This window comes from Vigna umbellata, chromosome 6 (genome assembly GCF_029865625.1).
Source record: "Vigna umbellata cultivar VRB3 chromosome 6, Vumbellata_1.0, whole genome shotgun sequence".
Lineage (NCBI taxonomy): Eukaryota > Viridiplantae > Streptophyta > Magnoliopsida > Fabales > Fabaceae > Vigna > Vigna umbellata.
Genome location: NC_142170.1, coordinates 3,716,730 through 3,784,678, shown reverse-complemented (window position 1 = coordinate 3,784,678; position 67,949 = coordinate 3,716,730). Strand labels below are relative to the sequence as shown.

At 31.5% G+C, this 67,949-nt stretch overlaps 6 protein-coding genes and 1 long non-coding RNA gene across 10 annotated transcripts in view; 5 read left to right on the top strand and 2 right to left on the bottom strand.

Annotated features, from left to right (window-relative positions):
• Positions 1-2,799: 2,799 nt before the first annotated feature.
• On the top strand, positions 2,800-3,312 carry LOC148196600 (uncharacterized). The gene is made up of 3 exons (XR_015780222.1): positions 2,800-2,866; positions 2,958-3,053; positions 3,137-3,312. It is a non-coding gene; the product is annotated as an uncharacterized LOC148196600 (long non-coding RNA).
• Positions 3,313-9,087: 5,775 nt separating this feature from the next.
• On the top strand, positions 9,088-9,847 carry LOC124843891 (uncharacterized). The gene is made up of 2 exons (XM_047320730.2): positions 9,088-9,332; positions 9,529-9,847. Exons 1-2 carry the CDS (start codon positions 9,198-9,200, stop codon positions 9,760-9,762), a joined length of 369 nt encoding a protein of 122 aa, XP_047176686.1. The 5' UTR covers positions 9,088-9,197; the 3' UTR covers positions 9,763-9,847.
• A 15,233-nt stretch (positions 9,848-25,080) lies between these two features.
• Positions 25,081-26,406, top strand: LOC124843882 (uncharacterized). The gene is made up of 2 exons (XM_047320721.2): positions 25,081-25,566; positions 25,966-26,406. The coding sequence occupies exons 1-2, from the start codon at positions 25,223-25,225 to the stop codon at positions 26,195-26,197; spliced, it is 576 nt and encodes a 191-aa protein (XP_047176677.1). The 5' UTR covers positions 25,081-25,222; the 3' UTR covers positions 26,198-26,406.
• Positions 26,407-26,536: 130 nt separating this feature from the next.
• On the bottom strand, positions 26,537-29,814 carry LOC124843874 (putative protein phosphatase 2C 39). 2 transcript variants are annotated; one of them, XR_015780098.1, is made up of 6 exons: positions 29,663-29,814; positions 28,296-28,544; positions 27,878-28,154; positions 27,519-27,673; positions 26,934-27,183; positions 26,537-26,743 (listed from the first exon to the last, which is right to left on the bottom strand). XR_015780098.1 is itself a non-coding variant. In XM_047320711.2 (5 exons), exons 1-5 carry the CDS (start codon positions 29,693-29,695, stop codon positions 27,046-27,048), a joined length of 852 nt encoding a protein of 283 aa, XP_047176667.1. In that variant the 5' UTR covers positions 29,696-29,814; the 3' UTR covers positions 26,537-27,045. The 2 variants fall into 2 exon arrangements, 1 of the variants encoding a protein (XP_047176667.1); XM_047320711.2 differs by having other exon boundaries at positions 26,537-27,183.
• An 18,390-nt stretch (positions 29,815-48,204) lies between these two features.
• Positions 48,205-51,026, bottom strand: LOC124837225 (protein RICE SALT SENSITIVE 3-like). 3 transcript variants are annotated; one of them, XM_047312531.2, is made up of 7 exons: positions 50,562-51,026; positions 50,419-50,469; positions 50,164-50,271; positions 49,742-49,847; positions 49,488-49,529; positions 49,317-49,373; positions 48,205-49,117 (listed from the first exon to the last, which is right to left on the bottom strand). In XM_047312531.2, the coding sequence occupies exons 1-7, from the start codon at positions 50,690-50,692 to the stop codon at positions 48,389-48,391; spliced, it is 1,224 nt and encodes a 407-aa protein (XP_047168487.1). In that variant the 5' UTR covers positions 50,693-51,026; the 3' UTR covers positions 48,205-48,388. The 3 variants fall into 3 exon arrangements, with proteins under 3 accessions (XP_047168487.1, XP_087949243.1, XP_047168489.1); XM_088093117.1 differs by having other exon boundaries at positions 50,426-50,469; positions 50,562-50,654; XM_047312533.2 differs by lacking the exon at positions 50,562-51,026 and having other exon boundaries at positions 50,153-50,271; positions 50,419-50,460.
• A 1,410-nt stretch (positions 51,027-52,436) lies between these two features.
• On the top strand, positions 52,437-53,119 carry LOC124837223 (putative ribose-5-phosphate isomerase 1). Its single transcript, XM_088093386.1, has 2 exons — positions 52,437-52,912; positions 52,948-53,119. The coding sequence occupies exons 1-2, from the start codon at positions 52,437-52,439 to the stop codon at positions 53,087-53,089; spliced, it is 618 nt and encodes a 205-aa protein (XP_087949512.1). The 3' UTR covers positions 53,090-53,119.
• A 7,766-nt stretch (positions 53,120-60,885) lies between these two features.
• LOC148196599 (phytochrome A-associated F-box protein-like) overlaps positions 60,886-67,949 on the top strand; it is a 9,126-nt gene continuing 2,062 nt past the window's right edge. The window contains exons 1-3 of the mRNA XM_088092913.1: positions 60,886-60,959; positions 62,112-62,169; positions 66,495-66,517. Coding sequence (XP_087949039.1) covers positions 60,886-60,959; positions 62,112-62,169; positions 66,495-66,517 — 155 coding nt within the window. The remainder of the gene's footprint in view (positions 60,960-62,111; positions 62,170-66,494; positions 66,518-67,949) is intronic.

Here is a 67,949-nt window from a genome sequence, read left to right as displayed (position 1 = left end):
AACCATTCATTTCAAACTACAACAAAGTTGGATGACCAATCTGTAGTTGACGATGATGTACATGCAATTCGGTCAGATCATGATGAGGGAATATACATATGATGAATTGTTAGGTGTGAACTTCCTTCCCTGCTCCATCAGATCCTGCTTTTGTATCATGAATCCATATCTTTATGTATGAATTTTCAATTTGGATACTATTACATGTTTTGTTAATTTATATGATATTACATAAGTCTTGAAAGAAAATTTAATGTTGTTATTTATTTTGACAGATATATGGCTGATCATCCACATTCTTCAGGGGATGAGGCTCCCCCACCCAGATCCACTAGAGGACCCACTAGGATGAAACAACTATTAATCAGGAAAAATAGTGGTGAAAGAACTCCGGTGAATGTGAATGTCACCACGGGTGTGGCAACTGGCCCCAATGCAGATGACTTCCGATCATACCTTGGAGTAGTGGCACGTGATAAGATTAGTATTCTCATTCCATCTTTTGATCATGTGTCCGAGGGTGATCGGAACATTATTTGGCAAGATATATTGGTAAGTTAGTTAATAGCATTTGAATTATAATTTGTTTATATTGATAATTTTGTACTAATACAACTTTATTATGTTTTTTTCAGATGACATTTGACATTCCAAATGTCCCAACACTTAGAAATAAGTGTTTGTCAACTGTTGCAGAAAATTTCAGAAACTTTAAAAGCAAGTTGACATCAAGGTACATCTTTGGACACCTTAAACATAAAACTCCATGTAATGCATATAAGTCCATTGATGAGGAGACTTGGCGGGTTTTTAAAGAGAGTCGGATGTCAGAGGAATGGCAGGTTAGTGTAGTTCATATTATTTAATTCCTCATTAACAAATATATATCATATGAACTCGATAATTAATGTGTATGTGACAGGCAATTAGAAGCAAAGCACAAGGAACAAGTGCTAAGAACAAAAACCCCCACCTATTATCTCGTGGTGGGTATAGGAAGCTTGAGGAGAAAATCCTCAAGCAAAAGGCAGATGCTATACCACCATCTCAGAGTGGTAGCCCTCCTCAGCCTCCTTCTCCACCGTCTAGACACGAGAAATGGAAGTTGGCCCGTATGCGACCATCGGGCACCTACTCTTCCGACTCAGCACGAGAGATTTCTGAAAAAATTGTAAGTTATCACTGTTCCTAAAATAATAAATATTGTCATTATACATACTACATTAAACTATTTAACTGATAATGGTGTTTTGTAATGTTACAGGACGCCTTGGTTGAGCAGAGCTCCCAAGGCCAATTCACTCCAGAGGGTCGCCAGGATATTCTTGCTGCTGCAATTGGACGACCTGAGCACCCTGGACGTGTACGTGCTGCAGGTCCTGGAGTAGGAATTACGGATTATTTTGGGAGCTCTTCTCGTCAGCCTTCATATTCGTACAGCGATACACAAAGGATGACAGAAGAGATCACAAAAAAGGTCCGACAAGACCTTATGCAGGAGATCAGGGCCGAGGTGAGGGCTGAATTCCAGATGCTCTACCAGGAGCAGTTTCAGAGCATGCGCCCGATGCAGTCTCCTATAGAGGAACATGTGGTCCCTCCCCCTCCCACAGGTAAACTTAATAAACATTTATGTGCAATTATTTCTATCTCTTGTATAATCTAACATTTACTCTGACAGGGAGAAGCGGCAAAGGAAGTTGTTCCGCATCAGCCATCCCAGAGGATGACATGGACGATGGTAGTCCATGTCTGCTATACATTTTAGAAGAAGATCAGATGGTGCTGGTAGCTCGTGGAACAGAGTTTAGGTCAGCGACTGTATGTCATGGTATGCAACTATTAGAGGATGAGGTGAAGGTCTCAGTGGATGAAATGATCATGCCAGATGCCTCGGTTCCACTGTCCACGGAAGAGATTTTCACTGTGGAACAAGCATATAAGTCGTTTATCACTTGGCCTAAATTTTTGGTTAAACCAGTTTCTGACCCCTCGGTATGAAATTCTTCTTTACACTTCTCAATTTTAAAGGTTTTTGATTTCAAAACTTATCTTATCTTTTCATGTAACAACAGACGCAGGAACAACAGAAGATTCCTCTATCTGAGGATGACCCTCTTTCTTCATTGCATCTACTTGCTGACATCCTTGATGATAAGCCTTTGGAGGTTCAGTATGATGCTAATGTATTTGGGCATGGCTCTGAGGTCCCAATATACCTTAATAGCCAAGATGTCCGTGAGCTTGCGTCGGGAACACAAGAGTTGAATATTTCAATTATTCAACTATGGACGATGTAAGTCTATGACCAATTATTTATATATAAAATTGATTTATATATCAAGTATCCTTATATCAAAGTTAATTTTTGATTTCAGGTATATGTTTGGGGTCGCTAATAAGTTGGGGCGTTCTGATGATTATGGATTCATTGATCCCCAAGAAATTCATGAATCAAATGATTTTGACCATATCAACATGAGTCTGATAAGAAGTTTTGGAAGGGGCAAGAAAATATACTTTTTGCCTTATATATCCGGGTAAGTGAACTTTGTTAACATAATAATGTTCCATATGTGATTTTAATATTTAATAGTTACGTTATTATGAATTTCAGGCGCCATTGGCAACTTCTTGTTATGTCTGTGCAAGACAACTATGCTTTGTGGTTCTGCTCATTGCACAGGCCTCCTCCCACACAACTCAGACAAGCAATTGATTGGTAAGAACCTCAATGTTTGGACTTTCTTTGTTATATAACTGAATGCTAAAACATTTTTTTATATACAGTTCTATTCCAGCAAGTATGATGATGGACGGGAGATCAATTGCTAAGAGTAGAAAGATTGCTTGGATTTCTCTCAAGGTTTGACATATGCTAAAGTCATACTTTGTTATAATTGTTTTATAACAAATGTTATTCACTAACTATTATCAACTGTGATGATATATTGTAGTGTAACAGACAAAATGGGTCATATGAGTGTGGATACTATGTAATGTATTGGATGACCCATATTGTTCGTTCTCACATCACAAGAAGCTGGGAAACGGTAATATTTAACTTTAACAAATTTTGATTTTTTAACAAATGTTGAATTCATATACACTAATTAAAATGAATTGTCTTTTGCAGAGATTCAAGACTACTACACCAGTTCCTGAGAAGTCCCTACTATTCATTAGGAACGCTGCTGCGAAGTATATAGTTAGATTATACAATAGCTCTTAGATTTAGATTTAAACAATGCATTTGATTAGCTTTTGATTTCTTAGACTCTCTACTTTATTTGATGTTGAAATACATTTGAACATGTGTTTGTTATGTTGAAATTGCATTTCTGTAAATGTTTTTATATGCAGGTCTGTTTTTGTGGTAGTGGATATCACAAAAACAGACCTGCAATTTTAAAAAACTGCAGGGGAATATGCCGCGGTTCTAACCACAACCGCGGCATATTCCCCCTATATGCCGCGGTTCTAACCACAACCGCGGCATATAGTGCTTCGTTTTTTTTTTAAAAACGAGACATATGGCCGCGGTTTTGACACTAACCGCGGCATATTTGTCGGCCTATATGCCGCGGTTCAACCGCGAACCGCGGCATATAGTGCATTTTTTAATTATTTTTTTTGAATTTTTTTTTAAAAAAAATGAATTTAGGCAGCGGTTCCCTAGACAACCGCGGCATATTGCGCAGACTATATACCGCGGTTATGACCGCGGCATAAAGTGTCTGACTTACTACCGCGGCTGAATATGCCGCGGTTCAAGAACCGCGACGTATAGTGAAAATCAACCGCGGTAAAAGCCCCTCGCTGCACTAGTGCTAGGTTTTTATCCCAAAGGGCTTTTCTTAGTAAGGTTTTAACGAGACATATTCTCTAATAAACGAACACCTAAGGAGGAGTGTTATGATTTAATAATGGTTGTCCATTGATTTAGTACATTTACTGATGGCAAACTCCTTAGCTAGGTTGGGCCAAAAGTAGGAGATGTGCATGGAGGGGTGTTTCCTAGGATGGATGGTGTAGAAAAGTGGTGGTAAATGGTCCAAGGATGATGAGCTAAGGTGTGGATTATTTAGAAGCTCATGGCCTCTAGGAGATATAGTGGTGATGGTGTAGTGTTTGGTGGCTCCAAGAGAGGTAAGGCCAACTCAAGGAGGAAGGTAACTAGAGGGGCCTCTAAGATTGTTGTAGTCTTGATCTAGGAAGTGTATGCCATAATTTGGCCGCATAACATTACATTAATCCAAGATGAAATATAAGGGTGCACTAGTACAAAAACAGCGTATAACGTCACGCGTTTAACGTCCAATCACTGAATAACCAACGTTAAAAATGACCAGTGGCATTTATGTAAATAAATTCAATTATTAAATATCTTTTAGAATTGTAATTCAACGTAAAATGATATAAAACGTCGAATGCCCCAGCGTTAGACATCAAAAGGTTAGTGAATTCAATAAAAGTTTGAGCGGGAGATTGAAAATTCATTCACTTTATCTTAGCGCGTGAGACCATTTTCTCTTCTCAAACTTTTCTCGAACGAAGTTTGACAACCATCACATGTAATCTTTCTTTCATTTGATACAAATGCATTTTATGTATGATTTTCGTTTGTTTTGACCGATTATTTTCGTGCTTTTGTCCTTCATAGGTGCATTTTGCTTTCTCTGTCACCAGTGACAACATTTTATTCCAACGAACCCACCTTTTGAAGTTTAGTTTTCGTTTTCGAAGAATTTATTTGTTGAACTTATTTGTTATTATTTGATTGAACTTGTTTGTTATTGTTGTTGTTTGATTGAACTTGTTTGTTGTTGGTTATTGTTGTTGGTTCTTGATACTACGTTCATAGTTCTTGCTTTATAAAATACCAAAAACTGAAATTTGTTGTTTTTCTACTTTTCAGGTCTCACAAAGTTGTAAAAATGTATCACAATTAATTCAAAAAAACAAAAAAAAAGGTGATTAATGTCGTATATTAACAAAATTCGACGTTCGTATATAGACAAAATTTAATGTCTCTTAATATGACGTCGTTCGCGAATTCGCCGTTAAAAGCCCAAAATATTCGACGTTACGCGATTTTTTTACTAGTGGTAGAGAAACCTTTATTTATAGGCCAAAGTTGTCTTCTTCTAACCCTAAAAACATGATCACCCACATTTTCTCTCATTGGCCAAAAATGAGACCTTCTAAGGAGTGGACAAGTGTTCACAAATCCTCTCCAATGATGGGAGGACATGGTCACTTACAAAACACAATCTTCTCCATTCCTAGAATGTCATGTGGCCACTACTAAAAGCAAATTCTCTCCAATGATGGAGGGACATGTGGCCACTACCAAAATGAAATCATCTCCACTCCTAAGGTGTCATGTGACCACTTCTAAAAAGAATATATTCTCCAATGGAAGCATGACACATGGCACACACTTTCCACATTATTTGACTGTCTAACTTAAGGAAAATCCTATTCTACTTAGACCTTAATACAACCCTTAAACAAACCTACACTACATGGCCGAATACAATGGCCTATATATCCTACACTACTCTTGAATTCATGCTCCATGATGACTCCAAAGAGAAATCTCTCCCTCTTAAAAAGGATTTGCCCTTAAATCTTCAACATGGAACAAGGAAAACTTCTTTATCTTCTTTGGAGTTTTGTATGCTTCTCCACCAGGGTCAAATAGTTATTCTATAACACAAGTTAGACAAAATGTTATAATAGTGAGTAAATGTAGAATATAACTCCCAACAATAATACACTTTATATCAAATGAATGAACAAAATCTTAAAGAGAAAGAACATTTTTGAAACTTTTATCTTTTATTTGTCTTGTTTTGGATATATATATTTTAAAGACTATTCCAACACAAAAGTTAATTTGTAGAGATGTGCCGTATTTGTATTAACTATTTCTTTTGTATATGTTTACTTACCTATTTATAAAAATAAGACTTTTTCCTATAATAAGACATTGAGAAATTAATCTTCATTCTTGCTTTCTGTCAGACCTCATTAAAACGCACCCAAAACCCCTCTGCGCGGACGCCAGGTGTCAATCAACGAGGATTCGAAAATCAGATAGTGGAATGCAGGTGTCAGCAGACGAGCGGACGTTCGTTTTAAACAAAACTGATTTTTCTGAAAACCGCGTCACACTCTCTGCATGCACTCATCTTCTCCAAAAATCCTGATCTTTCAAATTCTCCTCCTTCTCTCTAGAAACTTCCCCTTCTCTCTACCAAAACTCACCATTTCTCTTTTCCGATCACCGTTTAGGCACCGTGGAAGCACTTCCGGCGTCCCAAGCTTCATTTTGAACCGAACAAGTTTCAAGTTTGAACGGGTAAGTGTATCTGTCTTTAGTCGTTCGTCTTCCGCTACATGCAAATCAAGTTCTGGTTGCATGCGGGCATGTAGTCTAAGTTATTTTTGGTTTCATGTTGTTTGGTTTAGTTTGAAGAGTTGTTGATCGTTGAGAGTAGAAAGATTTGTAGTCGGACGAACCAAAACCTACCTTTAGGACGTTCATTCACGTATCAAGGTAAGGGAAGCTTATTTAATTTAATCTGTATGTTTACTGTGTTGTATGAATGTTCATTGATTTGATGACTGGAAATGAAATATGGCTGTGCTATGTTCTGATGCATGAAATATATGAAATCTCTATGTTTGGATGTTATGAAATATGAAAGTGATTATGATATGAATGTGGAAAGTTATGAAGTTATATGTTAAGAAATGAGTTTGAATATATATGAATTTTGAATATGAAATTCCCCTAAGAAAGAGTACGTACGTTACTGAACGGTCCTTAACCGTTCGGTTTTCTAGTGAATTTGGATTTGTAGTGGATTCTTTCATTTGGGAAGAATCCTAGTTGAGGACGAGCGTCTTCACTTCATAATACTGTGCATGAGCGTTCGGCCAAGCACAGTTGGGTATTAACGTTCGGTTATAAATCTAAGTATATATGAAAGTGTATATTTTATTGTTCGTAAACACTACTTCAATATTATCGTACTATGTTATCAAGCCTTTTTATGTTAAGTTTATTGGTGCTCGGTCTTACACCAAGCGCTCGTACTGAGTAGTGCTCGGTCTTACACCAGGCACTCGTTCCATTTCCTTAAGCTAATTTTTTTAATACGAGCGTTCGTTTAAGCCCTCTAGGGTTCGCTCTCTATAGTGTTCAGTCTTTGACTGACATTTTGATTTCTTGATACTAAACTCAATTAAACACAAGTGTTCGGTTTCTTCTGGTGAATCACTCTAAGTACCAGTTTTTGAATGCCTTGAAATATCTTTATTCATTGGTTTCACCCTAGAGTCCACATTCTTGGTTTAGTCTTTTAATGTTCTGAGTGAGTTCTCAAGAGTCAGTTCATCTAATTGACTCAAAGTTGAAATTGACGTTCGTCCCATTCGTTCTTGGAATATATTATTGTACTCGTTATCTCTCAATTCGGTATCAACCCTTGATATTAATCTAGTTCAAAATTTGAGATATCTCGTGTTCGCTCCACGTGTTCGATCTTGTTCTCAGTTCAGGTTGAACGTTTGTTATTTTAAAGTTTATTGGAATCTTTGTACGAGATAGTTAACTGAGATATTTATTAATGAAAGATGAAGAAAATGTGATTTGGAAATGTTGTGGAATATGAACGAGCGTTCCAGGGAGGAACGACTCATGTATGAATACTGGATTTGGTAAAGTATGATTGTGGCATGCTAAGCTGGTCGTTCATCCTGATGTTCCGTGAGTACTCGTCTTCACGTAGAGGAGGGTAGGTCATGTGTGGGAACGACAGGAGGTCCTAGTCCTTAGGGATACTTTGGACAGATAGGGCTAACCTCGGATGACAACTGTTGAGGGTATCCCAGTTACTACATCACCCGGGTGCACGAACGCCTGTAGCTACACAGATTTCATACAGTCCGGACGGTCAGTCTAGTGATAGGCTTCGTAGTGATACATGTGTTGAAATGCTCTTGTGTGTTGGATTGTTTAACATATATGTTGATGCATGAATTAAATTACATAAGCTTACCCTGTGTTTTCCTTGTGTTGTCTTGTCTTGTGCGTTCGTCTTGTCGTTGCAATGATCATCCGTGTGGATGTGAGCAGAAGGAGATGCACTGCTGGAAGAGGCGTTGGAAGAAGAAAACTTGGTCGAAGTGGAAGTAAAAGCCGAACCGTAGGATGTTCGGTTAGTAGATAGTAGTTTATTATGAGGTGATCGTTCGGTCACCTCCTCTCTTTTGTTGTTATCTGACCGTTTGGTATTTGGCTTTTATAAACCGTTCGGTCATGTTTTCTCTTATCTTGTACCGTTTAGTTGGAAAGCTTATGTAAGGCCGTTCGGCCGTAAGCGTACGTTGTTTAGTGTAAGACTAAACTGATATATTATTAAATCTAATTAATTCTATTATATGGTTTATTACTGTATTTTTGGGATGTTACACTTTCTTATGCTTTTTTATTTTTTTTCTTCTCTAGCTTTATTTGATAAAATATAATTATTTATAAGAATTATAATTCTTAAAATTTGCAACTTTTATAAATTATGCTGTCCGGATATAATTTTTTTCTCAAGTGCTAAACACCACTTTGTAGTATAGTTGATATAAAAGAGAAACATTCTAGACGAAAACAAACAAACAAATAAAAAAATATATGAAAAATAAAATTGAAGGTTAAGATAATGAAGAAAATGTGAGTAACAAGAAAGTTTGTGTTCAGAACCATAAAGTGTAAGTGTAACCCTGAAGAGAAGCGAATAGCATGTGCAGGTATGATCATGGTACAATAATTGGAGAAAAAGAGAAAAGCTTGAAACAGATGTAATCAGAAGATTCAGCGTATAAATCCCTTTATTTTGGAAAGATGTGTAAAACACAGTGTGTTATTATGTTATATCCCTTTGTTCTTGTCTCCTCCATTCAATTCACCTCATTTCCACCGATGAAGCTCTTAACACGTGTCACGAAAATACCACACAAAACGTGTTGAGTTGCTAATTCTCCATTTCTGATGACTCATGCTGAGCATATTCCTTTCTTCCACCGCGTGTCACACTCTTTTTTCTTCGTTTCTCTTCTCTCTATTCTTTCTTATATAACCTTCTTCCCATCATCGTCCTTTTATTAGGGTATCATCATATACACAGAAAAAAATGCCTAAGAGATTTCCCCATGTTTTCTCCAACAAAAATTTGTTCAAACACCTCCAATCAACTACTCCTATAACTGTTATAGTTAGTAGCAGTGGATTCTGCATCCCAAATGCAGATGCTCAAGTGCATACTCAAGTACAACTAACCCTTATGAGATCATACAGTAGAATATTTTTTCACAGTATTATATAACTATTTTAAATGTTATATATGACTTTTTTTTACCGGTTTACAGTGATCATTTCATAGTATAAAACTGTTGTAGGGTTTATATCATTAGTTTATGGTCGTTAAATTTGATGATGTTTTTGTTTGCCCTTTTGATTTTAAGGGTGGTGACTCAATTGTGGGAGCAGCAGCAGAAGGGGCAGTGAATGCAACAGAGGCGGCGGAGAATGTGGGAGAAAGGGCGAAAGAGACGGTGAATGCAGCAAAGAAGACTGCAGAATGTGTTGCAGAGTCAACCATGGCTGAGGCTGATACCAATGTTGTGGACACTGCTGAATACAGATGCTCTGAGGATTTGGGGGGCCATCTTGGAGATGGCCATGATAGTTATAGTTGAATATGACACTGTAGCTAAGAGTTTATGGAATCATATGTGCTACATTAACCTATGTATTAAATTTTAACCCCTATGGTTTTTGCTCTTTGACTTCTAAGATATTGTAGTAATATATAAAACCTTGAAGAAAACTTGATGTTATATGCTCTTTTTTGTTGGTGTCATATGAGCATAACTAGCTTTCTTTGGAGATAAAAAGCAATTGTATTTTTTTTTTTGGTAAAAGCAATATTATATATTAATGCCACTTGAACCATATTCTGTTCACCACTAAATACGCTTGACTAGACAGTTTTTTCTTTTCTCATATTACGTTATATTACACTACAAATTCTGTGTGACAAATTCTTCTTACCACAATTAAGTTAAGTCGAAATATCAAAAACACTTGCACTAGGAAAAGAAGTTAATCCCATTCATTACAGTTTTAAATATTCATAACTAATAATATTAATAGTTAAAACATTGTTTTATATTTTTTTTATTGTGTATATCAAGTTACAAATATTATATATAATAAGTATATCAATAATGGGATTAATTGCAAAATATTGAAAAAATAATAATAATAAGTATGTAAAGTTATTTTTTGTTTAAAAGTTTGCTTCTTGACTTAAAGTTATCCTAGTTTATCTTAACAAAATTAGTTTATCATACCAATTAGACTTATCATAAGCTTCATGAAAAATACATAATAGGACCTCCTTCAAAAGATGTTAAACAACTCTAAAATAAGAAGTTTATTCCTTTCAACGATGCTAAACAACTCTTAAATAAGAAATTTATATTTATTATGAAAAGAAAATTAAGAATAATTCGAGATAACATAATATCATAAAAATAAAGTAGTTTTCTTTTAAAAGAGTACTTGTCACAAAACACTAGAAGATTTGTTTGAGTTAAAGAAAATTTTGAGAGAAATTTTGAATGAGTGTGATATGTAAGATCACATTGTAAATTGTGTGTTTAGTAAACAATAAATATATTTTAAATAATATTTAATTCTAGTTATAAATGATTATACCAGGTATTCAATTATAGTAAGAAGAAGTGATTGTATTACATAATATTCAATTATAGTTAAAAATATTACCTTCAAAATAATACTCTCACTATGTAGTAAAAATATGACTATACGATATTTTTCGTTATTAAACTATAATTATATTTTTCGTTATTAAACTACAATGGTTGAACCGTAGTATATCAAGACATAGTAAAGAAAAGGAAGATTATAGACTACAATTAAAAATTGTAACCTATACTCAACTATAGGTTATAGTTCTTGAAAACCGAAGCTTATAACTTTTCGGGACAAAAAAATTAACAAAAAATGCATGTATAGGCTACACTTTTGGGTAGAACCGTAGTTTATACTCTTACTTTAAAAATTATTTGAAAATTAGAAAAAAGGGAATAGGTGGTTTTGGAGATAATTGTAGCCTAAAAGCTTTGAAAAAAAAAAGAATAAGTATAGGCTATGATTTTGGTCTATAATTGACTTTAGACTACGGTTTTGGTTGGAACTGTAGGTCTATAGTAATTTTTTTTAAATATTTTTTTTTGTTTTTATTCCTATCCATAATTTGAAAACCTCAAAAACAATTACACAAATATATTCAAAATAGCCAAATCTCATAACAGAATACATGACAATTCTATATTAAAGTAAGTATTTAATGTACAAAAGAATCTACTAAATGCACAAAGTATAAATTGCATACAAAATAGACTAGCTATTTGAATTATTGTACACTTCAATTATATACTTGGCACATATTTTCCTATTGAATCTGAAATCAATGGTTAGGGATTGTTGAAATTCTAAAAAAAACAATAATTTCAATTAGTACATAAAAGAAAAAATTTTAAAATACTTTGAAGTAAGTAAATTATTACTTATTTCCAACATGTTTGAATACTAGCACAAATAATGGTTATCATTCATTGTATAATATAATACTTACACTCATTCGAGTTGGGTTCTCTATTACACTACAAATATATCAACAAAATTATAAGTAATTGAAAAAGAAAAAAAAAAGCAATTACAATTAGACCAAACTCCTAACCTTGAGTGACATTTATGCCAGCCTCTTTATTGGTTTGCATGTGATCATGTTATGTGTAATGAATGCACTGTGAAAAAAGACATTAGTTATGACACACTTATGTAAAAAGAAAATTTCATAAGTTCTTATCAATCTACTACTTGTTTGATATGTATGGTGGGAGGTTTATGCTATGCAATAAAAAGAATCATATAGCACTCTCATCAATTAAGGAAATCACAAATAGCGTCAACACGGCTAAATTGAAAATATAATCATTGTTAAACTTGAAAATATTGGATTATAATTATAATACAACAAATTATACTTACTCATTAATATAAAGGGTGAAATATATTTGCTTCTTTTTCCCTAAAGAATTGGTGATGTATCCTTGGAGTTCATCCACCTTATTATTCACAGTCAATCGTACATCTTGACCAATAATTTTTGGAGAGACAAAATAATGCATTTAAAATTTATATATTTTATTATTATCACTAATACAATAAAAATGAGTACATAATTTAGTATAACTATAAAAGAAATCATATATATATATATATATATATATAAAAAGGATTGTCCTTAGTTCTTTCAAATTCTTTAAATTCTTTCAAATTCATTAATAATTGAATTAAAAGTAAAACTTTCAACTTTTTTTTTCAATGTAAATAACCACATTGTTGGCAAGAAATTTTATCTTTCATTTTATTCCGCGATATTTTTTGATAATTTTCATTGCAAAAAAATTGTCTTTCTGTTTTAACTGCAGAAACATGAAGAGTTAAAATAAGACGAATTAAATTATCAATCAAGTCAAATAAGCTCTTCTAGTTTCATCTCATTGGATATTTTTATATTTGAAGACATTTTTCGGAATCACGTTTCAAAGAATTAATATGAAACTCTACAATTGTAAACCTAGAAAGACTCATTTAATTGAATCATTGGATCATTAGTAATTTTTCTTCAAAATATATGAAGAAATTGAATTTGTGTTGTTTTTCTTTTTTCACTTTTAAAAAATGAATATACTATTTTATTCTTCATCAATATACATATTTTAAAAAAAAACAAAATTCAAGACGAAAAGATAATTATCATAACTAATAAAAAAAATGGATAGAGGTGATTACTAAAAGAATCCATGATAATCAAGTCAAATTAAAAATTAGTTATAAAAAAACACATAATACATAAGTTTTCTTTCTATATTCATAATAAAAAAGTATAAAAAAAAACTCATGTGATAAAAAATAGAAGAAAACATAGGAGAAATAAGAGTACAAATAATGAGTTTGTGTTTGACTTATTTTTTTCTCTAAAAACAAAACAAAACATGAGAGTGGGATATAATAATGAGACAGAAAAAAATATATCTGTAAATAATTATAATATTTCATTCTTAGTCTCTGCCAGTTTTAAGACATCTTACATGTATAAATACAGTGAAATTAAGTTCATCCCATGAAACCATCATCAGATCATCATGTATGAATTTGACAAGTCCTTGAAATGAACGGATACGATCATCCATACTCCTTCCCAAATTCTTAAAATTAATTGAGATTAGGAAAATTTGGGGTATTTAAATTGATGTTTCTTTTAATTATTTACTAGTTTTGAAGTTTTTAAACAATAAAATAATTTATACATTTATTTATCAAAACGGTGAAAAGTATAAACTTTTACTATCTTAATAAATAATTTTATTTTTTGTTTTCTATTTGTATAAAACAAATAAAAACTCAATATAAATTTTACAGAATAAAAACAGATCTTGATTTTTACAAAGCTTTTCTTACATTAGTATGGAAAATTAATAAAGCAACTACCATCTCATCTTCTTATAAAACTTGAATTATCATTACACACGCGGGGGCGCGCGCGCATGCATATATATATATATATATATATATATATATATATATATATATATATATATATATATATTTTTTTTTTTTTTTTTTTTTTTTTTTGAGGTTTTATATTTAGATGATTTAAACATTATATATGTACGATACACTACTAGCACCAATACAAAAAAAAAAAAGTAGCAGTTCGCATTAGCCAATTCAGTACGGACATTATTTATTTGGGTCCAATCTTAATAAATGTGTGAGTATGTTTTATCATATTTATGAATTTTATTTTGTAAATAATGCTTCTCAAATAATCATTTCATAATTTATAAATATAATTTACCTTTCTATGCTTATCTATATATACATGTTTATATGTTAATTTCTTAGTATATTCACCAAAATAACATATCAAAACAAGTTAATAGCTATACTATAGAATTATCACTCATCCTTACGATGCCTTTGTTTCGAAAGGAAACATAAGAAATGGAACAAAGTGAAAAAAATAATTAGAAAATGAAACGTTAAATCACCAAAAGAAAGATAGTCTAATTTTCTATAATTTATAAAGAAAGTTGACTTTTAAAAATAATTTTATTTCATTTTGCTTATTATTTCAATTTAAGGAGTCGAAATTAAGTCTACTTCTTACCTTGGTCTCCAAACTCCAAGCTCGGGTCAAGGCTCTTCCTCCATTTCATGCTAGTTATCGTTCGATCGAATTGGTGTGTTACCTGTAGAAGACATTCCGATGTTAAATTCAGTGAATGTTTGATAGTGTTAGCAATAAATGTGCAATTAATGTAATCAACTACTTGAATACCACAAACCTATATTTACAAATTTTGGGATGGGCTTCTTATTAGCGTTGACCTAGTTACGGCCCAAATGGTAATAGTCTATCTTATGATTAATATAATTATCCTTAATGTTAAATCTGCTTTTAATCTAACCACTCAGTTTTTCGATCAGCTGGTATTGGAATGTAGATTGGTCGACTGTCTAGTTCCTTGGCTTACCAAACGGTCATACTATATACAGGCCCCCCAAACCCAAACATATGTCTTCTAATCGTGAGATGCGAATGGTTTCTGTGAGACAAGGATTTAACTATACGTTTCGTAGGGGAATGGGGTTTTGTACAACCGCTCACCCAGGAGCAATAATCTACGTGGGCAAATACCATTGAAGTTATAAGAAAATGTAGTCGATGCGAGTGGAACACGTGATCCTTTACGATTCATGGTGTCAGTGATGGTGTGAGAGGCAGCCATTGAAGACAAACAAGAAAATGACGATGAGAGGATTCTTGCAGAAACTGGGAAGGAGAGGGGAAGAGTATTAAAGAGTGTTGCAATGGTTGGTTGAAGATGGAGAAGAAAAGAGTGCTCGTAGAAGATGAACCCTTTAACGAAGAAGAAAAAGGATTCCAGTTTTGACGTTACAATTTAATGTTTTTTCTTTTAATTTCAATTAGAGTCATAAATAAAATTAGAATTGGCCTTCCATGTGGCACATCATTAGCTACAGAAAAACTTAACGTCGTTAGTCATGGAGGATGAAATATTACAGTTTCTTTAAGGATAAGGATCAAAGTGAACCAAAGTTTGGAAGAGAGATTAAACCTAAAAATGTTTGGTAGTTGAGGGACTAAAAACATATTTAACCCTAATTAATTTAAATTTTTATGGTTTATTTTAATATATTTTAGTTTTAAATATATTTTTTCTTTATTAAAATCTTATAATAATTTCATTTTAATGTAAAATGTAATACTTTAATTTACATTTTTTTAAAAATATTCTTTATATTTAATATTAAAATATTTATTTTATATATATATATATATATATATATATATATATATATATAATTAACAAATACCAGATTATGTGATTAATGAGAAAAGAAGAAGATAGACTTCTTGTTCAATAAAGAGTTTTAACGACGATGACTCGTGGAGAAGTATTGAAGGCTTAAAGAATGTTTAAATTCAAGAGATACATGGAAGACTTAAGAATTTAGTTGTTGAGATCTTGTAATTTGTGTATTTTATTTAAATTAGTAGATCAAGAGTCAACGGGCAGAACTTAAGCAGCAAAGCACTCATGAAAAGTTTTATTTTTTAAATAACAAGCAAACTCTAGAGAGAGAGGGGGTGTGACGGTTGAATAAAGTTTGAAAACTTTTTGCAATAAGTGGCAAACGTTGATTGTAAGGGATAAACGATCTGCTGACAATGTTAAACACTTGAGGATTTCTAAAATCGTTTAGAAACAGAGTGAAACATGGTAGAGATAAAAGCTCGTTTTATACTGGTTCACTCAACTTTAGCTACTTCTAGTTCTCCTTTAAGCACTCTTAAAGGGTTCCACTAACTTCAATAAATCACAAACGAGTTTCACAACTCTTCATTTACAATAAAACAACTGGCTAAAGTACAGTTTATCTCCTCTTGAGTTAAACAAACTGAGTGTTTTGAATCACTCGTGATTATCCAAAAATAAATCTATTTACAAACAAATATAGATGAAAATCTCTCTTAGAGAGGATATGATCAAAACAATCTAAAAAACTTGTTACAAAAATGTGTGTCTTAAAGGTAGACAGTGCAACTGGGGAAGAAAGAGTTTTAGTAGTGTAAGAATATGTGCAACAATTTGTTACTCTCAGAGCATTGACTTTTGAAAAAGTTGTAGCCTTTTGTACACTATTAGATGTTAATGTGCTTCTACATAGAAAAATTGTGTTGTTGTATGAATGATCAAATAGAATGCAACAAGGAAACATTCCTTGAATATCTTCGTATGTCTTAAGGTCTTTCAGGATCAACACTGAATTTTGAATAAAACACATTTTCCTTGATATGATATGTACAGATATAGAGATACTACACAACAAACAAAAGAATTATTCGTGCATCAGATCTAAACAGTTGTTTGTTTACTATAATGTTTAGTATAGTGTTTAGTCATACAACATTTAGCGAGTTAACCTAGACGATCTTTCTAATGAACATTATTTCGATAGAAGATATTGTTAAACTTCAAAATAAATGGGTAATCAATTATCACAACAAGCGATTATCTTTTGAAATAGTTTTTTGAATAATTGATTACCACTTATGATAATTGATTATCAACGGTAGTTGTGAATATACTCTTCATTTTTTTTGACCTAATTTTCAAAATAAGAGTCTATATATATTTTACCTACACCTAATTTCAAAATAACTTTTCACTCGAAGGTTTAAGTGATTGAGTGTTGTTGGTGTTGCTATGAAAGTAGTTCATCCTTTTTGTGTCAAAGGAGGTGTTGTTCATCATTTGTGTTTCAAATGAGGTGTTGTTCATTTCCTGTGCCTTTAAGAGAGGTGTTTTCTAACCTTTACTCTGCTCTTTATGATTGTAAGTTCTGATTATTTCTTAGTGATTAGTTAATCCTTCTTTAGAGAGATTAAATATTGGACATAGGGTCTTTTGATCCAAACCAGTATAAAACTAATCGTGCAAATTTCTTTTCTCCTTCATTTTTTATCTTTCTTGTTCTTGTTTTAAAATAATTTATTTTTGTTATAAAATCAGTTTATAGAAAGAGAAAAAATTTAAAAGGCATAGTTTTTATTAAGTAAACCAATTCACCCCTCTTCTTGGTTTTTGTCCACACGCAAACATTCCGCTGCGCGATTTTAATAATTGGTATCAGAGGTTGTTTTGATAGTTATTCAAATTTTTCAAAAATGGTGAGACAAAATCAAACCTTTGCAAAAGGTGCATCTATTAACAGACCTTCTCTTTTTACTAGTGAAAGTTATCCATTATGGAAAGTTAAAATGTAAATCTTTATGGTATTTATTGATAGAGGTGTTTGGGATGCTGTGTTAAATGGACCATATATGTACTGTTATTGTAAAGAACATGCAGGAACCAAAGCCTTATGCTTAGTGAACTGCTGAAGAAAATATAAGAGTTATGTATGATGTTAGAGCTAGAAATATTATTTCATCTACTTTAACCTTGAATGAGGTTTATAGGATTTGTATATGTTTAAAAGTACTCAAGAAATGTGGGAGGTGTTAGGAGTGACACATGAAGACACAAATGATGTAAAGCATGCATGGAAATACTCCTTGATACAATAATACAAAATGTCCAAAATGAAACAAGGAGAAACCATATATGATGAGCAGAAGCGCTCACACATATTGTCAATCATCTCTCTGAGTTAGGTAAAAAATTGATACTGATGAAATTAATATAAAAATTTTGAATTCTTGGAATAGATATTGGCAACCTAAAGTGAATACAATAATGAAGTCACAAAACTTTGTTATCATGTCCATGGTGGCACTATTTGGAAAGTTAAGAGAACATGAGCTTGAACTTGGGCGACTTAATGAAGAAGAAGACCAAGGAAAGAAAAAGAACTTGGCCTTCAAATCTAAAGTTGAGAGGTATAAAAGCCCCAAAGAAGATGAACACTCAGATGATGAAAGTTTGAGCCACACGATAAAAAAGTCAACATCTTCCTAAAGTCCAAAGGTAAGGGACAATTTAAATTTCACAAGAATGATAATCATGCATCCTCTTCAAATTTCAGATTCTATGATTGTGAAGAAAAAGGGCATGTTAAGGCATATTGTCCAAATGACACAAAAGCCGATGAAAAGAAAAAGAAATTCTTCAAGAAGAAGAGAGCTTGCATTGTTTAGGAGGATAATGAATCAAGCTCCTCACTATTTTGATGAGCACGCAAACCTTTACTTTAATGTCCAACAATTAATCATTTGGAAGCCAAGTAAGTATATCTAGAAATAATTATGATTATGATGAATTGCATGATGTTTTTCAATAATGATTGCATGAATTTGAAAAACTAGATATTGTTCATAGGAAATTGAAAAAGAATTGTAAAGAAGTACAACTAAAATTTGAGAAAGCTCTTGAAGAAGAATAATTTTGAAAACGAAAATGTTAGATTTAGAAAAGAAAGATGTCACAAATGTTGAATGTGAGTCTTGTAAGAATCACATGTTTTATTTTGATATTCTTGAGCGTTTGCTTGAAGAGGCAACCAAAAATATTGAAAAACCTACTTTTAAGAAAAAGGATTTTAAAAACAAAAGTGTTCCTAAAATTAAGAATCAAATTAAAAGAACTCGTAGGGTATGGGTTGAAAAAGAACAACTTATTCTAGGAAATCAAATGTCGTTACATGCTTCTATTGTATGAAGAAAGGTCATACGTCAAACAAATGTAACATTAAACATTATGGTGTTCCAAATGGAAGATATGCTTGAATTCCTATTATAGAGTAACTTGTCCATAACCTCAAAGGACCCAAATAAGATTTTGGGGACCCACATTCTTCTATTTTTTTTTCTGTAGGTTAATTTCAAAAATTAAAATATATTTATAGTATCTTGGTAAATTTTATGAGCTTCGAAGATATTTGGAAATATTGAATAAGTTTTAATGTCTTAAGAATGATTAAAATTATATTTGTCTGAAAATTCATGTCTAGATAATCGATTATCAAGGATGATAATCGTATCTCAATGACTTCAAATTTTTAGTTTTGGCTCTAGAAAAATCAACAACCATCCCCACGCAGCTTCAGAGTACAAAATTTCCTTTGAATTAATCGGTTATCCCAAGTGATAATCGATTATCTTAAGTTCTATAACCAAAATGAAGAAACAATAATCTTTGGGTGTTCAAGAATATCCTGACTAAAATTTGGTATTGTATTGATTCATAAATTAAGGAGGAGATTCATTTTATCTTATTTAGGGGGAGGTCTTTATTCATGAGATCATTTTTTTATGATAAAAATAAAATAAAATAAAAAGGAGATCATCTTTGTAGGGGAGTTCTTATTCTTAACTATTTTTTTACTATGTTAAAAAAATGATATATATTTGTGTTGTTATCTTGTGGTAACTTATACCTCTTTGTGTAGGAGATATATGATTATGTTCCCATGAAAAGAAAAGTCTATCTCTTATATAAGACTAAGGTTAAAAGAAATTTTTCATTCAATACAGTGTTATATTAAGCAAAGCTTTATAGAGAAAGCATCGTTTCATGAAGGATCATTAAACACTTTATCCTTTGATAAAGAATCTTGTATTGATATCCTCTTATGAATATACATGTTATTTGTCTTACCAAATGATCCATTTATTAATGAAATGATAAATGATCAAATGTATTGAACATGCTACACTACCTAACGCTTATCAACATTCAAAACATTTAATGCATGTACAAAAAAGTACTTCAATACTTGTATATTTTGTTTCTTGATTTTCATGCAGATTAACAAAGCATAAAGATATGATCAAAATCACGACACCCAATAAAAAGACGTTGAGAGAAGAATATTATGAGAATGTTTCCCTTGAAGTCATTTACTCTATCACATCATAAAAGCTCAAGTTTCGGTAAGGCTATGAGAGGAAACTTTGGACCTTACAAAGTATAGTAAAGTCAGACTTCACATCTAAAAGTTATCAATTCTTTAGAAGTCAACTTTTCTGTTTAACAGTCATCTTCAAGATAAGCTATATATAAACAAAGCTTGAAGACAAGATGTTAATGAAAATCGCAAGAAAGATAACATAAGGAGAATAACAACTTGAAAAGAGAGAAAAGCTTACAATATTCATATATCGTCTCAAGCTCAATATCTTTTAAGAGGAAAATCTTAGAGAAAAAGAGAAACACATTTAAGTGTCACAGATTGTATTGTATTAGAACACATATCCTCTTAGTAAGAGTTATTCATCTATACCTTATAGAAAATCCTTTTATGGATTTTTTGTAAGTTTTGAAGAGAACTCAAATACTTGGTTGTTTAGCTCAGGTTGAGTTGAACATATGGACAGTTATTTAGGATTAGATCTAGGAGTGGCTAAATTTGTCTAGTCGTGTTGACTAGAAAACCAGAAGTAGTGTTAATACTCGTTGTAACTACAAGTGGAAAGAATACTTAGTGAGATCCTAGAAAAACAAAACTCGTGTAATCTTGAAAATATTAGTGGAAACCCTTAAGAGTTCTTAAGGGAGAACTAAACGTAGCTCAAGTTGAGTGAACCAGTATAAAAAGTTGTGGTTTATTGCTTTCCTATTCAAAACGTTTTCCATTTACTTATCTTATAAAAACCCAGCGTCTACTTATAATAATTATACATTCTCTTTACAAAGTATTAGACACTACTTTGCGAAAGAATTGCAAAAACATTATTCACCACTCCCCTATAGTGTTTTTCTTGTACTTTCAGAGTGTTGTTGTTGTTGCTAAGAAATTGTTTTATCCTTTGTGTGTCAAAAAAGGTGTTGTTCATCGTTTGTGTGTCAAAGAAGGTATTGTTCATCTCTTCTGTCTTCAAGAGAGGTGTTTTCTAACCTTTACTCTACTCTTTATGATTGTAAGTTCGGATTATTTCTTAGTGATTAGTTAATTTCTATGTAGAGAGATTAATATTTAGACGTAGGATTTTTTTATCCAAACTAGTATAATTAAAACTACTAGTGCAACCTTTTATTTCTCTATACTTTTCATCTTTCTTGTTCTTGTTTTAAAAGAATCAATTTTTGTTATAAAATCAGTTTATAAAAATAAAAAAATTTTAAAAACACAGTACAACTAAGTAAACTAATTCACCATATACTTTTAGTTTTTATCCAATCGTGAACTAATTTACCCTTCTCTTAGTTTTTATCCAAAAGTGAAATTTCTCTTACACAATTCTAACAATTAATATAAAATGATAGTGTAATAATATAAAATCACAAATATCTTTTATTGCTTTAATTGAAAAGGTATTGAATAACAAAATTGTGATATTTCTCTATTGCTCTCATAACCATTATCTATAGTGATTGAGGGGTTGCTCTATCACTCCAATTGATGAGATTTGATCTCCACCATATATCGGTTATTTATCACATTTTCGTGCAATAAAAATCACTAATCATTTTACATTAATATGATATAGATATTTATATCAATCACAAAATCTTATATTTCTTTAACACCTGGAGATAAGTAAAATTATAATATGTCACCTAGTTAAAGAAAATATTAAATGATAAGAAAAAGAATGAAACTATCAAAATTTTGAGTAAATAAAAACTCAATTGAAAATATCAAATTTATTAGCAACTTAAATTCCTTAATATACATGCACATGAATTATAAAGTATGTATTTTTTATTTATTTTGTAAATAAATAAATAAGATATGTTATTTTGATTGTTCATATTGAAATAATAAATATATTATTGATGAAAGAGACATGGACAACTAAAATTAAAAACATTTAAAAGTAAAAAGTATGCATTATTAAATAAATAATAGTTTTAATATATATATATATATATATATATATATATATATATATATATATATATATTCAAAACAAATTTAATTTAACTACTAATTATATTAACTATTGTTTTAAACTAATCTAAAAACTTTATTAATTTGTGTTTTATTTTATATGAAGAAAAGAGACAGCATAAAAACTTTAAATTTAAACTCAATTAATTTGTATATTTTTGTATATATTATAATTAAATTATAGACCTTTAGTAAATATAAGAATCATATGTACTATAATTTTGACTAGTTGAAAAGAGAATATATAGTTATCATACATGAAAATAGAGGCAGAATCAGATACCGTTGTATAAAGGCAAAAGCTACAAAGCGTTGATAAGAGAAAAGCAATCGCATGCAAAGAAGACACAAAGGTGACTTCAAACCAGATCATGTATCTATGCTGCACATTTTGATTTTATGCTTTTATTCTCATTTAGCATACCAAAATCTTGGGACCAAAACCAAATTCCAACCTTCTTGAATCAGATCATGTAGTGCCCATGCAAGCTGTCTCTGCACTATCCCTTCTTTACACACACCAACCAAGAATCTCACTACAACCTCTTTCTTTGTCCTATCAGTATACAATTCTCAACAACTGTCCTTCGTCACACTTTGCTAAAGACACAAACTTGTGGACCATTTCACAAGGGATCACAATTACTATGGCATAATGGGATATATCATTGTGTTTCTGTACTCTCATTTTCATGGCTAATTTCAAGTTTGAATCTTTGGTATATGTAAATGCTTTATGCAGGGTGTTATTGAACAAAGATGACACGGGCATGATGACTAGTTAGGTTTTAGTATTGATTTGTTTCATGAGTAATATAAATAAAATTAAATAATTAAATAAAAAGAAGAAAAAGGGGGACCAAACCAACTCAACATGAGAGTGATGGGCATGATTTTTGGAGAAATATGTACACTGTGATATTCCGATTCTCATGGCCAGAAGGGAAATTAAGAGAAGGCAAGCTAATGTTACAACTGATTCTACATTTGTGGCCAAACATCATTTATACTAGCAGAAATTGATTTTGTATCCATTAAGCTTTTAGCTTTACCATGGTTTTTGCCATGATGTGGCCAACTTTTTACCTTAAATTATATATATACGTATATTATGACTAAATACAGGAGAGTATTATAGAAGAGATTTGGTTTAAGGGACTGACTTACATAAGCAGCATAGAAAAATTTGGATTCAGTGACATAACACATATAAAGGGTATCTAAAATCCTTATCATGTAAAAAGCCTACTGAAACATATTACAAGAACATATGTGCAAGTCTAACTTGCTTTACCTTTAAAATGTCAAGATAACAAGGAAACAACGTCCAGGTAAAAGGTTAAAGTGTCATTTTCCTCTCTCCTTTACAGAAGTTTTTATGAAGTTTCTCTGAATTATTAAGCATTAGTTGTGTTGTGCTTAATTAAGTCTTTGAAAATGACTTAAGACCCTTTTGTAATGAGTTTAATTCAATTATGTGCTGGAATACAGCTTTAATAACTCCATCAAAGATTAATTAAGCAGGCATGACCATAAGATTGAAAACCATAAAACTGTCACAGAATAAAAGACATCAACAGTCAAACATCAGTTAACCTTTTATAACTTCCAAACGAAATGACCTCTCCTGTTTTCTTTTCCTCCCAATTGAAAATAAATTTTTTTTTGTTATAAGATTGAAACTATTTGCTTTTGTCTGTTACAACTAGAAGCCATCCATGGTGAAAACTCACATCAAGTGGCAAGTACAATGGCTTCTTGCCTTCTTGTGAAACCATGGTGTTAGCGTGCTGGGTCATGTCAGTACCATGATTGTTGTGGCCAAAGGCGTACTATTGAAACATGCATGCGTCAAGATTACCAGCTAATGTGGAAATGCCATCCTCCAACTTTGTGACATCATTTGAATTATAAAAAAAAAAGAGTTTATGATATCATTTTATGCCAGAGTGGTGGAAGTACAGTTTTCATATTTCCAAGCACTAAATATTTTAACCGTTTAAGCAAATATGCATCATTAGATCTATTTTTTTGACTCATTTTCTTATAACTAAAGACAAGTGAAACATGTTTCTGATGTGAAAATCTAAAAATTATTGAAAGCAGAATCAGCACTTAATTTGATCCATGGTGAAGTTAAACGTACCCATATTTTCTTGAGAAGTTACAGAGGTGATTTTCTTGTTGATGTTCCCTAGACCTTTGGCTTCCATGAAAAATATGATATGTTTCTTTCAACTTTCTACCCTTTCCCACTGCCATGAGTACTTCACAAGCTTTTGATTTAAAATCCAGTTCACAAGTACATCTGTCACTGTGCATCTCAATAAAATATTTTAGTCATACAAGTAACAGAGAAAACAGACCTATATACCTAAACCCTATGTTTAAGTATGTTACTCCTAGTAACTTCCATATTGGGAGTGAACCATAAGAACTAATTTCCTATGTGGATTAGTTGTGGTGCAGTTAGAATGGACTACTTGATTTCTGTTTACAATAATCTAATTGAGAAAAGTCTCTTCATAACAAGCCTACAGTGCCTAAGTCCAAGTTATCCCTGCTGGTACTGTCATTCTGATTCTGTTTTTAATCATGCAGATTTTTGTATGAAGTCATGAGTAATATCATATATATCTTTCTGTAAATACAGGAGATGAAGGCTTGGGATGGCTGTGCATGTGATATGGGTCCTTCACCTGCGTATCAGAAATCACATCAACAAACAAAGGGAAAATCCTTCTCTTCTAAATTGTTACTCCTTGAGCACCATTAGATAAGCATTTACCACAAAGGAACCTAAATTGACAGCACTGTCACTTTCAACACATCATTCATGCAAAATCAATCCCCACTTCCCACTTATTACAACAAGTGATATTTAAACTTTGCTTTATTTGCTTATCATTACAGACAAAACAAACCACATCCCCATGCATTACTTCCCCCCCACCCTATGCTAACAAAGCAAACAACCAACAGATGAAGTTTGTGGTCCACACCCTTCCCTCTTCTTTTTCTACCCTTTTTGGCTCCATATAAACTCTCATTCCCTCACAATGCTCCCAGAGACAACCTCTAACCGTTTTCTTGCCCCCAGCATCTTCTTCTTCTTCATACTTGTCAAAACTCATAATGGAGATCAAGAGTAGAGACAGGAGGCAAGTGTCAATTGAGAAGGTGAGGAGAGACAGTCCGGTTGAAGTAGAAGAGGAGGAAGAGGAGGAGGATGAAAGTGTGGCTGGCGTTGAGGGCTGTCTTGCAGAAGATGAGAGGAAGAAGGGTGGGGCAGGTGGTGGGAGAAGAGGGTCTACTGGAGGTGGAGTTTCTCCACCTTCTTGTCAAGCAGAGATGTGTGGTGCTGATTTGACTGTTGCAAAGAGGTACCATCGCCGCCACAAGGTGTGTGAGCTTCATTCCAAGGCACCTTTTGTGATGGTTGCAGGAATGAGGCAGAGGTTTTGCCAGCAATGTAGCAGGTGTTAAATCCCTCATCTAAACTAAAGCATTTTCTCTTGATGTAAACCTGTATTCCTTTAGCATCTTCATTATATATAGTAGAGTTGATCATGCTTATCCATGAAAATTTTTAAACTAAGCATTGTAATATTTTTGAAGTAGTCCTTTAAATTGAAACTATGAACAGACTTCTTGTAATTAGAGGCATGCTTTGAATCTTAATCAGTGACTAAAAAATTTTGTTGTTGTGTTACTCAAGAAACATTTTCTGATGCATACATCAGAAACATACATTAAAAATTCAACTTCAGTGCTTGGATCTTTTAACTCATCTTCCATATAAAGAAGAATTGTCAACTATTTCAAGGGATTGCTTCTATACATTTTCCGTGTTAGAAACCTGTGATGAGTTTGTGCAGGTTCCATGAGCTGGCAGAATTTGACGAAGCAAAAAGAAGCTGCCGGAGACGCTTGGCAAGACATAATGAACGGCGCCGGAAGAGCAATGCTGAGACTTGCAATGAAGGATGCAGCAGCAGCAGCAAAGGACAGCAGCCTACAGAAAGCCTCTGCAGAAATGCTGATGACTGGGGAAGAATTCAGATGAACATGGCAAGGAATTCTGGTTACAGGTCCTTCAACTTCAGATGAATTTAATGTGTTCATCAGCATGCTCCCTCTCTTCTGTCAACGGATCTTTACAATATGCCAAGGCATATAATAAAGTCCACTTTTTATGTTAGGAGAATAAGCATCTAAACCAGAATTAAAAACTCCCAACACTTAAAGGTGGTGTCATATGTAAACTACGTCATGGTGCTGAAGCTCTATATTTTATTATTTACTTACCAAGTTTCTTATGTTTCTGTGTGCCTTGATACCACCCTTAAAATGATGTATTTCCCCATTATTAGAATAAAATCCATAGTTTATTGAGTAAATTCAGGTATCTCTTTCAATTATTTATATAGATTCAATAGACTCAAAACGTATAAAAGGGTAAAATAAAATATCCACAATAAATGTGTAGGATTTATTTGCATCTCCAGTAAATAAAACGGTAAGATAGCTCAAAATGGTAACAAACATGTTCTTGTCTGCCCCTGTCAATTATTGATATGCTTATGACACTGCAAAGCCATCACCCTCCCTCCTATTTATGAAAAGATATTGTTGAAGGTCAATCCCAGGTTCCTTCTGAAAAATAACAACAAATTATGACAACAATGAAATGAGTAATACAAGCAAATAACTTGATCTAAAGTCTTACAGGCCTAGGAAGTGATCTAAAAGTAAGGTTCTAAGATCACTGACAAAGCCAAACCTCCTTGCAAACTTGCAGATTAAAGTTTGGTCTATATAATCACAGAATCTACATATTGCTCACATTGTTAATTTGCATGAAGGACTCAACATAATTTATCATTTTATTCATTACACCGCAGTATATGTTACACTTGGAAGTTGCTGGTTCAAAGTATGTCATGTGAGTGTTGTGATCACTGAAATTTGACAACAATGCACGAGATATCATCAGTGCTTTTCTTGTTAACTGCTTCTTCGGTAAGGCGCTTTGCTGAAGACCGAGCATCCTTTATATTTTTGATACAATTAACTGCTTCTTGATTTGACATGACCTGAAACAATTTGAACAAACAGATTTGAACATTAGATAAAACTCCACAAGCACCAAACATGACTACTTAGAAACTACTCTTTAGGCCATATCAGACACATACACTCTTCAATCCCTACTGTCCAAACCTATAAGGACTAAAACCGATCAAAAAAAATACTAAACAGAGTTAAAAAGTATGTGTGCATGGACTAAAAAACAAGTATTTTCTAAATTGTTAAGATTATGCAAATATAGGAATCAAATGAGTAATTAAACCTATCCAATATATACATTGAGATAGATAGATAGATAGTTATAAGGTGTTTGCATCATGCTTCATTTATAAAAACTGACCTTCCATAATCCATCACTGGCTAATATAATGAATTCTGCATCATCATTTATATTCTCCACTGTCACAAATGGCTCTGAACTCAAATGTTTCTTCAGGCTTTTGTCACCAAAAGCCCTTGACACAGCCAGCCGTCCATCAACCCGTGGAACATCCCCTGAGGTAATGATAAAAGTTGCATCCTTAGCACTGGAACAAAAGTCTATGCTGCTCTAATTGAATTTTTTAAAGCAAGCAACTCAACTAGATCAGAAAAACAGCGAGAATCATTAGCTCTGTGCTACAAATCTCACAACCGACCAACCTAGTGGAGCATTTAGTAAGATCAAGGCAAAGTTATGTGCATTTTAAATTGTCATACCTGGAAAGTTTGATACAAAACCACCTCTATTTTTTATATCTTCATGCTCCGTGTTTGGCTCATGATCCACTGATAATTGTTTGGCCACACCCTTCTTGCATAAGACAGCCCTGGAATCCCCAATGTTGGCTACTATTAACTTCTGACAATTGACTAATATGGCTGTAACTGCAGTTGAACCTCCTCTACCCAATTCACCCGACATCTCTAAAATATTAGAATCAGTTTTACTGTAAGCTCTCTTGACAGCATCTGCAGGTTCTTTCCAGAAGTCAGGCTACACAAGACAAAAAATGATTGAACTTCTATTACAAATAGTAATCATATTCATTTAACTATAGTTAATTTTCGATTTTGAGGATATCCCTGAAATTAATCTGACTTACAGTTAAGTAACCAGCAAAAGCTCATCCATTACCTCTTTTAAGATATTATCAAACAAATGAGACTGTAGGTAATTAGGTACATTGTGACCTGCGTGTCCATCAAATATTGCAAACAAACCCAATTCATTGCTGTCTACTTGCTTAAATTGAGCAACAACATAATCCTCCATGTCATGATATGATTTTCCTTTTACCAAGTGAAAGCCATGAGTTATGTTCTTCGACATCTTGCTCTTGCCTTTCCCCGAATCAGGGTCTGATGAACCCAAACCAACTTTTACCTGCAAGCAACGTTCACGTCAACAAATTGACTATAGACTCATGCTTTGGTTGTCAATATGCGAAGTAGTTAATCAAGTGGATGATTGACCTTGCCATATAGTTCTATGGTCATTAAGAAGATGCATTCAATTCTGAAGGTTGAAGACCATATGTAAAGAAATATGTTCTGACCAGAGAAACCAGTGGTGCCCTCCCAACCCTCTCCATTACAACAGGAAAACTTTATCTCAACAGTGAGATAGGTTACCTGAATCACACAACCACTTTCCCAACTCTTATACAACAAGATCGTTTGTTACACTTTATGTTAGAGCTATCAAAAAATGATCTAGCTCACATAGATAGATCAAAGCCAAAAACCCCACAAGCCCTATTGTTAAAAGCTAACTAGCTCATTCAAAGTGATATATTATGATTTTACAACTTCCCTGGAAGGAAATTAGAAAGCCCTCAACTTCTTTCACTATAGTTTTTGCAAAAGTCGTTAAGGAAAATCCCAGATTAATGACAAGGAACAGATGGCTCTTAATGGACAAAGAACCAGGTTTTGGAAGAAAGTCCTCTTAACATCTTTATTTTGTAACTTTGTCATTTCAGAGTAAGCCTAGGGTATGACAGAAACGAGCAAACATGATAGCAGGTTGGTTCTGGAACAAGCCCTCACTCATCACAATTTACATCACGCATTAAAACCAATTGAAGTATTTGACATGATCTGGTATACTTTTCTCATACCGGAAACAAAGATGCATATCAGTTTCAGTGAAATGTTTCCTACAGATCGGAGATAGCTGAAAGATAATAACATTAGATTGCAGAAAAGTGATTGGAGACACTCTCTTACAAGTCAAAGTCAATGATGAAAGACCAGGCACACTCCATGAATCGGTTCAACAACAACCACAAAAGGCATACAAATAAAACAAGTTGAGTTTATTAACTTTAGTAATATAAGCAACAAAAAGCAATCCACAGAATCGAATGATGAAGAGTAATAATACCCACAAATGAAGATCTACATAATTTATCAATTGATGAATATAAAAGCAAGAAAAATGTGATCCAAGTCCAGCCACCACTAATTTTCTATGCAATATCAAAAGGGAATGACCTGTACCTTCATCTTGTTAAGGATTTCTCTGGTGGTCATAGCTGTTTTCCTTGAGCTGATGAAAAGAGAGGAAGAAAAATAAGGCAAAAAAGAAGAGAAAAAAGAAGAGAAAGATGAGTGACTGTGCTATATGCTGATGAGGATGGAAAATAGTGGCGTTGACAGACAGGTCTGAAAAGGACAAGTCCACCATGTTTGATTTTTTGATAATTTTCTTTATGCATATTAGAGATAGAAATCTCCATTGATAATCAAAACTTTATCTTTTTGTAAGTCAAATTTTTCAAAATAAACTTACTTTCTAATAATGTATTTTCTTTTACATTGCAAGAACAAAAACAACATTCTTAAAGAATCTATGTATTATTATTTGTTGTTGTTCTTTGATAACTACTAAAACTGTTATTTAACTTTACGGTTTACACGCTTTCTGAAAAATTTTCCATATTTTATCAACCTTCCCATTGTTTTGATTTGGTTTCTTCTCTTATACTCCTATGTATCAGGTGTTTTCAATAGCTAGGCCCTCCACGTGGAATAGGGTAAAATTTTCAGGATTAAAGTAAGCTTTTATATATATATAATATATATAAACTATACATTAGCTTTTATCTTTAATTTAAAGATTTAACCTTTTATGTTTATAGTTTTCATTTCGTTTAAGTTTTACTTCTGTGTACATTTTAATGTTTTTAATTTAATAAAAAGTACTATTTTTGAAGGTATGAAAACTAAAAGCTACTGCCAAATTAAAACAAATCAAATAAAATTATCATAGAAACTAAAATGGAACCTTCGATCAAAATTAATATAACGAAGACGCCACAAATATATTTTAAAAAACTAAATATAAGCTTTTCAGTAGTTAACAAATTTTAAATGCCAAAAGTAATTCTAAGATAAAATTTATTCTTCAAAATATATATTTGTAAGTTTTAACTCATGTATGACCGACCTTTTTTTTAATTCTTTCTTTTCCTCTCCGCGTAGATGAGAGATATAATTATAAGAAATACTCATTCGCTCAATAGTAAATATTTTTTAATAGCTGATACTCTGAATTTATACGTGCGAAAAAAAGAAATCACTTATAATCTGAATTTGTGTTTTGAATAAAAGAATAGTTTTTGAATAAAATATATTGAGCAAATATTGAAAGAACAATGTACCTGAAATAGACCAAACATTAAAAGAATAGTTATACGCTTACCCATGTTGACTTATGGCTGCAGTGACTTTTTCAATAAACGAAACTTGTAAAATATAGGCATGTAGTATCTCAAAATGGGTTCAAACCTCTTTATTAATTCGGTCTATCACGGATTCGAATAAGGTTAGTTTAAAAAAAATAAAAAAAATTATACAGATCAATTTTTAATTTAACTTAATGAATCATTCATCTATATTGTTCCGTGGTGAGCTGAATTGGTGAGCCAACTCACTTAATGTAAAGCCTATGAAAATATTCATCTTAATAGTAGTAATTTTCTCTTAATATTATTAGTAGTAATAATTAATAAGTTATGTGGTAATTTACCGTTAGATTAAACTGAAATTTTTATAAATGATTTCTGAAAGATTATACTCTCTTTTGACCGTTCGAGTTTTTAATTAGAGATCTATACTTGGATGAATAAATTTTTCATTTTTGAATAACCTGATTAACAATGTAATTTTGTTCTTAAGTTACCTAGTAAAAACATTAATCCCCACTTTGTTTACCATTAGATTAACCCGATAATTTGATATATGGTCCATAAGACATAAAATCATTTTGACCGCTCGGATTTTTAATTGGTTGGTTGTGCTTAGAATAATTAATTTCGCACTTTGGTTAAATCTGAAAATCACTTAAATTTTGTTTTTAAGTTACTTCGGTAAAACTTCAATTTCAACCTAGTTAAATGTTAGATTAATCTAAAATTTTAATATATAGTTCCTAAGACATATTTATTCACCTTGACCGCTCATATTTGAAATTGGATGTATATATTTAGAGAAACTAATTTTGGATTTATTAGATGATTTAGTACCACCTTAAATTCTGTTTTTGAGTCAGCTAGGTAAAATTAAGATTCTCACTTCATTAACCATAGGATTGAACTAATGTTTTTACAGTAGGTTCTAACCATGTTATTATTTATTTTGACTGGTCAAATCTTTAATTACAGGCTGTAATGAGAATAATCACTCCACATAATACTATAATTGGTTAAATTGTTAATAATGTTTGATAAAATGTTGAGTAATTGTATTTATTGATTTGTATGCCTGATTATATCATTTACTTGAACATTATTCTATGTTAAGCTACGAACATGATTTTAGATAAAAAAAAATGTATCGCATGAAGAATGACTTGTTGAATATGAATATGATGTGAGATTGGTCAAGGGTCTCATGGAGAGACTCTCTGGTTGTAAGTAATTATTGTGCACGTTGATGTTGAGGGTCTCGTTGTTGAGATTATCCTGATACTCTAATAATCATCCAGTCTCAAGTAGAGAAGGATGAGTTATGTGGTGAGAAGGGCAGGAGGTCCTAGTCTATGTGTCGGTTTTTGACATAGGTATTAACGGACTAACCTTGTGGATAGTATGGAGTGTTGTATCAGAAGTGTATCTGTGAAAAGAAGTAGAGGTCATCAAAAGGGCATAACCTCCCGTGATCGCGCATAAACGTATCATCCCGATGAGTGTGTTTGACATGATTATTATATGTTGTGATGATTAAGTCTACTTTAATTACTGCATGGTGCTATGATTATTGTTATGTGAAGTAATATAATTAAGCATGATTTATAAATCGTCTATTGCATGTTAACTCACCCCTACTTGTTTGTGTTTGTGTTGATATATATATATATTTTGTGAGATGATCGTATAACGTGTGTGTTATACGGGAGTAGATGATGGAATATTGTCTGATACAGTGTAAGTGAAGAGAGAGACCGAAGAATAATATACAAGAGGTCGAGTTATCTTTATGAGTTTTATAAGTTGAAATCTGAGTTAAAAAAAATGTATTGTTAGTGTGATCTTCTTTATATTTCCTTATGAATGACTATGTAATGCTACAATATATTGGCTATGAATTATAAAGTGTGAGAAATTGGGATGTTACACCTAGTTTAATTTAATTATTTATTATTTTGTGTTTCAATATTATTAGTTAACATTTTTTTATTATATTGTATGAAATAAAGAAAAAGATGTTTCAAGAGAGCAAAATATTATAAATTTATTAAAAAATTGTAATTTTTTTGGATTAAAAAAAAATATTTGTGATTAAGTGAGTCAGTGAACCAACTCGTTTAACCCACCAACCCTCATGGTGAGTCAAGTCGGGTTCGAATGTTTTTGACTCGCTAATAAATGAGTCAAGTTAGATTGACTCACTAAGTAGTCAACTCGTGGTGAGTCAGGTCGGGTTGAACTGAGTGACCCGTTTTGATAGCATTAGGTATATTTTTTTATAATTTGATGTGAATAAATAAAAAAGTGAAGTAGGTAGAAAGAAGGAAAATTTAACAAAGTAGGATAAATTTTTTCAATTTTATCAAAATTTCCTAAATAGTCAAACATGGTTGTTTGATAAGATTCCCTTATAAGGAAATTGTGTTATCTCAACAAGAAATTTGACAAAGCAGATTTTTTTTTTTCAGTCGAGAGACACTAAAAGGGCATGGTGTTTTTCATTTTAGATTAGTTTAAACCTGAGTCTAGAACAATATTAACGTATTATAATGAATTTCGAGTATTATAATTAATTTATTTTAGTTATATTTATATAAATCTTCAATTTAACTAGCATAACATTTATATTAGTGTCACAAACAAGAACTTGTTTAGTCTAATTCTGTTTTTTTTTTCATTTAAGAATGACACAATTGTAATTGACTTAGGAGTAAAAGTTGAAATAGTATATATAAAGGACACAACTTCAGTGTTATGTGATTAAAACTAAAGCAGCCTAGAAAGACAACTTTTATGTTGCATTGAAATCGTGTACTATCTATACAACTTTCACGATCTACAAATGTGAATTTGATTTTAAATTTCATTTTGTATTTGTTACATTAGTATTATATTATTTTTAAAAAGTGATTAATATTATATTATCATTTTTTTATATTAAAATATTATTTATAAAAAGTAACAATATTAGCTGTTATTGAAACATATAAATTGATTTATAAAAAAATATAATTATAAAAAAGAAATAACATGTACCTATTGATTTTAAAAAAGTAATAGTTATACAATTATAAGGAAAATAATATATATTAGAAATATGTAAATTAATAAAGTATTGCATTGACTTGTTTGGAGAATTTATACGAAATTATTTATTCTGTTTTATTTTTTCTTTTAACTAAATATTGAAAAATATGTTATATTTATTTGTGATTTATTTAATAAATTGGTCAATGAAATTATGAAATATTTGAAAATTCCATAAGTTTGTTATTTTGTAATTGGTATGATTGATTTAAATTTGAAAATGAATATTTTAATTAATTTTATTTAATATATTGTGTGTATAGGAAAATTGAATGTGTGATATATGACGTGTAAAAAATGTGTAAATAAAATAAGTAAGCATGTTAAATTAAGTAAGAAAAATTTAATTTATTGAGGACAAAAATGTTACAAGTTGCAATATTTTATTGTTTATATGAAGAAGACAATAAAAATACTTTTGTTTTATTTGAAATTGGTTTATCCACTAATACAAAAATAACATACAACGTCGATGATTTTGAGCTTTTAATGGTGTACTTGAAGCCAACGTCATATCGGAAGACGTTAAATTAACGGTGAATTATACAGGTCGACGTTAACTATTTACACAACACATTAGTCAATAAAGAGTTTGACATCTAATATGTGACTAAATGCACAATACCAGTTGGATTTAAAGGAGGATTTGACATCCACTGCAAGGGGCTGAGACGTAAAATTGACGTCGAATTTCTACCCAGATAGACGTCAATATGTGACTATATCTACAATTCTCAGTTGGATGTAAAGGAGGATTTGACATCCAATGAGAGGAGGGTGAGACGTAAAATTGACGTCGAATAGTACTAGAGGCCGACATCACCGTCGTTGAGCCATAAAGGAGCTCGTCCAGCGGTGCATTTCTATGGTTGGCCACTGAAAAGGGTTTAAGGTCGTGTAGTGTACATGTTGAAACCCACACACCTATACTAACATCGTGTAGTGTAGAGGCTGACGTTAAATTCAGAGTTTTTTTTTTAAATTGGTTCGTTTTTGCTCATTTAACCAAACCTAAAATACAAAAACCAGTTTTCCAATTCATTTATTCATAGAATTCATCAATTCACAGTTTAAACCATGTTATCAAAATGTTATCATCAAAACAAAAGGAACTTAAAGGAAAAACCTAAAGTTATACCTAATGAAAATGTTGATTCAAATATCCTGCCCATTCTTGTTTGAGCTTCCCTATTCTGGCTTCTGGCAATGAAGAGGTATTGTTGAACCGCTGCAAAATCAAGAAAAATTTACTTTTATATTCATTCTAATGTGAAAACTTTATTGAGATTTGTAAGATTTCAAATGTAAATTTTTACCTCAGTCCAATCTACTTTGATTCCTGCTCGAATGATTGTCTTCATCCATGACATGATGTAGTAGCCATATGCTAGGAATGTGTCTGCTTGTTACACTAAGCATGTGAAAGAACATAGTCAAATGTAATGGTTTAAATTTGACTACGAAAATTAATAAGTTAAAGATCAATGTATTCCAACCTTAGGATATATAATTTCAATTTGTTGTGCTCTGGGCCTACCCACAACTCTAAACAAATTTGAAACATTAGAAATATAAGTTAATATGTTAATATCATAATGAATTGATATGAATGAATGTAATACTTATGTTTGTAACAAGGACTTCAAATCCGATTTCATCTTCCTATGAAGAGAACAAAACCATACAACTTGTAGTTTTCTTGGAATGATCACCATCATTTGCTAATTACCCCTAACATGTACCAACAACTAGTGAGTTTACTAATTAAATTTTGATAAAAGTTGACAATATTGAGTAACACATACCCATCAATGTATGGCGCGATATACAACTCTCTTTTTGACTCAGTCATCCATGTTTGCATATATGATTGTCTCAAATCTAATGTGTTTCCAGATGGTTGAATGGTCTGAGGTTCAAGAAAGTCATACATTGTTACACGTCCTTGGTCCACTATGATAGTGTCCATGTACCTATAACAATAAAGTTAAGTATATTTATTAAAAAGTAATAATACTAATATTCAAAAAGTTAAATAACAATTAAAAAACTTACATGCACCATAGTTGTATGCATGAAATGTTCAACCATCTTTCTCCACCAACGACTTCCAGTGCATCATTTAAAGCAAATATGAGTAGCCAAATCAATCCCTTTAAGCTATCCTTCAACTGTATAGTCGATACCACTTGTAACGCCCCGGCAAGCACGCTTAACCATGGAGTTCTTATGGGTTAGGCTACCAAAAAACAATTGCATTTTGGTGATATGAGTAGCCAAATCAATCCCTTTAAGCTATCCTTCAACTGTATAGTCTCATACCTATACAGTCTCTAGATCCCTCTCATTCTGGTGTATGTTCGATTCATCCATGTGTCCCTTCCACTAGAAGCCTTCTAGGAGCCGCTCCTTGTTTGTGCCCCTTGCACTTCGTGCCTTTTGCACCGGCGATCACTCCCCGCCCTTGTCAGTGCCCGGGTGTCATAGCCGACAATCGTGTAAAGTTGATGCATCCTGGATACAACTCTTGTTTTGAATCATTCTTAAGACTTTTTTTATAAATGAGCTCTTCCAAAATTTTCTTCACCAACATCACGTACCATTTCCTCTAAATGATCATTCATCCATTCGTCGACGAATCTCTTAACGTTGTTGGCTACTTCCCCATGCCAAGTCCAAACTGTATAACTTCTCATTATTCCATAGATGAACAAATGATCACGAATATTGTCCAAGTCTTCAAATACTTGATTGAGACAACGAACACAAGGACAAAAATATCTCACGTTCATTGGTTTTGCATGTTCTTTAACATATTCTAAGAACTCAGAAACTCCTCTTTCATACTCTTCACTGATATGACGCTTGTGAATTCAGCTTCGATCCATACTACTCTAAATAATTTTATAAACAACAAAAAAGCAAGAAACCACGTCAATAAATAAAACTAAATTATGAATCTAAAACCCACAAACACAACCAAAATTGTAAACACTTCGTAATACATTGAAGGCAAAAAACAAAAAACTAACATCCAGATGTTGTCGCGAAAGTAGAGAGTAGTGGACACTAAGGAAGAAGATGAACTCGCTGACCATGTATGCAAAAAGCCTAAAGAAAAACGAAAATCAATCGGTCAAAACAAATGAAAAACAAAGCAAATGAGTATCAAAGCTAAAATTGTTTGTTGTTCGCACTCATATCGAAGAAGAAAGTTCAAGCAGAAATGAAAGCCCAAAAAAATAATAATACTATGTTTTTTACATTCATTAAAACATATTCAGTGTCGGCCCATGGTAAATTCAACGTCCTATTTGAATATAACGTAAAACTTAGGAATCTTTTATTCTTTTTTTTCTTCTAATAAATGAAATTACTTAAATATTTTTGTGATTTTGTAATATTCAATAATGAAGTTAAGGAATATAGATATCAATGTTTATTAATTCTCTTCAACTCTAAACTTTTAACTTTTTATTAAAGCCCGATGCAATATAGTGGGATGCAACCATCTACTTTCCAATTAACTTTTGGAGATTGTAATGATACAATATGATAGGTGTGGCATATGCTTGCAACAATTTGGAAAAACCTTACCATATCTTCCTTTCACCTTCAACAATTGTGAAAGGTAAAAAAAAATACATTCTAGCTTCTATTTTGACTAATTACAGTAACAAAGTATGATGATATTTTTCGGTATAAAAATGTCCTATCAACTTAAATGATTAGATGGCAATTGTTGAAGTCACTATTGCATAGGTTGAAAGACCAAAGGACATGTTTTAAAATGTGAGACAAGGTGTCTTAAATACCATATGCAAGTTCATCCTAATCTACAATTGTGTCTATAACACTTTATCATACAATTTACAACCATATTGTAATATGATTATATGATTTATCTCAGCCAACAAATTTCATTGCAAGAATATTTTGTTTAGCCATTCATGTTTTTCTATATGTCATAAAATAATTGTGATAGATTTTTTTACTTTTGCAATTAAACCTTTTATCAGAATGGAAGGATTTGCCTTGATCGAATTGACCACAATGAAATCAATTTGGTTTTTTGTTATATATATATATATATATATATATATATATATATATATATATATATATATATATATATATATATGATTTGATGACCACAAATTTGTAGTTGTGATCATTGTGATATTGGTTTTATAAGAGATAAAGTAGTCTCTTATCTATTGAAACATTTCTATTATAAAATATTAAATTGAATATTTTGATCTGACCGACTAAAATATTTAACTTGTTGGATAAATGATATCAGAAAAACATCTTATTGCAATATCAACTTGTTACTTTAATATTTTTTAAAATTTTTAATCATATCTCTAATGATAGGTTATTCCTCAATAGTCTTAAAACTTCTAAAAATGTATTACCTATCTATACAAAAGTAAAATTAAAATATCATTTATATTTTATTTGTCATGTACAAAAATAAAATTAATTAAAATATCATTTTATGTGTATTAAAAATATAACCTTAGTAGTAAAAATCCTATAACTCTTGACTATCTTAACAACAATATATTGTTGGTGTTGTTAAATTAATAACTTTTTGAAATGGAAAACGTTTCTTCAACAACAGATTTTTGACAACAATTTGACAACAACACGTGTCTCATTGTCATTGGTTGTTTTTATTAAATTTTGTTTAAAGATTCATTTTGTTTTGGAGGACATTTTTGGAATAATTTTTAGAAACTTTTTGGCGCTTTTCAATTTCTGAAACATGATCCTGCGAAAGTCTCTTTCCTCCTTTTCGAAACTCTCTTTCCCCCTTTTCGAAACTCTCTCTCCCCCTTTTCGAAACTTTATCTCCCCTTTCACCGAAAGATCCTTCAAAACTCTATCTCCGTCATTGAAGTTCCTTCCTTTGAAACTCTCTCCGTCATTGAAGTGGTGTCTCTGTCCACCGTTGTTCGTCCGTCGCTTGGGTCCACCAGTGTCTTTGGAGGAAGTCGTCTCTCTCTCTCTCTCTCTCTCTACGCCATTGAAGTGCTTTTTGTGCGCCATTTCTCCAAAGCTCTCGTTTTTCCGCTGGCACCGTTGTTCCTTCGTCGCTTAGGTGCATTGTTCCTTCCTCTTTGGTTAGCGAGTGGTTTTGTTGGCATCATTTCTCCAAAGGTATTGTTTTTTCGTAGACTATTGTGTTTCGTTAATGTATTTGCACACTCCTGTGGTTTCTTGGTTTGACCGTGATTTTTTCATTTGGAAGCACTGTGTATCGCGCATTGGATATGTTTACCAAATTTCCCCATATTTTTGTGGTTTGACCGTGGTTTAGAAAGTGGTTTTTCTCCCAAGGTTGTGGGTTTTCGCACAAGCCGTCGAAGTTGATATCACTAATACTTGAATAGTTGAATTTGTATATTGGAATGTATTGAAATGTTTCTTTTGCCCTTGTTCATTTGTTATTGTAGGTTATTATTTGATTGAAGTCATTAGTTCAGTTCAAACCGAAATGGAATCATCTAATAGCAATGTAAGTAGAGTTTGAACATTTCTGTTGTGTTTGTTGTTTTGGAGCACTGATTTGATTGTTATGAATTTGGACTGTTTTATAGTGGCGCCTTCGAGCTTGGATGTACACCACCTACATTGCCAATATCAATTCCTTACTACGAGTCAAACATAAGACGCGCATTGGAAAAACTCCATTTAAGTGTTGTTTAGACATTGTAGATCCTTTAGAGGTCAATTTAAAATTGTTGAAAGAGATGGTATGTCAGTGACGTCATCAAATAAATACAAGATCTCCGCACGTTCGTGGGCGATAGATTTAACAGAATTGAAAATCGTGTTGGAGTCGTAGAGCAAGAACTTGTTAACTTCCGCAATCAATTTGATCGACAACCACCTTCTTAGATTACATTTCATTGTAAATTGTTATGTACCTTTTAATTTCACAACTTGTTGTTTGGTGAACTCTTATTACGTTTTTCTATGAATGTATGTGCTTTTTAATATTGTCATAATTTTTCATTACTCAATATTTTTCATTATTCCTTTTTTATTTGTTTAATATTTAAGTATTCCAACTTGAAGTATTTCAATAATGATCCATCCAAAAAAACTTCAACAGACAGTCATAACGAATCCAAAATACCCCTGGGGAGTGCTTCAGCCATGTCTGGGTAGCACTCCTCAACTTTTGGTACAAAAGGGGATTTCTCCACTAGTAATCGATTACAGGGTCCCTCTAATCGATTACAAGTGCATCATTCCTGTTTGAAGGGTGCATGACCTCACCTCTCGACCTAGAAACACCTTTACTTGGTCTTCCATCCACATAGGATTGACCAAACTTGAAATTTCTTGTTGTGGACACCTTCAACCATCACCAACAGGGGTGATCAATCCACAAAACCTTCAAAACACAATCGTCAGGACTGTTGGGGAGTGCTTCAGCCATGTCTGCGTAGCACTCCTCAACTTTTGGTACAAAAAGGTATTTTTCTACTAGTAATCGATTCTAGGGTCCTTGTAATCGATTACAAGTGCATCATTCCTATGTCAATGGTGCAGAACGTCACTTCTCAACCTATAAACAGCCTTCGTGGGTCTTCCATCCACATAGGACTCACCAAACTTGAAATTGCTTGTTGTGGACACCTTAAACCATGGCCAACAGGGGGGATCAATCCATAAAAACTTGAAAACACAATCGTCAGGACTGCTGGGGAGTGCTTCAGCCATGTCTGGGTAGCACTCCTTAACTTTTGGTACAAAAGGGGATTTTTCCACGGGTAATCGATTACAGGGTCCCTGTAATCGATTACAAGTGCATCATTCATGTGTCAATGGTGCAGGACTTCACCTTTCAACCTATAAACACCCTTAGTGGGTCTTCCATCCACATAGGACTCAACAAACTTGAAATTTCTTGTTGTGGATACCTTAAACCATGGCCAACAGGGGGAACAACCAAAAAACCTTGAAAACACAGTCGTTATGACTGTTGAGGAGTGCTTTAGCCATGTCTGGGTAGCACTCCTCAACTTTTGGTACAAAAGAGGATTTTTCCACTGGTAATCGATTACCAGCTCCCTGTAATCGATTACAACAACATCAGTCCTGTGTCAATGATGACGAACAAACAATGATCATGCACCTCACCTCAGTTGGAGAAAACCACCTAAATGGACATTTTTTTGAAGAAATCAATGACCTAACCTCATTATTGGTGCAGGGAGCACACCCAATAACATTTAACTCACTCACCCATCTCAAAAATTGAAAAATTCAACAAAAATAGAGAATGAGGAGTAGTGTTCATCTAGCTAGGGAGTACAGTTGAAGTTTCTGTACAAAATACCTATTTTCCTTTGGTAATCGATTACAGGGGTCTTGTAATCAATTACCAGAGGAAAAAGGGTAATTTGTACAAAAACTTTAACTGTACTCCCGAGCTAGATGATCACTGCTCCCCAACTCTGTTTTTCTGACCTTTGCTACTTGTTTTGTTCTTAAATTTCTCCATCGAACTCCAAATAACTTGATTCTTGTTTTGTTGGAATCTAGACTCAAAGAGCTTTCCAACAAAACAAGAATCAACTCATTTGGAGTTCGGTGGAGAAAGTTTTGAGGAAAACAACCAGCAAAAGTCAGAGGTGGTAGAAATATATAAAACGTTAACTTTAAGGAATTAACTGCACCTACTCAGATGTCCACAAATTATAAATTAGTAGTCATTGGAAAGATTTTTGAGTCTACTATCTAATAAAAAAAGAATCACATCATTTGGAGGTTTGTGGAAAAAGTTATGATTAAAATTGTCAGCAAAGGTCAAAGTTGACAGCATGTTATCTTATACGTATATTTTTCCCTCTTATTGACAGATGTATTATTTATTGAAAATGCCTTTTAAAATATTTGCATTGTAACAACATTAGATGACATATTTCTTAATTAATAAAACGAAAAAAATTTCCTATGAGACTCCGAGAAGGAGTGTTACAACAATGGTCATGCACCTCACCTCAGTTGGAGAAAACCACCTAAATGGACATTTTTTTTTTGAAGAAATCAATGACCTAACTCATTATTGGTGCATGGAGCACACCCAATAACATTTAACTCACTCACCCATCTAAAAAAATGAAAAATTCAACAAAAATAGAGCATGGGGAGTACTGTTCATCCAGGTGGGGAGTACAGTTGAAGGTTCTGTACAAATGACAATTTTTTCTCTGGTAATCGATTAGAAGACCCCTGTAATCGATTACCAGAGAAAAACTTGTCATTTGTACAGAAACTTCAACTATACTCCCCACCTGGATGAACAGCACTCCCCAGAGTCATTTTTCTGTCCCTATGGGTGATTTTTTTCTATTTCTGTCACTGTAATTGATTGCCAGGGGCTTTTATAGGTGTTTAAACCAAGGTAGTTCAACTGGACTTCCCATGATGGTTTTGCCTGTGTTTTTGGTGACTTTTTCCAATTTTTGAGATGGTTGAGTAAGTTTAATGGTCATGTGTATCAAATCCATTAACATTCCATGATGAGAACATATTTTGGTTCAATCCATGAATATTAACATTGAAAAAACATGTTGTGAATTGGAAATGTTCAATACAATCCATTACAATAATTTTTTAAAATATTAACGTCAACATGATTGGAAAGTGGACATTCCATAATTTTATCAAGTAGACATTCCTCTCCTCATGAGACAATGTTCCATTCAAAACATCAACAAACTTGGTTTTGAAAGAATGTTGCACACACAACTGCATAAAAAAATTCATGTTAGAACAATCCAAAAAATAATTAACAAAACAAGAAACACAAATTGGCAAAGAGGAAAGGGGAAAGGCTAAATGGAAAATGGGAAAGAGGAAGTGGAAAAGGGGAAAGGGAAAACGCGAAAGGGGAAAAGGAATAGTGGAGATATCTTGCTCTCATCACCGAAGTCACCGGAGTTTTCCATTTCCCACAACAAAATCAATAGAAAGGAGAACATGTTTCTTGCTGGGTTGCCTCACCGAAGAAGATGAAGCTAAAATAAAGAGAAACGAAAGAGAAAAAAGAAAGCTTGAAGGGAGAAAGGAGAGAGCTTGAAGAGAGAAAGGAGAAGGCTTGAAGAGAGAAAGGAGTGAGCTTTAAGAGAGAAAGGAGAAAGCTTGAAGAGAGAAAGGAGAGAGCTTGAAGAGAGAAAGGAGAGAGCTTGGAGAGAGAAAGGAGAGGGAACGATGAAAGAGGTTAGAGAGAGGATGAAAATGGAGTAAGGGAAAAGGAAAAAAGGGGAAAGGGAAAATGGGAAATGGAGAATGGAGAATGGGAAACGGAAAATGGAAAGGGAGAAGAAAATACCTTGTTACCGGAGCTTTCCATTGCTTCACCGGAGTCTCGCCGGAGAAGATGAAGCTTCCTTCGTGAGAGAGAAAGAGAGAAAGGAGAGAAAACACACACAAAATGAAAACCAAAATGCAACAGTGGAGAAGAATGAAAACAAAAATGAGAGGGACATTTTCGGAAGCCAAATTCATTGTCAACTTTAACGAAAAAAAATATTTTAAATAATCCAATAGCCTTTTAACACGTAAAGTTGTCAATTTTTTGTCAAAATTGCGTTGTTAGAATATCGCGATTCTTTTGAAATAGTTCTGCAAAATTCATATAACATTATTCAAAATGTAAAAATATTCAAAATATGATGTACTTGATTATTATTGATCTTTAAACTATATAATTTTTTCCTCTAAACAATTTACTTATACAGTTAACAACAACTAGACTCAATTAAAAGTTGTGTTTATGGATTCAAAATTGTATTTATTTTATTGTATATATTTAGATATATAATATAAATATAATATATATATATATTATTAAACTTAAAACTATAAATTTAGGTGAGTTATAATCAGAATTTATGACTAGCTATAAAAGAGATTAATTATCAAGAAATTAAATTCAAAATAAATGAGTATTCTACCACCTACTTTTGTACTCATGTAATTCTATTAAGTCCTCACAACCTAATGTAAGGAATTATCCCTCTATAATGGTGTGATGAATATTCTACCTTTGAAAAAAAAACAGGTCTAACTAATTTATAGATATATTTGTGAAATTTCTTTTAAGTCGTACGTAAGTAATAATCAATGATAAATTTCAGGCTCATATTTTTCAATCTGATGTGACTTTTATCAATGAACAAATGTGAATTTCTTTTAAGTCTCGATTAACGTTCTAGTCCTCATATAAACTTTTCATAGCCTAATTTATTTAAACTTTTTTTTAACCAAAAGAATAAGTATTCTACTTTGTTTATAATGAAAGCTAGAACTATAATTATAAAAGTAATATAAATAAATTTTATAATAAAAAATAATTTTTATTTATTTTATAAGTATTTTTTAACTATAAATAGTTATTTTAGTTTTAAAAAATAATAAGTTAAAAAAAGATCAAATTGAAAAAATAGTTAAATTTTAAAATTGTTATCTAAAAAGTAAAATTGATAAGATAATTATTTTAATTTAAGAAAAATTACTTATTGAGGCCAAGTTGGAAATCAAAATGTGTATACTAAAAGAATGAGCCCTCCTTATATAGTATAATAGTAGAGATTTACAAATATTTTAGTTGGATTGAAGGAGGAAATTGGAGCTATGAATATGGGCTATGTATGAGTGGTCCCAAAAAAAAGATATCTTAGTTGGGCCCATAGAGTTATGCAAGAGAAACCCAAAATAGAGACTATGATTTTTGAGAATTCTAATTGCACCTTTGGTATTTCATACAAAGAAAGTTCACACCATTAATTATTTTGGTCTTCTCATTTGAATTATGTCCTTTACAATAACAACAAAATGCTACTTGACAAAAGAGTAGTGTGAGATTCATTGTACTTTGGATAAACAAACACTAATTGAGTCAACAATCATGAAGCCAAAAGCTTTTTTTGAAGGAGAATAATTAAGATAGTATATTTGTCATTAAAGCAATATTGACTAAGGAAATGAAAATTAAGAATTTATTAATATCTTAAATACATAAATTATGAGAATTATTAGGAAGGTGTTGCAAAAGGAATTTAGATTTAATCTTTTTAAATATATTATGGGTGCAAGAGAGATGTGATGATTAAATGGATTTTACTTATATCTTTAAAACATGACAAAGGGCTCAGGTTTTCACATGTGTCAATATATTGCATGAAATTGCCATATAATCATTTGGGTGCACCTAACTTAGTAACATTCTTTCTCTTTTAAAATATTATTTTTTTTAAATGTTGGTAAACATGGAGAAATCTTCAACCATAAATCACAAAAATAAATTTAATATCTCATTGAATGCAAAAACCTTGAAACATTAAGTCTACGGTATTGATGTTTTCTATATACTTCATTTTCATCCAATGAAGTTCAGATTTATATTTAAATTCTAAAACAATAAATTAATTAACATATATGTTGAAAAACAATGATGAGAAATTAGTTACATGATTAGAACATTACAAGTTTTGAGGTTGGTACATCATTCAGAGTATTTATTTATGTACTCACTTGTAACAAAAATAAATAAATCTAGAAATTTAGATTTATGTCTAATTTAATCTCAAAGTCTAATCAATAGAATAAAAGTTGCCCTATGTATTATTATGACAATTTTTATTTCATGTTACACTTAGTGTTTTTTCAATAATTAAAATTTTTCTTCTTTTTCCCATTCTTTATGTATGTTATATATACATATTATTTGACTCTCTCAAAATATTTTTTTATCCTTTATGAATATGTTATTTTTGGATTTAGTCTTCATAAAAAATTTGGTACTAAATTTTTTTTATTTTAGTCTTTACAAAAAATACTTTTTATTTCAGTATATGATGGCATTATATGTTAATATAAAATTTTTTATGAAGGTCAATCTTGAGTGGATAATTTTGCTAATGTCATGTGATGACATTAACATGATATATAATGATACTTTATAATTGTTAAAATTAATGAGGAGAGTAAACAGCTAAAAGGAAAAAAAAAAGTTAAGACAAAAAATCAAACAAAAAGTGAATCAGAAACCAATAAATCTTGTATTATGAAGATTAGTGAGTTAATTAAGTTTTTAATAGAATAAGAAGATTATAAGTATAATCAATGGTGTTTTAGAGATTGAAATGAGAAATAAAAGGAAAAAATAAGATGAAAATTGAGTGAAAAGAGAAAGTAAATGTTTTGTAACATCTTAAAAAATTATGTAATTATTGTTAAAATGTTTTATAATGTGATCGATGTTATGACTATATGTAAATTATATTCTTAGATGACTATTTTGATCATTTGAGGAATTTAAAGATGGAGAAAATAGTATGGAGGGTGTGATAACAATAAATGACTATTTTATCTTACCGGTGTGTCGTTTTATTTGTGAGATGTTTATTTAGGAAATTTGATAAAAGATATTAAAAAGGAAAAAATTATAATAATAAAGAAAAAAAAAAGCTAGAGTGGATTTAGTAAGATGAATGGGTAATAGAACCAAACATGTATACTGAGTTTAACAGAGACACTATGTTATGTTTTTGTTATTTTGATCTCAAAAGTACATAAAACTTTGACACTAGCCCATATCCAAGTTGTTCATTAATTAGGAAAATTTCATAATATATCGTGGATATCAAATATGACATGATATTTTGTATTCTAATATTATTAAATGAAAAGAAGGTCAATGAATAAGTTTGATAATTATATAAAGTTTTAGAATAATCACCTAGTATTTAGGAGTTAAAAATGTATGTAATTTAAATAGATATTTTTTTTATATGTTTTTTAAAGATAAAACTATAATGAAATTATGAAAAGAGACAATATTTTGAATGCATCATAATAATACTATTTCAACAATTTGCTGTCTGAACATTAATCTTATCAGGCATATGTAAAGAAGACAAACGAGGTTAAAAAACAAAGTGTTATTCTTCAAGATAAATAAGAATTACTCATATTTAACTTATTTTCAAATATATCTAACTTATTTTCAAATATATTTAACTTATTTTCAAATAGTTATAAAATAAGAATTACTCACCAATGTTCGAACTTTCAAATTTCAACCACGGACTTAATAAACAACATTTTATATATAAATAAATATAAATATATATTTGTCAAAAGGATCTTTTGAGCATGTCTACGTATACATGTTAGAAAACACGGTTAAGAATGGAATTGGTTTCTTGGTTTCTTAGGCTTAAATACTTACGTGTCAGTTTCTTGGTTTTTTTTAGTTTAAAAAAATATATTTTTTTGTTTCAAGCCATATATTCAATTTGATTTTTACATTTATTATTTTTTGTTAACTTTAATTTTATTTTTTTAAATAAAACAATTTTATTTTTTTCAAATTTATACTAAATTTAATTTTCATGGAATTGTTATACAAATATTTTATTAAAATTCATTTTGTTTTATTAAATATTTTTGTTGAAGGTACAATTTGTTTAAAATACAAATAAAAGTTTTAAGAACGAAGGTACAATTTGTTGAAGGTACAATTTGCACCATTAAAAATTTTAAGAGATTAAAAATCACATACAGTCATTCTCCACTTTTTAACCTCTTAAAGTTTTAAAATTACATGTGATTTTTAATCTTTTAGAATTTTGAACTAAGGTTACTCTTTACTTTTGAAATTTTTATTTTACTAACCTCTCTTAAAATTTTAAACTAATAATGTTATTCCTCACTTTCAAAATGTTTTTTAGGAAGATAATATAATTTTTTTTGAAGTTAGTTCGTAGAAACATACACTTTTATTTCTTAAACAAAATACTTATACTAAAAACACAGAATCCATTCAATGCTTTCTTAAGTGATTTAAAATATTTAATATAGTAGCACTTCCATGTCAAATGTTACAGAGACAATAAAAAAAAATCCTTAACAACTATAGTTAAATCTGAACTTAATTTTGAGTCCCAGATAATGACTTAAATGAAAATAAACAAAAGATTGTCACTTTTCCTTTGGGGCCTAACTATGATTTGCAAACTGTAATGCAAATACACTAATAATCATTCAAAGTCACATTAGCTTAGCCGGGTAATCATGTAACTTTGCATTGAAAATCTTAATATCTAAAAGATGAGTAAAGAAATTAGTGATAAATTAATTAAGTGCGTTAAATGATTAGTGTGACTTTTCATAATTTTGTTCAATCTACAATTATGAGTCAGAATCTGAAATTTAAAAATGTGATGGCGAGAGACAGCATGAAAACTTTATGTCTAATTGAAGTAGAAGAAACAAACAAATGATGATTAATCAAGTCTGATTAAGTGGAAGACAGAAGAAACACAAGATGCAAAGTGAAAAGCCAACACATGAAAAAGGAACACAAGTAACTTTTCCTAGATACATATTCTCATACCTTTTTTCATTTCAACCCCCCAATTCACTCCAAAAAGGTTTCCATGACATCCGGGTACATAGCTCCTTCTGAATTCCTAAACTGCACACCTTGTGTTTGATGGTGATCCATTGAAGTGGATGAAGATGATGAGGCTACTCTTGCAGGTAGAGTGAAGCTTCTCTTGAACTTGTCCATTTTTCTTGCATCGTCTTGGTTGTTATCCAAGCTCAAGAACTCATTTGGGTTGCTTGCACTGGCATTCTGCATGTTGGAGGCATCTGAATTGGGATTTTGAGTAAGAGGGTGATGATGCTGAGTTTGATCACCTGGTTTGTTCCCCAAGGTATCAGGGTTGAACAACAGCTTAGCATCATCTGTTCTTCCGGTGAGAGCATTGAAGAAAGACAAGCCATTGGGCCATTTTATGTCGTTTTCATGCTCCCCCATCATGTCCTCCACTCTTGCACTCTCAGATGATGCATGAGGAATCAGAAACATGTTTGCCTCATCTTTAGGGAACCCAAGTCTAGCTGCATGTTGTTGAAAATTGGGTGAAGATAGCATGGAGGTGGCAGAAGTGAGTGGCCTCTGACCCCAGTTGAATAGTGGAGGTGGCCTAACTGGAATGGTAGATGGTTTTGAAGGAACAGACGTAGAAGAGGAAGTGTTTCTTGTTGAAGAAAAGAGTTGGGAGAGGTAGAAACCAGATTGGTAGCCAAGGGATTCAAAAGTGTGTCTCATTCTAAGCACAAAATGAAGGTCTTCTGGAATCTGAAAAGAGAACCAAAAATATCAAACATTTGATATTTTTTAGTGACTTCTTCTATTCAACTTGAAACTAATCAGTCAAACGAATTTAAACTGTATATAAAACTGGTGAAGGTAGTTTTTAAATTTTAAAAATCAAATAAGCACAGTTAAATGAGTAAAAAAAAATTTGGAGGAGAAAAAGTGATACTAATGAACTCACAATCTTGCAAGAACCAAGTTGGAGAAGGCCATGCCCAGCTTGAATTACAGCAATGGTCTGGTCATGTAACAAAAGCAAATAAAATTGGGTTGAAAAGTGTAAAACGAAAATCTGTTGAGACCGGTAATAACAACAAAAGCCAAACAAAACCAACAATGATTCTGTTCTGACCTGAATGCCTGACTCAAACTGGTCTGTCCACTCAGGAGGAAGCTGCAGTTAATGGCATCAAAAAGGGAGGTTGAGTCAATCAATCATCAAACAAACAGTTCCACATTATAACCACCAGAAAAAAACAAAACATCCTAATACTCGAAATATGCAAATATTATTGTCCAAATCTACATCTATGTTTATATTCTGAATAAACAAAAAGGAAATAAATCAGAAAAAACCAGAGGGAAGTTGAGAATCTGCATACATACAGCATCAAATGAACTCTGCCAATAGTTGGAGATATTCGGTTCACATTCTGTAGGCTCTTTAAATACCCACTTGTGGCACTTATCAGATGCAACTTTCCCCATCAACCTGTTCCAAAATCCGAATCCTTCCAATCAGAGCAAAGTTCAGAGGAGGGAAAAAGAAACCATGCTTCTGCATAAGTAACTCCCTAGTCCCTCCAAATATATATATACATATATATATATATATATACATATATATATATATATATACATATATATATATATATATATATATATACATATATATATATATATATATATATATATATATATATATATTTGATACTGAACAAGATTTCACAGAGAGAGAAAAAAAAAGTGATAGGGTAAGAAACAAAGAAGAAAAACCACAACATGACAAACACCTACCCAGTACCCACCCTTCTCCATAATTATACAACTGAATGGACATTTTGCTGAAGGCCTTTCTGACAGGATCCTCTCCATCAACACTTCCTCGGCAGAAACCATCTTCCCACATCAACATCCTTCACAACACACCCACCAACACAAACAAACACCAAACCTTAAATTAACAGCTTGCAAAACCAAGTTACATGAAGAGAGAGAGAGAGAGAGAGAGAGAGAGAGAGAGAGAGAGAGAGGAATATGGTTAATATGGTTAATATGCATACAAGCTACCGTTGTCATCTCCAACCTTGCAGCCATTACCACCTCGAACTCTCCTGCAAGAAATGGAGAAGACCCAGTTGAGGATCGAAGGCAGAGTTAGAGAGAGAATGAAAAAAAGTAAGAAGCGTGGCATGGCATGGCATACGGGCGAGGACGAATGGTCCAGAAGACAGAGTAAGTCCAGTCTGAGTTGAGACACACCCTTTTGAGGGCCTCATGAAGGGCCATCATCCCAACAGCTTCTTTGCTCCTATCTGATGCTCCTGAGCCCACCATCTCTCTCTCTTTCTCACTCTCTCACTGTATCTATATCTCTATATCTCTATCTCTCTCACTGTGCACTTTTTCCCTTTCACTTGACAATTACACACAGCTTCTTCTAACAATGTTTTTTATCTGAGCAAAGTCTACAATGGTTTGCTTAACAAACACAGAGAAACCGATTCTTCATCTCTCTCTCTTTCTCTCTGGAGTTGTGACTACCTTTGTTTGTTTGTGTGAATATTTATTTGGCTAAGGTAAGGCCTAAGACAGCTCTTTATCTTACTTGCCTTTTTGTTTCAACCTAAGGAGCCAGCTTCGTTTCTTCCTTTCACATAAATCAGTAAAAGAGCAGTGAGTGAAAGAGAAAGAGCTGCTTTTTTTCTTTCACATTTTTTCTTCTTTTGATAATTAAATACAACCTCGTGTATTTAATTATAGATCATCAAAATGATTAAATGTGAGAAATATATAATTAAGGATTAAATTTATTATTTCGAATGGTACGGTTTATTTTTAACTGTGGGGACAACTTTTATCTTCTTTCTCTGTCTTTTTTTACAAAGACCACAAAGGAAAGTAAAAACAAAAAAGGAGATAAGAATAAGACATCCTATTTTATTACAATTTTATTTTAAAATATAAAATAATTTGAAAAAAGGTATTATCAGTTTATGTTTGTTTGGATGAAAGGAGAGTAAAAAAAACAAAAAGATAAAAGATAATATTATTCTAACTAAAAATAAGAATGTGGAAAATTAAAGAAAATATGCGAAAATTTTGAAATTGGTTGTTTGATATAATAAAATTTTTTTTATATATTTAAAACATAATTTTTAAAAATATTTTGTTGTAAAAGTAACTTTCAAAAATAATTTGATATAAAAATAATTTTTAAAATATAAATTAGAGTTAAAATAAATTTTAAATTAAAGTAGAAAATTATTATAAAATCTCAATAAAAAAATATAATTTTAAAATAATAATATATTAAAATAGATTATTTTATAAAGTATAAAAATTTAAATAAGTTAACTTAATTGTTATTATATTTTTAATTTAAAAATAATATTTTTTATATTTAATATATAATATTATAATATATTAATAATATAATTACTGTAAACAGTACATATGTAAGTAATAAAATAATATTTTTAAACTTAATCGATTAGGTTATTCATTCAATCAATTATGTATTTAAATATTATACTATTATTTATAAATATATTAAAAATATTAATGAATTATGTAGTTTACAAATAATCGCTATACCATGCGAGAAGCTTATTGGCATATATTTCTTTGATCACTTTTTGTGTTTTTCGTTTTGTTTTCCAGATTTTTGTAGCTTTCCAATTTGAATAAACAGTAAATCATAGGAAGAGATAAGGATCTTAAGGTTCTAGAAGAATTCAAAAGTATTTATGTAACATTTCTAAACAAAAATAAGATTATTCGGGAGCTCATTTTCCAATTTCACAATTTCACAATTATTTAAATATATTTTTAATCTCTTAACTATAATTTAAAATTGAAATTGATCCTTAATTAATTTTATTTGGGTTAAACCCTTTAGTTGTCCTTATTTTTGTAGGTTTTTTCTAGTTCGATTTTCATTTTATTGAAATTTCCAATTTAGTCCTAAAAAATGTAATTTTAAGTCAATTGAGTCATTGTCGTTAAATTGATTTAACGGGTTAAATTTTTTATGACTTGACATCTTGACGTGGTAAAATTATAATACGTGGCAGTTGTTATGTGGAGGGACGCCGACCTTCTCCTCTCTTCCTCCTTTCGCTCCCCCTTCGTCATATTCACCCAGGATGACCTTAAGAAGATCGTCGCCTACAAGGCCGTCGAGTACGTCAAATTTGGCATGGTTCTCGGCCTTGGCACTAGCTCCAGTGCCAAGCATGCCGTCAACCGCATCGACGAGCTTCTCCGCCAGGGCAAGCTCAAAGACATCGTTGGAATACCCACCTCCAAGATAACCCACGAACAAGCACTCTCTCTCGGGATCCCATTGTCCGATCTCGACTCCTACCCTGTTGTCAATCAGGCCATTGACAGCGCTGACGAGGTTGACCCCTTTCTCAACCTTTTCAAGGGTCGCAGTGGCTCCCTCTTGAGGGAGAAGATGGTGGAGAACGTGTGTAAGAAGTTTATTGTCATTGTTGATGGGTACAATCTTGTGAACTATATAGGGGGAGTGGATTGGCCATGCCCGTTGAGGTTATTCGGTTTTGTTGGAAGTTCACTGCCGAAAGGTTGCGTAAGCTGTTTGAGGAGGCTGGGTGTGTTGCCAAACTTAGGACTTTTGGGGAGAAGGAGGAACCCTATGTAACGGATAATGTGAACTTCATTGTGGATTTGTATTTCAAGAGGAGTAGGCGATTTGAAGGTTGCTAGTGACGCAATTCTGCTGAGAATAAAAACATGGAATTGGTCCTGTTTGCTGCCAGAATAAGAACATCCACACTTTAGGCCCTGGTGCTAGAGTTACCTGAGTGAATTCACTCTTTCATTGACCCAAATTCTCTTCTCCCTCCCTTGAAAAATTGATACAGACAAAAAAAAAATTAACCAAATCACACGTGCAAGCAAAGAAAAAACAGATGAAATTAAACCAAAACCCCAAGAATCTAAAATGCAAACATTCTAAGGCATCCCAACTTTCCATTTCCCCATTCCTCACAGACAAAAATTAGGAAATCCGGCATGAAGCAAAAGTTGACACCAATTTTTGATCTTTCATTCCAAGTCCCAATCTTTCCACGATCCACACCCAACCCATTACCAATTTTAAAAGTAAGAACGAAGGAGAAAACTGAACCTATTATAAGTTGAAATCTACCCAGTCGGACAAAAAGCTGAAACCGAGCTGAGAAACAGTGACACGAGGAACACAAATCTTATTTCAGGAACAATTCACCGATCATTCACATCTTTCTTATTGGGTTGGTATGCTTTTGTTGTCCCGACATGTTCAATGCCCTCTCCAGCATGGGTGGCGGTGACCAAGTCAACTCCACCGCTTCCGCCATGAGAGATGTTCATGTTCAGATTTTAGAAACCCTTCTTCTTTTAATTTTTTAATTACACAATTTCCACCTAATAGGTCACGTTATTAAATTAATCCACTTCACACTGACACGTCATAAAAAACTTAACTTCGTTAAGTCAATTTAATGACAGAGACCCAATTGACTCAAATTTACATTTTTTTAGATTCAATTGGGGATTCCAATAAAACGGGGATCGAACTGGAAAAAACCCACAAAAATAGAGACAACTAAAAGGGTTTAACTTTTTATTTGATAGAAATGATTGGATACAATACATTTCATTCAATGATGTTCTTCTTATATGATCCAATAAATATACTAAAAAACATAATTTAACAAGATTTATTTAGTTTATTCGTTTTGAACTGTAACATCCCAAAAATAAAGTAATAAACCATATAATAGAATAATTACATTTAATAATAATTCAGTTCAGTCTTACACTAAACAGCGTACGCTTGAGGCCGAACGGCCTTACATAAAGTTTCAAAAGTAAGCTGTACAAGATTTAGGGAAAACATGACCGAACGGCTTAAAAAAATCCAGATACCGAACGGTTAGATAGCAAACGAAAGAGAGGAGGTGATCGAACGATCACCTCATACTAAACTACTAGTTATCAACCAAACCTCCTACGGCTCGGCCTTTACTTCCACTTCGACTAAGTTCTCCTCTTCTAGCGCCTCTTCCAGCAGCGCATCTCCATCTGCTCACATCCACACGGATGATCATTGCAATGACAAGACGAATGCACAAGACGAGATAACACAAGGAAAAACACAGGGTAAGCTTATATAATTTAATTCATACATCAACATATAAGTTAAACAATCCAACACACAAGAACATTTCAATGTACGTATCATACAAAGCCTATCACTAGACTGACCGTCCGGACTGTATGAAATCTGTATAGCTACAAGCGTTCGTGCATCCGGGTGATGTAGTAACTAGGATACACTCAACAGCTGCCACCCAAGGTTAGCCGTATCTGTCCAAAGTACCCCTAAGGACTAGGACCTCCTGTCGTTCCCACACATGACTTACCCTCTTCTACGTGAAGACGAGTACTCACGGAACATCAGGATGAACGGCCAGCTTAGCATGCCCACAGTCATACTTTACAATTTCCAACATTCATACATGAGTCGTTCATCCCCGGAACGCTCGTCCATAATTCACAACATTTCCAAATCACATTTTCTTCATCTTTCCTTAATAAATATCTCGGTGAACTATCTCGTACAAAGGTTCCAACAAACTTTAAAATGACGAACGTTCAACCTGAATTTAAAAACTGGGCCGAACATATAGAGCGAGACTGGGAGATCTTCAAATTTGGGAATAGATTAAGACCGAGGGTTTACATCGGTCTTAAGAAAGATAGCGAGCACAATAATATATATTCCAAGGACGAATGGGACGAACGTCAATTTCGACATTGAGTCAATTAGATGAACTGACTCTTGAGAACGCACTCAGAACATTAAAATACTAACCAAGAACGTGGACTCTAGGGTGAAGCAAATGGATAAGGATATTTTAAGGCATCTAAAGACTGGTACTTAGGGTGATTCACATGAAGAAAACCGAACACTTGTGTTTGATTGAGTTTAGTATCAAGAAATCAAAATGTCAGTCAAAGACTGAACACTATAGAAGGCGAACCCTAGAGGGCTTAAACGAACGCTCGTATTAAAATTAACTTAAGGAGATGGAACAAGTGCCTGGTGTAAGACCGAGCACTACTCAGTACGAGTGCTTGGTGTAAGACCGAGCACCAATAAATTTAACATAAAAGGGCTTGATAAACATAGTACGATAATATTGAAGTAGTGTTTAAGAACAATAAAATATACAATCATACATATATACTTAGATTTATAACCGAACGTTAATACTCAACTATGCTTGGTCGAACGCTCATGCACAGTATTCTGAAGTGAAGACGCTCGTCCTCAACTAGGATTCTTCCCAAATGAAAGAATCCACTACAAATCCAACTTCACTAGAAAACCGAATGGTCAAGGACCGTTCAGTAACGTACGTATACTTTCTTAAGGGAATTTCTTATCAGAATCAATATTATTCAAATTCAGTTCTTAACATATAGTTTCACACCTTTATACATTCATACCATAATCAATATTTTTCATATCTCATACCATCCAATCATAGAAATTTCATACATTTTATGCACCATAACATAACACCATCATTTTTCGTATCCAATCAAGTCAACGAACGTTCATGCAAGACATAGTCATATAAATTAAATTAATAAGCTTCCCTTATCTCTAGTGTGAACGAACGTCCTACAGATCGCAACTCGGTTTTGTCAAACTACGATTCCTTCTACCCTCAACGTTCAACTATTCTTCAAACCAAAATCAAACAACAGACCAAAAGGGTTCAGAATTAAACTAAGGACTCATGCAACCAGAACTTGGTTTGCATGCCCACAAGAACGAACGGCTAAGAGGAAGGAAACTTACCAACTTCAGAATTCGAAACTGTTCGGTTCAAGTTGAAGCTTGGGACGCCGGGAACGCTTTTACGGTCTCTGAATGATGATCGGAGAAGGGAAAGGGTGAGTTTTCTTAGAGAGAAGCTAGATTTTCTAGTGAGAAGAAGGAGAAAATGAAAGATCAGAGTAGTTGGAAGAAGGGTGCATGCAGAGAAGAGTGGGACGAAAGTTTCAGAAAATCATTTTCTTCCCACATCCAAACGAGCGTCCACTCTCCTGCCGACACCTGCCTTCCACTATTTGATTTCAGAATCCTAAATGCTTGACACCTGGTGTCCGCGCAGAGAGATTTTGGGTGCATTTTAAATGAGGTCTGACATGAACCGTCCAAATCTATGTCTATTGGAATGATATTTATATATTATAATTAATATCAACAGTATAATATTATGATTATTATCTATGATGAGATACTATTTTGTTATTTTTAACTACTTTGTTATTATATATTGAAGGTAAGTATTATTCCAATAATAACATAGATTTGGGACTCATGTTATCCTATAAATATAACTAGTATTCTTTAAGAAATTCTTAATTAATAATCACTCATACTCACTATATCTATAAATATGTGAACTTTTTTATTGATTTAAGCATTAGAAAATCTTTTACCGATACATCTTTCCCTTCTAAACAATAAGAGATTTAATTTCACTCATCAAGAGCATTCACACTACCGTAGGATCTTATCATCTTTAAGTGCTCTATACATTACTTGCATTTTTTTTTTTATATGGAAACTATTTTAAATAAGCTCTTCTAATTTCATCTATTTGACTTATTCGACATTTTCATGTTTAAGGTTGTTTTCTTGAATCATGTTTCAAAGAATTAATAGCAAATTTCTCATCTAGGTAATTAGTATCATGTTTCATAATATAGGTGAAGAAATTGAATGTGTTATTTTCATCGTCATATTTAGCTTTCATTTTATCACTTTTAAAAAATAAATTTATTTTCGTCAATATACCTATTAAAAAAAATCAAGATTTAAAAAATAAATTATAATAATTAAAAATGAGTTATATTAAAACACATAACAATTAGTTTTTCCTCTTTTATTAATAAAATATTGCTATAGAAAAGAGTCATGAGATAAAAAAGAAATAGAATACTGTGAAAGTAATATTTTACTATAACACAAAAGAGTTTTTTTTTTTTCTTGAAGAATGAATCAGTACAGGTGAGAAATGAAAACATAATAATGAGTTTGAGTTTAATTTTCTTCTTTTCCTAAAAAAACCAAAAGAGGTGATATGAGATAATGGAAGAACAATACATGTAGTAAGTAAATCAAAAGGAATGGAAGAGAAAATAATAATAAAATCTTAATAATTTTATTCTTTATTATATTTAATTTAATATTTTATTATTAGTTAACATTAAATGACGTGTGTTTAATAAAACAAATAAAAAATCACCTAATTTAATTTCTATAATTTTTTGTTATAATATACAAAATTTGAAAAGTTTGGAGGACCATGACACCTTCCGATTCCTATGATGAATTTGTCCTGTGAAATATTTTATTTTTTAAATTATGAAATCAAAATTTAATTTCCATAAATTAATTTAATAAAAGAAATAAAAATCCACCTAATTTAATTTTCATACATTAATATACAGAATTTAAAAAGTTTGGAGAAGCATGACACCTCCTAACTGTCATGGTGCTTTGACCCTCATTGTTTGGTTGGGAGGTTGGTTAGTTGAGGTGAGAATTAAAGATTAAAATAGGTTGATCCCACCAAATATTTTATTTGTTAAATTAACTTATGAAATAACTAAATATATTTTTAGTCCATGTAAATACGATTTTATATATTTAAAATTTCTAAAAATTTATTTCTTAATTTTAAATATTTAATATTTTCTAACCATCATTTTCTAGTCTCATCATAAATTATTCTTAATTTAAAAAATATTAATTAAAATAACAAAGATTATTTCAGATTTTGTAACATTCCAATTAAGTATTAAAAGAAACATCACATAGTTAATACGTAAGAACAAATAACTCACCAATGTATAATGATATTATAGCTATCTAAAGTATAATTATATCAAAATACTTACAAAAGTTTTATACAACTAAGGAAATATTATACGGATCGATATTACAATATAATTCTTAACAAAAGAGTCTATACATCATAAGATCACCCATAAACTACATGCAACACTACCATCATTATGCACTCCATCAACCGATACATTAACTGCTCATATGATTAAGGTGATCATTACAAACAAGAGAACATACAAACAAAACAACACAAAAGCAAATGGTAAGGTAATGCGGAAAAAAGAGTATTCATAAAATAGACATAGAGTTATCGGTTCACACCATTTACTCAATAAAACAGACATATCGCATATGAAGACTCATACATGATTCAATTATTCAGATACATGTATTGCTATTAGACTCGGGTAAGTTATCCACTTGTGGTGGTGGAACAACTCGTCCACTCAAGCTACCACACACAAGGTTAGTTCATCAACCATCTTTGGCCAAGGTAAAATCCCTAGACTAGGACTTTCTACATCTCTCACCACATACCCCACTCTTCTCTACTTGAGATTGAATGGTTATTAGTGCAACATAATAACTCTCAATACTAAATACATATATCAATACATATAATAAAGATATCACAACTAATCCTCCTTGGATCAGTCCCAACCATTCTCAAATGAACATCATAAGTCAACCATTGTTTTTAACATTTACAAAGTAACAGATTAAACATACCTAAAGAAAACACAATAAAATAGAGTTAGGCTCTGTTACTCTTGCTCAGCGAGAATATTTAAATAGTGCATAAAGCATACTCACCCAACAACCAGATAACTAGCCCAACGAGATTATCATTGGAACTCATAGGCTTAAATTCTGTCAAAGTCGTTCAGTGAGATTTGTCTTGCCAACCAGTGTCAAGTTAGTGCGCTATCTTACTCTAGTTTCGACTAACAAGATTATTCTCGCCCAACGACCACCAAGTCAATAGCTCTCTAACTTTGACTTCGCCTAGTGAGTATATTCTCGCCTAGCGAGTATATTCTTGCCCAACAATTATCAAGTCAGTGAGTTTTCTGACTTTAGTTTACCTAACAAGTATATTCTCACCTAACGACCACCTAGTCAATAGCTCTCTAACTTCGACTTTGCCCATTGAGTATATTCTCGCCTAACGAGTTTGCATAATTCTGCAGAACATAAATCTGTAGATTTATGTCTTTCAAACCTTACAAATCAGTCCAAAAACAATCACAGATGCCAAAACACACCAACAGTCATATTGTACTTAATGACTCAATTAATCTCAAATGTAATACTAACCAAACAACATACCCAATTACAATTCATATAAGCCAAATTAAATCTTAAATCAACTTCATATATCATATTTTATTAGGAAACTCAATCACAGAAACCAAATATTGTACAAGTATACAATTATCAATTACAAGGTATTTATTAGTTAATAACAATGCAATTAGCTTCCCTTACCTGAAAGACAAACCAAATTACTCAAGAACCTTAAAAACACCTCCAGACGCACGTAAAGATCTATCTGCCCCTATGAACAACACAAACACGATTAAGACACACCATTAGGACCACTGATCAACAAAGGCGAGTAAAGAAAACTCAAACATTACATGCAAGCAAAAAAAAGACACATGTAAAGAAAGAACAAACCGACCAAGAAAAAGGACATAAAACCAACTTACTTTATTTAAGAAACTGATCGGTCAGGAATTGGGAGCTCATCTCAAGCATCACCCTAGCGGTCTTCGATATTCAAACAGATGAACAAGAGGTAAGAAAACCTAGAGAGACGAGAGAAAGCTCTAAAGGAAAGGTTTTTAGAGAGATAATGTGTTTTTAAATAATGAAACTCATTTATAAAAATGTTATTTATATTTTAAACTTTTAATATTAAAATAATCAAGTCTTACCATTTTAAACACATTATCAATTCAAAACATGACTTTCTAGGCTCTTACAAGTTTTAAGATAATTGGACGTGTGTGTGTGTGTGTAAGGAATATGATGGAAGCAACACCACTCTTCAAGTTAGAGCAGCCACACGAATCAGAAGAATGCAACAAAATGAATTGATGAAGGAAGACGCAGGTGCATGCCAAGTGTTTGTGAAATGATTCGGTGGAGGTTTGGTGAGTATGTGAGGTTTCTCAAGCTCATAAGCTATTCCAAGAGGAAAGGAAGCTAGAGGAAGGAATGCAAAATAGGCACAAGAAGGTTTGAACTCTGAGGATAAGCCTAGAGTAAACTCAACATCATTTCATTATCTCTTCAAAGTTTATTTTTACATGGAGATGAGCCTCTCTTTTATAAGTGAAGAGAGGGCTCTAAATCTGAATGTGCCAAGCTTTTAAGATCACTAAAGAAGAGTATCTAAGACGCTACTAAGCTTGGGCTGCAAGTCTCACACGAAACACATTAAAAACATGTTTTTAAAATCTGAATTTTGGTGCGTTTTGGCTGGGCGCAGGCTAGTAGTGGCTGAGCGCGACTTCCAATCTGGAAGGCAATTTGCCTTGTATTCTCAATCCGGAAGCTAATAGATCTAATCCGGAAAATGCCATTTTCATCCCTTCTTTTGCCTCCCTTGCTTCCTTTGGCTCACCAAGCTTCCTTGGTTTATTCTCCATGGTCTTCAACCTTTATTTAAGGCCTACAAAACAATTCAAATGTATTTTAGCAAAGAGAATACTTCTAAGACTTAGATAAGGAAAAAACTTTTTGTTAAAAGTCTATATTCAACTTCCCTTTCTTAGTCTTATTATAAGTTGATACTTCTTTGAATGGAAAGTCCTTAAAGGAGTTGCCATCAGAATAGATCATCTAAAGCAACCAAAATTTTAAAGTTTAACAAAAAATATTAAACCGAATATTATTGCGTAGGAAAAGTTGTTTAAAACAGTAACATCTAATGAAGAAGCGTCGTATAATGTCTTATAACGTTTGAAGCCAAGAGTTGAAGTAAGACTTTCTAGACCAACCTGTTTAAATAAATTAGAAAATCATAAACAGCTTCAAGAAGAAAGTGTCTCTCATAGAAATCTCTCAATAAATTGTACTAGCAAAATTAGTTAGTTTCTTATGACAACAAAAGTCTATCAACAAAGCTCTTATCACTCTATCAACAAGGATGATAACTTTGGGTGAGTTTTTATAAGCGTGAGGTGTAACGTGTGAAGATGGAATAATGCCACTTAAACGATGAGATGAACATTAAAGTGATGATAATTTGCATTAATTCTCTCTCTTATGGAGTTGGAAGCTTAAACGACGAGTCTAAATCATTTATCTTTCCTTGAAAGATATATCTCTTAAGCATTAAGGCAATGCTTAAATGACATATTTTATTGTTGAAGCATTAATTTTTGTCTTGAGTGAGAAAGAGTTAACATTTGTTTTATCTTCTCTAGAAGAAGGTCCCTTGAGTAAAAATATTTCACGTAAGCAACATTCCTTTGTTTATATATATATATATATATATATATATATATATATATATATGATATAATAGTGGGATTTGTAAAGATGTTACATAAATAACTTATAGTTATATAATCGTAAAGTTATGTCTATTGTAATAGTCAATATATGATATCTTAATAATCAAGGTTATCAAACTCACGAGTTAACTCGTTAACTCGAACGTGTTTGCATTCTTAGTTCTGGCCTCCGAGTTAACTCGGAAGCAAACTCAATTTTCGAGTAAATTTGGTGAAATCATAACCGAACTCGGTGGGATAGGTTAGAATCGTGATTTTGCAGGACTTTACGAGTTTGAAATAGGAAAAACGAAGGAAAAGGAAGTCCTTTTGAGTTTAGGGCATCGTCATGTTTCGCTATCGTTCGTGGTCACACTTCGTTGACTTGCGTTCGCGTTCGTCGTTCACCTGGTTAGTGCCCGTCGTTCAACTAGTTCATGGTCGCGCTCCGTTCATCTAGTTCCCGCTCACTGTCGTTCTCGCCGCTGCCGCTCCTGATCTCGGCTCCTTTGATCTCGCCTCCTTCGATCTCCTTCGACCTCTACGTGTGGAATGAAGTTTTTTTATTTGAACGTTACAACCCTTAAATGACACTGTTTGTGCTTTTATTAAAGAAATTAAATCGTTAGAGTTTTAATCCCCTCCACTTCTACTATTTATGCGTTTCTATCTTTTATGTTTTTTTTTTATTTTAGTATGTAAATATTTAATATTAAAGTAAAGCTGAGTCCTCTGTCACTTATTATTTTGGATCATTGGCCTCCTTTTACTATGCTAAACTTTTGGACCAATATTAACTTTAACAACTTATTTTTTAACTCAACTGTCAACTATATTCAATTAAAATTATGACAAAAAAATAATAATATTAAAAAAAATTTAAATATATATAATATGATAAACTAATAATTATAATAATACTATAAAAAATAAAAACATTATTTATAAGATTATAAATATTAAATTATTCTATTATTTATAAATATTTTTACACGAAGTTACGAGTTTACGAAACTCTCACGAGTTTACATAAACTCTCGAATTTGACAATCTTTAACTTAATTAATTTTTGTGAATTTTTTTTTGTTTATTTTTTACCTTTTACTCTTATGTAAGGATTTTAATCATAAACTTATATTCTAATGTATGTTTTCTTGGTTGTTTGCAAAAATATATTTTCTAACTCATTATTGCTGCTGAAGGTTTTAAATTTTGTCATATCAGCATGATTTTTTTATAAAATTTATGATCATGTTTATAACCTTACAATAGATATGTTAGAAGAAGGAAATTGTCAAATAAAATATAAGTGATATAATAAAAAGTATATAATTTTATTAAATTGTGTTTCTAAAAAATAATTATCTTAACATAAAATATTTGTTAGTACATTAATTATTAAAGCAAAAATTAACTAATCCCGTTGTTTTGATTAAATGTTTGTCACAACGAATTATAAAACATAAAGAGATTTCACTTCAAAGATAAATAATTATGAAAAACAATATATCTTAGGAAACATCAATGCTTCGTTTGATTGACAATACAACACTTTGTAATTTTCACTTCGATAATTAAAGACTTTAGCACATATGATACATACATATAATCTCTAAAATAACAAAAATATTCTTGAAGCTTATTATTCCTACACATGGATTGTCTTCATTTGTCTGATTGTCCAAATAACCCACAAATCACAAGTCTACTTCAAAATCACTTGGGATATAAGCTAAACCTATTTTATTTCAACAATTATTCAAACACAAATTTATGTCAACTTTGGTTTAGTTATCTATGTTGTATGGTCTTCACTTTTACATTATTTTGAGTAAAAGGTTATATGACTCAGTGCTAGTTGTTAGGTTTATAGAGAAAGAAGTTCATTAAAAAAATACAATATCAATGAAACCTGAGTCCAACCATATAAAGAATTGATATCACTCTCTATCCAAAACCTTAAGGCAATGAGTTAATGAGTCTTGACATTTATATAATACTCTACTTTTTCATTTCTATGTGAGACTCATACTCAAACTTGAATTCCTAACACTAATATGAACTATCAATTATAGAGATTGACTTTCAATGTAGCATGAAGCAGATATAGTGAATATATACATCCATGTTTGTTAGAGAAAGAAGATGAAACTATTTGAGTTCAAAACCTCTCATCGGCCAAATAAAGATTTATAACGGATCTTTTTCTCAAGCTCTCTATAATATTATCCTTAAAAGAAGAAGATAAATGAATGGTTAAGTGTTAAAATAGTGTCATTTTTATCGTTGTCATTTTATCTTTTAAAAGTTTTATGAGAGAGTTTTACAATTTTATGGTAAAAGACAGAGAATTCACAAAGTCATCTTTCTAAAAGTTAAAAAAATTACAATTTTATCATTGTAAAAGTTCCTAAAAGAATTTATAATTTCATCCTTTCAAGGTTCACAAATATTTTTTTGTGTGCTTTAAGGTTTATTTATGTGCTTCCCTCTTCTTTAGTTGAAATTATTTACTTTTAACAGTAGACTTCAACAATGATAGTGTTATATATTTTTTAATGATTTAATAAGAATTAATATATATATATATATATATATATATATAAAATATTATACATCATATTTAATTCACAATATTTAAATTAATATTATTAACAAAATAAATGTATTCCTCAAAAATATATTTAGTAAATAATCTCAAATCAACTTAACATCATAGTTTTAAATTTTTGGGGTCTATCCTCATTACACATGAAATCGTCATAAATCACCTTTTTAAATGTACTGATACAAAAAAATATCACACTAAAAGGTAACACTTAGAAATGGTAAATAAATTTGTTTAATGTGTATTATTCAAATCCGTTTTTATTTTGACAAGCAATTTCTCCATTAGCTCGACATAAGTATGAGCATTAGTAACAACTAATTTTTTTCAATTGAATATAAGGATACAATTGATATAAATATATTTCTTTCATTTCATACCCTCAGAATACTTATTTCTATCATCATCTCCATCTTACTAGTTATCTTTATCTTCAAAAAATCCCCGTTTAAATTACTAAAGTACTTGTAGAGTAACCTAAAAAGCTTTTACAAATATACGTTAGGATATAAAGTAAGTCTCACATAGAATAAAACAAGAGATGAATATGAGTTTATATACACATAAGATGGTAATAAGTCTTTTGGAGTGGTACCAAAAGAAAATCCGTGAAGGCTTGACCCAAAGCCGACAATATCTCTCTAGTGGAGATCTATCTATATATTATTCTTATAACCATTAATCTGGTAATCTTTTATTCCTTTTATTATACTTTTTCCTTCTCTCTTCAAATTATTTAACTTTTTTATATCCATAAATTCACTCACATCTCTAATGTAATTTTTTTCTTATCAAGACCTAAATTACACATGTTTTTTTATTTGTACAATTATGTTCAAATGGTTTATTAATTTTAATTAATCAAATATTTTTTTAATTCTCATATTTGGTTACTTTTACTCCTATTTAATATTTTTATTTATTATTTATTTTTTCACATGAGAATGCTTCAATCTCCAATTTCTATTGTTTAATCAAGTAAAACCATCATTCACTAGGTAATATAATAAAATTATACTTTTTATTCCTTTTTATCCTTAATTTTCGTTTCATTCGAAGTGTTAGGATACAAAGAAAGTCCCACATTAGATAAAATAAGAGATGGATATGAGTTTATATACACATAAGATTCATCAATTGATAAGACGTCTTTTGGAGTAGTATCAAAAGAAAATCCGTGAGAGGTTGGACAAAGCGAACAATATCTTACCAAGTCTGGAGATCTATGCGTGTGTTTTTCTAAATCATTATTCATTATCTCTTTCCATCTTATTATATTCTTGATTATACATTTTATTTCTTTTGTGTTATTTCATTTAATGATGTATTGAATCGTTTTTAGTACACATAGTTGATCATTTTTACTTCTTTATAACATTTTTATCTATTATTTATTTTTATCATATAAAATACCACTTTGATATTTTTTATACAATTATTTTTATTTTCTAACTTATTCTTCCAAATCTATTTTTATCATGCAATTATATAAAGACTTTGTTTTTATAATATTTTAATGTCGTTATTATGAATCTTGTTTATCACTATCCAATAAAAAATTGAAATTCAAAAATGAAATATTTAAGTCTAAATTCAAATTATTATTAGTTTAATATTTTTCTGTGTTCGATGTAGTATATAATCTTTATTTGTGAATTAAAAAAGAGATTTCATTAAAATTTAGACAAAAGAAGTAAACAAACATTTGAAATATTTTTAAACTTTGAATATTTTTTTCTTTTTATAACTTAAAAAAGAACGTTAACTTTATGAACTTTCTTTTCATTATACATTTGCGAATAAATAGATGTTTTGGTTTTCATAAACTTTTATTTATATCTACTTGTGTAAATTTTTATATATTTTTTTAACTTTTATCCCATTGTTATTTAGTAATCTGATTTGATATTTATATAATTATAATTTTATTTTAAATATTTGATATTAAAGAAATAAAAATACATCATTTTAATATTATTTTAATATTGAATATTTTATAATATCATATTTAATTTGTCGTAATTTTTATTTTCTCATAAAAATTAATTAATTAATATTGAAACAATAAGCGACCATAAGTACGAGTATATTTATTATCTAACGATGAGATGAGACAAAAATTATATACCTGTTAAGTATGTGGATGAGGATGAAAATGAATTTTTTTTCTTTAGGAATAAAATAGGATAATGAAACACATCTCCAACACCCTTTCACTCCTACGATAATCCCTTCTAACACTTGTTTCAAACTATGATAGTTCACACATCTACTTATCTAAGCATAGTACATGAACCCCTTTCAACTTATCACAACCTATTATCTTAACCCATATTATCAAACATGAGTGAAGTTGTGATAACCCCTTTTCTTAATAAGCTAGCATGCTTAATAGTTTATCATGTACATATCACTTACCACACAAACTACTTGCAACAGAGGTTGATACTCCCTCAATATCCTTAACATATTATAAAGATATTGTCATACCTATATATACACACATCCCATGTCGTGTGTATATATATATATATATATATATATATGTATGTATATATATACATATATATGTATATATATATATATATATATCTATATATATGTATGTGTATATACATACATATATACACATACATATATATAGATATATATACATATATATATATACACATATACATATACATACATACACATATACATATACATACATATACATACATACATATACATACATATATATACATATACATACATATACATACATATACATACATATACATACATATACATACATATACATATATATACATACATATATATACATATGCATATATATACATATGCATATATATACATATGCATATATATACATATGCATATACATATATATACATATACATATATACATATATACATATATACATATATATATATATATATATACATACATATATATATATATATATATATATATATATATATATATATACATACCTCAGTAATTACCTCACTTATATCATACTCGTCATATGCAAATAAACATACATATCTTTAATCATATACTTCAAACATATATAATTAATTTATTAATGTATATATCATACCCATCAATACATATTAACACACGTCAACACACAAATATATACACACAATAAAACATCGTTTGAGCAACATCTTTTCCCACACTAGGAACAAACTTCCCTACTTAAACAGTCACTCTCCACTTGAGTGAGATTCATCTTGAGAGTTAAAATAAACTATTTACTGTCCTCTTTCCCATGCTTAGCCAATTACTTGAGTGCTCATTGCTTGAGTGTCCTACCAATACTTGAGCAATATACACATCAACATATTCCAAAAAATTTCCAACATTCACTAATACTTCAATGCCTTCAAAGTAACTACATGATTCTCCAAGAATCTAGAACTCTTGCATACCAACCTTTAACTTCTCAAGTGCTCAAGCCAACAATTAAGCATCTAGCATATCACTTAAACATCTAGCATACGCTTAATTATACATACTTCCAAAGG

Bases quoted from the DNA above. Each gene is read 5' to 3' on its own strand.
- LOC124843891 (XM_047320730.2), top strand. From the start codon at position 9,198: ATGCCTAAGAGATTTCCCCATGTTTTCTCCAACAAAAATTTGTTCAAA. The intron at 9,333-9,528 runs GTACAACTAACC...TTTGATTTTAAG, and splicing joins ATGCTCAAGTGCATACTCAA to GGTGGTGACTCAATTGTGGG.
- LOC124843882 (XM_047320721.2), top strand. From the start codon at position 25,223: ATGGAGATCAAGAGTAGAGACAGGAGGCAAGTGTCAATTGAGAAGGTG. The intron at 25,567-25,965 runs GTGTTAAATCCC...GAGTTTGTGCAG, and splicing joins TTTTGCCAGCAATGTAGCAG to GTTCCATGAGCTGGCAGAAT.
- LOC124843874 (XM_047320711.2), bottom strand. From the start codon at position 29,695: ATGACCACCAGAGAAATCCTTAACAAGATGAAG. The intron at 28,545-29,662 runs GTACAGGTCATT...CGTTGCTTGCAG, and splicing joins AAATCCTTAACAAGATGAAG to GTAAAAGTTGGTTTGGGTTC. The intron at 27,674-27,877 runs GTATGACAATTT...TCATTACCTCAG, and splicing joins TTTTGTATCAAACTTTCCAG to GGGATGTTCCACGGGTTGAT.
- LOC124837225 (XM_047312531.2), bottom strand. From the start codon at position 50,692: ATGGTGGGCTCAGGAGCATCAGATAGGAGCAAAGAAGCTGTTGGGATG. The intron at 49,848-50,163 runs GTGGGTACTGGG...ATTTTGGAACAG, and splicing joins TTGTATAATTATGGAGAAGG to GTTGATGGGGAAAGTTGCAT. The intron at 49,118-49,316 runs GTGAGTTCATTA...TTCTCTTTTCAG, and splicing joins AACTTGGTTCTTGCAAGATT to ATTCCAGAAGACCTTCATTT.
- LOC124837223 (XM_088093386.1), top strand. From the start codon at position 52,437: ATGTGGAGGGACGCCGACCTTCTCCTCTCTTCCTCCTTTCGCTCCCCC. The intron at 52,913-52,947 runs GTTATTCGGTTT...CACTGCCGAAAG, and splicing joins GATTGGCCATGCCCGTTGAG to GTTGCGTAAGCTGTTTGAGG.